This window comes from Mercenaria mercenaria, chromosome 2 (assembly GCF_021730395.1).
Source record: "Mercenaria mercenaria strain notata chromosome 2, MADL_Memer_1, whole genome shotgun sequence".
In the NCBI taxonomy this organism is placed as follows: Eukaryota; Metazoa; Mollusca; class Bivalvia; order Venerida; family Veneridae; genus Mercenaria; species Mercenaria mercenaria.
This window is the reverse complement of record NC_069362.1, coordinates 93,784,347-93,844,511: the sequence shown is the minus strand read 5'-3', so window position 1 is coordinate 93,844,511 and position 60,165 is coordinate 93,784,347. Positions and strand designations below refer to the sequence as shown.

General features: G+C 37.2%; 1 protein-coding gene across 2 annotated transcripts; it reads right to left on the bottom strand.

Annotated features, from left to right (window-relative positions):
• Window positions 1–19,476: 19,476 nt before the first annotated feature.
• Window positions 19,477–58,826, bottom strand: LOC123564608 (uncharacterized). 2 transcript variants are annotated; one of them, XM_053537273.1, is made up of 7 exons: window positions 58,649–58,826; window positions 58,453–58,558; window positions 48,205–48,314; window positions 42,977–47,341; window positions 31,579–31,672; window positions 30,617–30,669; window positions 19,477–27,210 (listed from the first exon to the last, which is right to left on the bottom strand). In XM_053537273.1, exons 1-7 carry the CDS (start codon window positions 58,739–58,741, stop codon window positions 27,169–27,171), a joined length of 4,863 nt encoding a protein of 1,620 aa, XP_053393248.1. In that variant the 5' UTR covers window positions 58,742–58,826; the 3' UTR covers window positions 19,477–27,168. The 2 variants fall into 2 exon arrangements, with proteins under 2 accessions (XP_053393248.1, XP_045214248.2); XM_045358313.2 differs by having other exon boundaries at window positions 19,477–27,212; window positions 30,620–30,669.
• Between the last annotated feature and the right edge of the window lie 1,339 nt (window positions 58,827–60,165).

The window sequence follows — 60,165 nt, the reverse complement described above, 5'->3', positions numbered from 1 at the left end:
TAACGTAACAAGCTACATCATTGGGAAATATGTGAAAAGGAACCACTGAACGAAACAGACTCATTGGGTTCGAGTTCCACCAATCGTTTTCACTCATCGTCTGGTCTATGCTAGTACCAGGTCTAGAGATAAAGCCTTCCTCTGTCTGATGGTATGAGGGAAGAAACTAATATTGCAGTGTCTATGGGATCTGACCTGTTCAAACAGGGATCCCACAGACAGAAGGCACATTTGAGATGCGGACAAACTAGAGATGTGAAGGCTTTTGCTTTTTTTTCTTTACTACAGCCAGTCGAGCCGTCTAAAACTCTCTGTGATCGGTGACAGATAAACATGGTGTTTCTGGTTATACCATGTGCGTAAGTGGGCGACGGGGCGCTGTAGCAAACACTATCAAGTATTAGTAGATAGGTCAGTCTGTTGTTTTCGTTTGGTTAAGTCTATGACATAGATCTTCACCTGCGTTTGTTGGCTGTTTCGCAAGAGTATTTTGCGGCACGAAATCGATGTCGAAAGTCAATTAATACTTCAAACAGACAGAGTAAAATTGAAAAAATGGAATAACTTCCTTACTTAGGATAAAACTTATTGGTGTGACCACTCATTTTCTTAGTCAGATATACACTAGTCGTAATCTTGACCAGTAATTCAGACGGAAAGGGTTGTTTGAAAAAAGCAAAAGCTTGTACAGCCAGGCCAATATTGCCTAACACCATGCCAGTATTGCCCAACACCAGGTTTTAGCGATGTATGAGAGACTTGCTTTCTCTCGATTTTTAAAGAATATGGTATTAAATGGTGTGTAAAAATTTAATTGTTATAAAGATTTTACATTAGTTATGAGAACATACATTGCCACAACGTTCTGTTGGACAAGTACTAAAACTGAGAGCCATAATAGCCCTAAATCGTTTATCCTGGACCTGACCACTTGACCACGAACATCTTATAACACACCATCATGGAAGGTTACAGTCATGTTTGGAATATATGAAACTATATAAACAATAAAAGTTTCGTGAAGATCCAATCGAGAATGTGATTTCGGGGAATTTTTAATTTTACATGGATTTTTTACGCCCAGTTTTGTACAACTGACTTCATAAATGCAAACATTCTATCTAGACACCATGCAAATCAGGTGGCATCATGAGTGATTTAAAATTTCTTTGATGTTGGATGACCCAATTTCAAAGCCTGACCTAATAAGAATCATGAAGGTAGAACATAATGCCACCGCAGTAAGCTCTATCTAAGCTCACCTGAACCAAAGGTTCAGTTTTAGCTATTGGTATAGGTGGATGGTCCGACGTCTTGCGTCCACAATTGGTTCGTTAACATTCTAGAGGTCACTGTTTTGAATAAGAATATTCATCTTAATAATAAAATCTTATACGAGTTCGAAACTGTGTGACCTGGGAACAAAAACAATGTCACTAAGTCTGATAATAGAAAAACGTTGTTAACACCCTACAGGCCATATTTGCAACTTGATCTACATAAAACTCAATCATGCAGAGCTTGAGCATCACCTGCAAAGTAGCACTCCAGTGGATTCCATCCCATTGTGGACTTGCAGGCAATGAAGAGGCAGACCAACTGGCTAAGCTAGGAGCTTAGTCAGAACAGCCAACAACACCTGTGAGCTACAAGGAGAAAGACACCACCATCAAGTAATGACAGTAATTCTGATCATTTCAATTCTTTTATGCTGCTAAAATTATTTCACATCACTAAAAAGAACACTAGTAGAGAGAACAAAGGAGAGGCCACTTAACTACTGTACCGTAAGAATGTATTTGACCTAGAGTCATAAAACCTAAGAGGATTGTTATTCTCCTGGCTCGCTGTGGAGCTTTATTGTTGGTCAGAGCTTCCATGACAGACAGTGCATCTGTGAGAAAGACGACTGAGGAGCTTTCTTCTGCCAAGTCTTCAATCATTGAGACGGCCTTCATGAGTACTTCACTCTCCACCTTGTAATTGCTGCAGTGTTTTCCTGTGGCTGCATGTAGTGTTTCTCTCTTGCCAGATGGGTAAAGAATGAAAACTCCTGCTCCTCCATCTTTGATGGCGCATGTGGCTGATCCATCTGTATAGACATGAGTCCATGTTTCCGGAGGATAATCTTCATTGATCATAGCTAGTGCGAGGCTCTTCCGAATACTTTTATCCTCTTGTTTCCCGCGGTCAAGGTGAGGAACAGCAAGTCTCACACTCACTGAAGACAGATTTCCTAGAGGGTTTATAATGTCTTCTCTACCTAGGGGAGTCATTGGTATGTTCAGCCCAGTTTCGAACTCTCGATTAAGTTTCTTTGCCTCGTGAAACGCACCTGCTACGTTTGAGTCAATTTTTGGTGTAGCCATCCAACTTGGCTTTCATGGGATGGTCTTGAAAAGACCTGAACTTCTCTGCTTGAAGCAGGTTTGCATGTCTCCTGTCTTGTAACGGCTGTGTACCTGTTAGCTTCTCAATGAAGGAGATTGGTGTAGACTGTAGCACCTGTCATGATCCGCAATGCTTGGTTTTGAACCTTGGCTAGAACCTGTTGGTTAGTTTTGGCAGTAGTGGACCAGGCAGTTGATCTATACTCTAAATGGGGTTTCACTGTCTTGAGTATTTGCTCATTTGCTCCCCACGTTGATCCAGCATGTTTACGCATCATGGCAAGCTTCTTACGGGCATTCCCTCCTGCTTGACTAATGTAGGGTCTCCAGGTTAGCCGTTTGTCAAAGGTCACTCCAAGGTATGTTACCTCGTCTGCTTCAGTCAGCGAAGTACATGTATTTCCCATCTTGATTTTACCCGCCCTCTGCTTTGACGACAGGGAGAAAAGTGTGGTGGACGATTTCTCTGTATTGATCGCGACACACAAATCCTCAGCACAAGCTGAAGCTTCTTGATGGCTTCTTACATCCTGTATATGGCTGTTGTGGCATGTTCCTCCTTGCATCATAACACCAGGTCGTCAGCGTAGAGTACAGCCTTTACTCCTTTCGGTAGTTCAGACACCAGGACATTGATGAAAAGCAGGAAGAGTGTAGGGGATAAGACTCCGCCTTGCGGGACACCATGACGCAATAGGAACCTACTGCTGGCATGTTCTAAGTTGACTCTTGCTCTCCTGTTGTAAAGGTATGAGTTAATCCACCTCAGCATGTGACCTCCTACTCCACTCCTCATCAGTTTGACGAGGAGTCCATCAGCCCAGACTTTGTCGAACGCTCGCTGCAGATCAATCCATGCGATAGGTAAGAGGTCTGGTCCTCAGTGAAGCGAAAGCCAGCACGTTGTGTTGCGAGTAGGTTGTTGGTCTCCATGTACCACTTCGGACGTGCATTCACAATCCTCTCCATGGTATTTCCAACACAACTGGTTAGACTGATTGGACGATAGCTTGCAGCCTTCTTTGAAATAGAAAAGTGGAAATTTCACAGGTTGCTTAACACGACAAAAACGAAAATGTTGCAGGCTCGGTTTGATTGAATGAAATGCATGCTACCGTCCTCGGCCCCTAGCCCCGGGATAATTTTTATTTACACTGTCCTGTGACTTTGGAACATGGTAGGGGTAAGAGTAAGGTTAGGTGCACCATAAACCGGTTTAAGCTCCCCAGTGGTGGTTTTGCCACTGACCGTTCCAAGGCGGTGTCCCAATGTGCTCCTTTATTTGTTTGTTTTGTCTTTGTGTGTTTGCTCTGTGTGTGTATGTGGTGTCTGGCGTGTGTGTTGGTCGTGTGCGCGTTCGCGTGCTGGGTTTGCGTTTGGGGAGGCTGAGTTTTTAGAACGGGACTTTCCGTGTTGGATTTTCATCCTTTTTTATTTTTAGCAAAACTCAACATTTACACAAGCTATATATAAGTACAACAATCAATTTAGAAACATCGCAGATGTATTCATTCGGCGTTGCACATGGAACCTTCAATGATATGCTAGCGTGTAATTCCATGAAAAGCGGCGTATGGTCCCCAGTTAAAATAATGGGTTTGTCCTAAACGAGAAAGCAGTGGGCAATCCTTCCCTTTCTTATGGATGGGGATCATGACTGCCTCTTTCCGTATATGTGGGAGTAGTCCTTGTTTCCAGCTGCAGTTGTAAATTACCAGGAGTTTGCAAATTGCTGCAGTGCCTAAGAAGGTCAGCATTTCATTTATGACTCCATCTGGTCTAGGAGACTTCTGATGTCACTTGACTTGTCTGCCTTTCCCTTTTCACTCTTCGGGCTTCCCTTTGCCGTTCCCTGTTGATGCGAATGTTGGAAACATCTTTGTAGTTGGAGGTAAAAGTGTTTGCCGCTTGTTTATCCGTCAACAGTTCACCATTCTCTTCCAAAGTTGTTGGGACTCTCCCTATGTCTTCATCGTTCAGCTGTCTCGTCAATCTCCATAGCTTTAGACCATCTCGCTCTAGTTTGATGCTTCCAGTTTGTACCTGAGGAATTTGGACTTGGCTCGCTGTAGAGAAAGGTTACTTTCTTGTGAGGGAATGTTTTCTACTTCCTCCCTGACTTCTGATAACTTTGCCTGTAGATTCTCCAACTCATCACTCCAGCAGGGCTTATAGTCCTTTCTTTCTCCCTTTGGAATGGCGCTGTTAGCAGCCTTTAGTATACTGGCATTGAAGTCTTTGAAAACCCGGTTGATGTCTGATGTCTTTACAGAGCTCATAACTTAGACATTGGTAAAAGGTCCATCTAGCCTTCTTGTAGTTCCATCTGGGGATGTTGGGTGAAGTAGAGGCTATACGGTCCATAGTAAGATAGACTGGGCGATGGTTGCTACCTCCTAGTTGCTCATCAACTTCCCGTTCGACATGTCCGTGTATGTCATTAGTACATAAAGCAAGGTCAGGGGTTGACGTTGTTGGCCAGCTTCTGGAGTAAAAGGTTGGGGTATCGTCCGGCTTGTTGATTAGGTTAAGCTTGTTATCATCTTGCCAGGTCTCCACTTCCTCTCCACGTTTATCCAGGTGCTCATATCCCCAGCTTTGTGAGTGACTGTTAAAGTCTCCCACAATGATGAACCGTGTTTCATCAGTTGCAACTTTGTCCAGGGACAGAGCTTTGTCACTTGGAGAGTATATATTCACAAGTTTCAAATTGAACTTATTCTTTCTGAGGCTAAGAACTTGAAACTCGAAGTCATCCATACGCATGTTGGTCTGGACAGCACTGATGTTGTTCCTGGCCTCCTTTTCGTTTGCCAATTCTGTCACAGCGAAAACACTGGTATCCTCTGACTGAAAGATTTCTCTGGTTGCAGGTGAGTTTCCTGAATGCAACAGACATTGATGTCTTTCTCATGGAGGATGTGCTCAAGTTCAGCCTTCTTGTTGAAGACACCCTCCGCATTACAATACATCAACCTGAAAGGCTGGTGCTGATTGGTTCTCTTCCTGATTCTTCTCTTTGCATCTTGTGGATTGAAGGAGGGACCCCAGTAGCTGTGGGTGGACTCTGGCGAGGCTCAGATCCCGGCAGCGAATCTCCCTGGAGGGACCTCAGAGATTAAGCACCACAATGCTGTATACCGGATGGCTGTGTAGTCATAGCGATATTGCATAGTGCCAATGGCCCAGCACCACTGTCTTCAGCTCTCTAGGTTTCTGTCGGGGTTACCTCACCCTTAGTTCCGAGTTCATACTCTACCCTGGGAACACAGTGGCTATTTGTCCCATAGCTGGCCGTCTGTTCATAGGCATCAGGGCGTGTCCAAACACTGGTGGGCCTTGCATACCTCATGTCCGAGTCCCTGCAGTTCTACCTGAGGTCGCAAGGTGCTCAGTTACCGTGTGGCACCATTTGGGAGGCACTGCAAATGGGCTTGTCTGCAGAGAGGCTATGTACTAGCAGGGAAGACTTACGCACTCTGCTTTTTTTTCACCAGAAGGCTAGCCAGCGACGGAGGCTGAAAGCATAAGGTGACAAGCACACATCACACAGCACACCACACTCGACGCATCAACAGACCAATGCCACACATACTGACAATTGTTTTGTAGAGTAATATAGATGTTTCATACGCTATTCAATTTTCATATGAAACAACACTTTCTTTCTGATTTGGTGTCGTTTGATTTTTTCTTTCTTAAAATGTAAGGGTTAAGTGTTAATGTTAGCTAGCTTTTGACCTAAGATAAACAAGATTCAAACTTGACCAAAATTTCATTAATTAAAATCTTAAAATCAGTCTTGAAAGCAAAACCATTTGAACAAACAAACTTGTTTGATACTGATATTTTTTAAGAATTTTCTATCTTTAGCTCTGGTGGCCTGAAAAATATGTCAGGTGGAACCATTTGAACATAATTGACAGAGGACCTTAAAAGGATACTACAAACCTAGTGTAGTGACAAGCCAACAAGCAGGTCATAAAAAGTTGTTTAAGTGTTTAGCTGCCCCTAAAATCAGTCAAGCGGAACCATTTGAACAAAACTGATGAAGGTGTAACATGGACGCTACAGACCTAGTATGATGATGTTCTGATGTTACAGACCAAGAATAATGAAACTCTTATCAAGCAGTTCATGAGAAGTTTATTCGTTTTTTTTTCTATTTTCAGCTTTAGTGTTAGAGGCCAAACACCACCCTATAAACAATATTGGGAAAAGACCTTAAATTGGTGCTACAGACTAAGTTTAATGAACATCTATTTTGTAATTGTTTAAAGGTATTTATTTTTTGGCTCTAGTGGTCCCTTAAAGGGTTGAAAACATTTGGGACAGGACCTTATATTGACGCTGCAGACCGGGTTTGATGAAGATCTATTAAGTGGTTCATGAGAAGTCAAAATTTTTTAGCTCTAGTGGCTCCTAAAAGAGGCCACACACTCACACTGCATCAAATTGAGAAAAGACTATACAATGATGCTACAGACCAAATCTGAGCAAGCTCTGTCAACTGTTCATGGGAAGTCGTTCAAACGTTTTCTGTGATGAGTACCAGAGGCTTCTAAATGGAGCAAAGTACCCCAATTTGAACACATTTGGGAGTAGGCCTTACAGTGATGCTACAGAACAAGTTTGATGAAGATCCATCATGAAATTCTGGAAAAGAAATCGATTAAGGGTTTTTCTATTTTTAGCTCTAGCTGCCCGAACCAAGGAGTCAAGTGACCTTTTTTTAAAACAAACTCGAGATAGGACATTGCCATAATGCTACATACCAAATTTGGTGCAATTCTGACCTTCAGTTTTGGAGATGTTTATGTGAATCATGGACACGGACGATGGATACGAGATAATCCATCTAAACCAGTAGTAAAAGCTCACCCCGAACAGAAGGTAAAATGAGATAAAATGTGTAAACACTGTTACAGAAGCTGTGCAACATATATATTTTCAGCTCTTATTTGAAGCTAATGCACTGATTAACAAAATTATCATATATGCAGACTTCCATGTGTTGAAGTAAACACAAAATAAGCTGAAGTGTTAAAAATCAATATTTTCCTTCTTCTTTTGATATAAAATACCTTTAGAACTTTTAGATCATGAACTTGAAACACAGATAAAATTGGGAAAATTGTGACCTCTGACATTCATCAAATACCTGGGATGTAGATGGCATTCAGCCAAAAACTTCCAGTAATGTCAAACAAATTTAGAAAACATACAGCAAAACAGTCTGCAATATACCAAACATTCTGCAACACACTTTTGAATATACCCTATATTCAGAGATTATCTGATATTCAGCAGTAGGCTTTGGTATATACTCATTCAGCAGTAAACTGGGATATACAATACTCAGCTGTAAACAGGGACGTATGACATTCAGCAGAAACCTGGGATATATCACACATTCAGCAGAAATCTGGGATATATCAGACATTCAGCAGTTACCTGGAATATATCAGACATTCAACAGTAATCTGGAATATATCAGACATTCAGCAGTAACCTGAAATATATCAGAGATTCAGCAGAAACCTGGGATATATCTGAAACTATGCAGGAAGGTTTCAGATAAACCATACATTCAGCACTAGGCTTTGAGATATATCACGCATTTAGCAATAATCACTGGGAAATATCTAACATTCAACAGTAAGGTTCAGGATATATCTAACATTCAGCAGTAATTTTTGGGAAATATCTGACACAGCAATAAACTAACAAGAGGACCATGATGGTCCTGAATCGCTCAACTCTTCCCACATGACCCAGTTTTGAGTATGACGTCATTTTTTCTATTATTTGACATAGTGACCTAGTTTTTGAGCTCATGTGACCCAGTTTTGAACTTGACCTAGATATTATCAAGATAAAAATTCTGACCAATTTTCATGAAGATCCATTGAAAAATATGGTCTCTAGAGAGGTCACAAGGTTTTTCTATTTTTTTGACCTATTGACCTAGTTTTCGAAGGTAGTGACCCTGTTTTGAACTTTACCTAGATATCATCAAGGTGAACATTCTCACTAATTTTCATGAAGGTCTCATGAAAAATATGGCCTCTAGAGAGGTCATAAGGTTTTTCTATTTTTATACCTACTGGCCTAGTTTTTGACCGCACGTGACCCAGTTTCGAAACTGACCTAGATATCATCAAGGTGATCTTTCAGATCAATTTTCATGAAGATCCATTGAAAAATATGGCCTCTAGAGAGGTCAAAAGATTTTAATAATTTTAGACCTACTGACCTAGTTTTTGACCGCAGTTGACCCAGTTTCAAACTTGACCTAGATATCATCAAGATGAACATTCAGACCAACTTTCATACAGATCCCATGAAAAGTATGGCCTTTAGAGAGGTCACAAGGTTTTTTTATTATTTGACCTACTGACCTAGTTTTCTAGGGCACGTGACCCAGTTTCAAACTTGACCTAGATATCATCAAGGTGAACATTCTGACCAATTTTTATGGAGATACATTCACAAGTATAGCCTCTAGAGAGGTCACAAGGTTTTTCTATTTTTAGACCTACTGACCTAGTTTTTGACCGCACATGACCCTGTTTCGAACTTGACCTAGATATGATCAAGATGAACATTCAGACCAATTTTCACACAGATCCCATGAAAAATATGGCCTTTAGAGAGGTCACAAGGTTTTTCCATTATTTGACCTGACCTAGTTTTTGACAGCACGTGACCCAGTTTCGAACTTGACCTAGATATCATCAAGATGAACATTCAGACCAACTTTCATATAGATCCCATGAAAAATATGGCCTCTAGAGAGGTCACAAGGTTTTTCTATTATTTGACCTACTGACCTAGTTTTTGAAGGCACGTGACTCACTTTCGAACTTTACCTAGATATCATCAAGGTGAACATTCTGACCAATTTTCATGAAGATCTCATGAAATATATGGCCTCTAGAGAGGTCACAAGGTTTTTCTATTTTTAGACCTACTGACCTAGTTTTTGACCGCATGTGACCCAGTTTCGATTTTGACCTAGATATCATCAAGATGAACATTCTGACCAACTTTCATACAGATCCCATGAAAAATATGGCCTTTAGAGAGGTCACAAGGTTTTTCTATAATTTGACCTACTGACCTAGTTTTTGAAGGCACGTGACCCAGTTTCGAACTTGACCTAGATATCATCAAGGTGAACGTTCTGACCAATTTTCATGAAGATCTTGTGAAATATATGGCCTCTAGAGAGGTCACAAGGTTTTTCTATTTTTAGACCTACTGACCTAGTTTTTGAGGGCACGTGACCTAGTTTTGAACTTGACCTAGATATCATCAAGGAGAACATTCTGACCAATTTTCATGAAGATCTTGTGAAATATATGGCCTCTAGAGAGGTCACAAGGTTTTTCTATTTTTAGACCTACTGACCTAGTTTTTGATGGCACTTGACCCAGTTTTGAACTTGACCTAGATATCATCAAGATCAACATTCTGACCAACTTTCATAAAGATCCCATGAAAAATGTGACCTCTAGAGTGGTCACAAGCAAAAGTTTACGGACGCACGGCGGACACCGCGCGATCACAAAAGCTCACCTTGTCACTTTGTGACAGGTGAGCTAAAAACTAGTGGGTCATTGACCATAAAGCAATCATCTGTGTATAAGACTTCAAGTGTGTTCGTATAATGTAATGGTACAACTACAGAGTTAGGTTTATATTAATATGAAGGCTCTAGCTAATTTGGATTCAGAGAAGAAGATATTCAAAGTTTCTTTTATATCAACCTATATTATATACATGTCACACACATTTTTGAACCTAGGGCAATAATTTCAACAATTAAGGTAGAAAGTAAAGCCCTGATATCACACGCCAATTATCAAGGCTCTAGCTTTTCTTGCACACCAGACTGGCGTTTCCAGTGATTTTACCCATAATGGCGAAACCCATCTGGCACCCCCCATGCTAGATGACTCTCGTGATGTTAATGACAACTAGTGATTCATGCATTGATTATGTTTATGTAAAATACGAAAAAATCAGGTAACTAGATAGTTTATCTCCTTTCCTTATAACATATTTCTCCATTCAAAATAAGTTATTTTACGGTAAGAACATACCGTTACTCTACAAACGATAAAACTGAAGAGGAACTTTCATTATAGTGCTTCATTGAAATGTCATGATGTCACTTCTGCTTACGAACATCAATTTCCCGCGCTTTGTGTACATACTCTACTATCAGAAAAAGTGCTACCAAGAAAGTATATTTGTATTTCTATTTGCTTTATTTATTCTATTATTTGTAAAATACGGTATGCAAGAAAAATCATCTGTCTCTGGTTATAGATCAGATGGTAATACCCAACTCTAGGGTAATACCCAGTTCTAGGGTAACAGTTTTCACAGTAATTCGGCACAGTCTCATTGCCGCCATACAGTTACCCTCAAACAGGATATTCCCATCTGGATCTTAAACCAGAGACAGATTATTATATTATGGCTTTAGAGAAGAAGATTTTGGAAGTTTTTATATAAAAGCTATAGTTAGTTAATGTCACACACGGGCTTGGCCATTTTTGACATTAGGGCAATAATTTGAACTATTATGGTAGTGTCAAACCCTTATATTACATGCAAAATATCAAAGCTTTAGCTGTTACAGCTTCAGAGAAGATTTTTAAAGTCTCATAGCTGGAAACCTATTTTTAACCAAAGTGACCCATACGTTCAATGAACCAGAACCATAAAGAAGGCCACCAAGAGAACATTTGTGTTAAGGAGGTGTTAACTTCATATTTGATGTTTGGCATGTCCAAACCGGACGAATTGTTCGACGTGTAAAATTACCACCACCTAATGGTCTGCCTATTCATTCTTCTGAAAATATAAATCATGAACCTTTGATCACAGATTGATGCTTTAATGGTTTAATAATGGCAGAAATACATAATTTACATTGCCGCGGAACGTTCAAACACATGTTGCTTAAAAATGAAGTCAATTCACGACTCATTACGTTACTATCAGTTCCGCGTTACAAAAATTAATAGCACTTTTATCTCTGAAAGTACGTAATCTGTGCATTTTCTTAACATTATTTAACTATTTTTCCAAAATAACCATTAAATTGCGAAAGATTATGTTTATAGTCTTTTGCTCTGATAGTAAAATCAATTCTGCTTCTTTTTGTAGATATAATCGAAATTGTAAGCGGAAGTAAGGAAAATTGTGATGATAACATGTATTTGAATGATAGGTGGAGAGTGAAAGTTTCTGTTTTACCGGGCCATTTCAACATAAACAAATCTAGCATTGATTTCTAAACCTATTTTCAGGTTCTTGATAATTTGTTACTTCTTACTAAAACTAAGATCTAAAATTGTTGCAATTTCAGTAGGAAATTGGGGGTCTTGAATTTAATTGATGTAACCAGGAAACAAGCCCGTTGACCTTTGTATACAAATGAAGAAAATTTAACAAGACTCTTGACAATGTCTATTAGAAATACGCTTCGTTTATTATTAGTTCTAAATTTCAACAATATACCATGTGAATAAAACAGCAAGCTGACGAATTTCTGTAATCTATGAAAAAATTCCAGACAGGTTTGCTGTAAGTACTTCAAGCTGTGAAATTATGTTTGAAGAATGAAATGCAAAGAACCAAATTAAAACTTAACGTTAGACAATAATATGTTTTATAAAGCTACATCACACTTGAATAGATAATCAAAATTCCCAATATCTTTTATAAAAATTACAATCACAGCAAGTTTATTAAGCTATTTTTAAACATTCAGTTGCCATGGTTTACTATAAACTTTAGATCAAACAAAATGGGTACCATGTAAAGTCTAAGTTTTGCTAATATATTACCCAAATATTGCCATGTAGGTCAGTTAATTCATCTCAAGGCTACTGAGCAGTTTTAAATACCCCTATTTTTATACATATTGTTTAAAAAATGAGAAGAAATTAGCGTTACCATGCTAAACACACCACACGAACATATACATTTTAAAGACTTATAATTTAGGAGCAACTGCCATATTAGTAAAATTATCAATTATGCATGACTTCTAATGATATCGATGAAACTAAATATCCTGAAAGTTGTTAAAATCGTATTTTCCTTCATCTTCAATATGAAATACCTTGGAGGGTCATGTTCTTCAAACCTGGATAAAAATTTAACTTGAAGGGACAGAGACAAACGAAATTGAGATTGTAGCAGTTAAAACTTCATATTACACGAAATACAAAAGAATGTTGCGGTTCAACTAATTTGAATTTACCCTTGTAACAAGGTAACCTACCTCCTTAAGTTTCATAAAAACCTATTTGATGGTTTTGTAGATGTTGTTTAAAGAAATTGTTGATGAAAAGTGACCACGCCCTTTGGTGGCCATGTCTTCTGACAAATCATAATAATCTAAAAAAAACTTTGTTGAAGGTCACACAAGGATAATTTGTGTGAAATGATTTTGAAATCGGGCTAGCAGTTTCATACATAAACTTTCTACTATATACATATACGGAAGTGTGACCAGACACCCTGGCGACCATGTTTTTTTGATGAAGTGGAATAATTTAAATAATCACACGACCATTTAGGCAAAATTATATTAAAATCAGGCCAGCAGTTTCACACAAGAAGATTTTTAAAGTTTCCACTATTTACATACTGGGAAAAGTGACTATGCCCCCTGGCAGCTATGTCTTCTAACAAATCAGAATAATTTGAACAATCTTAGTAGAGGGTCACACAAGGACCATTTGTGTAACAAAAATTAAAATAGGGCCAGCAGTTCCATACAAGATTTCTAAAGTTTCCATATATACATATAGGGAAAAGTGACCATGTCCCCTGGCACCCATGTTTTTTGATGAAATGATATAATTTGAACACTCTTTGTAGAGGGTTACATAAGGATCATTTGTGTGAAATTATTTCAAAATCGGACCTAGGGTAGGAGATGTTGATTGAAGATTTTTTCTGTTTTTAGCTCTGGCAGTTCCTATATGCAATCACTTGAACGACTTAAATGGTAGAGGACCACTCAAGGAACATCCTGGCCAAGTTTCATCAAAATCCATTCTGTGGTTTTGGATAAGATGTCGTTTAAACACATTGTTGACAACGGACAGACGGACAGATGCACAGCAGACACAGCATGATCACAACAGCTGATCTTGAGCACTTCTTGCACAGGTGAGCTAACAAGAGAACTGAACAGAAAATATAACATTGAAACATCTTATTCAATTTAATAGCAAAGGCATTTATGTTGAAATAATACAGAATGAATTAAGGTTTCATAAATATTTACAAGTGCATGTATGCACCGAGATAAAGAAAACAAACAGAAGCACATATCGCAATTAAACATATAGCAGTGTGAATACACAGTAATGAACACAATACATCCTGTACTTTTGTATACTTTAGCAGACTGTACATTCAATTTACATGTTCATGGAATGAAAAATGGGTGGAAGGAGAAAGGAAACCACAATATGTAAGAAGCACTCTGCAAAATGTAGACAGCAAATAGGTTCTAGTACTCAAGTTTTTATTTATTTTAGCACACTTTAGATGTAAATCAGGATATCAAAATTCCCACAGGAATGCTTTATAAAGAATCAAAATCATACAGGCAATTTCTATTCAACAGCATGTTCTCCTAGTGTAGTTTCAGTGTTCTCTGGCTGTTACATGAAACTTTGTGCTGGTATGATCAAATTAACAGCGGAAGACTGCTGGAACAACATAACTGTAATAGTATGTAAGCTGCCAACCATCATTACCAACCCAACTCTATATTGTGGACGTCTGTAAGTACAGTTAACTTCATTCTTTTTCACCTAAGACTAACGCAGTACATTGTTTTTATACATACCTTACAGACTACAAAGTGTTTTTTTTTTTTTAAACAAATACTGCTAATAAAGAATTAGCTGCATTACTCTGTCCTTACTTTTTACTATCATCAACAAATGAAAGTACTTTCTTTATTTCGATAGAACTGGAGTAATTTTAGGAGCACTTCCCGTTTTCACCATACACAAAATACATCACAGTACTTGAAATTCACAAAATGTATGAATACATGTATACCAACTATAAGGTACCTGTATTACTGTTGATAATTTGCCTATGATCAATGCGCATCTATTTCTAAAGTTTGCATGGGTGAATGAGTAAATAATTACTATATATAAACTAAAAATTTTATATGAATTTTACTCTCCACACAATACTTGAAATGCCCATGACTTCCCCATTTAATATAGTAAGACAATGATATGCATGCCTTGGCAGCAACTATATAAAAAGCCATACCACTGCATAAGGTATACAGACACTAAATAGGAAAATGGTGTGAAAAAAGGGTAGTCTCATTATGGCAGATTCAAATCGTCCTCAGTTTTTTTGTTCCCTAGAGTAGAAAATGACAAAACAGAGCAAAACTAGGCTATAGTTAGGATAACTGATTGAAAAAAAATATCGCAATAGCTATTTTTGGCAGAATTTGACGCGTTCTAAAGTTACAGAAAATGCCACAAAACTTTAGAAACTGTTCGTATCAAGCTTAAACCTATTCTTTTTCCTGCACTTCGGATGCTGGTACATTTCAAATGAAATTGGTACAATCTTTGAGAAAAAAGTTTATCTTATAGGTAAACAGACACTAAATAGGAAAATGGCACCCCCAAGAAATGGTAGTCGCATAAAAGCAGATTCAATTACTCCTCAGTATTTTTTTCTCTAGAGCTATTTTCCTTATTTATCTTGGCAATTTTCTGCTGCAGTAACATGACAGATCTTTGCTTAACATGCAGGTAGCATTTTCATAATAAATAATAATAATATGATAGAATTTGTCATGGAAACTTAAATCATATACCAACACTACAATTTAAGGTTTCATTTTCTAACGGATTCTGCAGTTTGTATGTTGGACTGAAAATATTATTCTTGCATTAAGCACGGCCCTCACTTTTCTTCTGATTTTTTAAATTTTGTTTTTGTTGGGTTTAACATCGTACAGACACAACTAGAGCTATCACTAAAGGTGATGAATGTACCCCCCGCATGCACTGACACAGTACATTGCAATTTGACGCACACAAGATTGAATAATTATGTGGACTGTATGTATATAGACTGTATGTATACAGTATAGTAACAAAAAACAAAGTCCCATAACTATGCAGAATATTTATCTAAAAGAATGTAACATGCACCACGCACAACTAGGGTTGGTACTGATCACTTGTGTGAAGTTTCATTAAATTGTGTGCAAGGGTTTGGTAGATTAGGCACGCACAAGATTGCATATGCAGACTGTATGTACATAGTATATTAACAAGAAACAAAGTCCCATAACTCTGCAATTTTTGTCGCTGAAAGAACCTAACATGCCCCATGCACAACTGCTGTTGCTACTGATCACTTGTGTGAAGTTTCATTAAATTGTGTCGAGGGGATGAGGAGAGATGGTGCGCACAAGATTGTGTCTATGTATATAGTATAGTAACAAAAAAACAAAGTCCCATAACTCTGCAATTTTTTTTTCTAAAAGAACCTAACATGCCCCATGCACAACTACTGTTGTTACTGATCACTTGTGTGAAGTTTCATTAAATTTTGTCAAGGGGATGAGGGGAGATGGTGCGCACAAGATTGTGTCTATGTATATAGTATAGTAACAAAAAAACAAAGTCCCATAACTCTGCAAATTTTTTCTCTAAAAGAACCTAACATGCCCCATGCACAACTACTGTTGGTACTGATCACTTGTGTGAAGTTTCATTAAATTGTGTCAAGGGGATGAGGGGAGATGGTGCGCACAAGATTGTGTCTATGTATATAGTATAGTAGCAAAAAAACAAAGTCCCATAACTCTGCAATTTTTTTTCTAAAGAACCTAACATGCCCCATGAACAACTACTGTTGGTACTGATCACTTGTGTGAAGTTTCATTAAATTCTGTCAAGGGGATAAGGAGAGATGGTGCGCACAAGACTGCGTCTACGGACAGACGGACAGACAGACAGACAACCTGAAACCAGTATATGCCCCCCTTACAACTTTGTTGTCGGGGGGTACAATTATAGATCCTCTGTGCATTATTTCATCACAGGTGAGCACCTGGGTAGAACCACTGACCTTCCGTAAGCCAGCTGGATGGCTTCCTCACATGAAGAATTCATTGCCCCCAGTTAGGCTTGAACCCACAACGGTACTTTTCTTTTGATTTTTATTCAGCACTGACAATATTCTTCAAGACAATGTAAGCTACAGACATTTAAAATGGGCCCTGATGCGTGCTACAGCCATTGTAAATAAGTTAATTTTATACAGAATAAAGACCAGCTACAAATGTATTTAGTGTGTTCGTGCCATTAGCGACAAGGCTAAGTATTGATCAATTCTATCAAGTCTGAAATATAACATGGTGCAGAAGGATAAGTTCATACAAATTATGAATAGGAAAGAATTCACTCCAGCTTAAAATTGAAAATGTCAACAAACATGCAACAAGCCTTCATACAGATCTAATCAATGTCCAATCAGTGATATACTGGTGATAATGATGGGACTGAATACTTAAAGTAACATTGTAACAGTTTTAAGATTTCCTTTTATATATGAAGGATTTTACCGTGTATTGTCTTGTTGATTAAGCACTTTTCGTAAAATGACCTTCATTTTTAGCGCCAAGGGAAGTAATGCGTCTATTTACGCCTAAAAAGGATTCCAGATTAGTATCCCTTCCTGGTGTAATTTGAACGTGTTAGAATGGAAACAGATTTTCCTTTTGCATAATTTGTTGGCAAATAAAACACAAGATTGAGTTCAGATGCGTAGTTATCTAATCACGTAGGCCAAAAATCGTGTTTTATTTGCCAACAAATCATGCAAAATGAAAATCTATTTCCCAATCTGAATATTTTTAATAGATTATTCCAATATTTGTAAACAAATACAAATTATAGTTTTATGTATATTTAATGTCCGAAATAACACATAGTTAAGACTATCTATCTATCTAAGATGAATTTGTTGTTAATGTTCACTGTTATGGGCATTCAGAAACTTCAATTTTAGTTTTTTATTTCGTAAGTTTTTGATATCATGTTGTTTTCAGAAGTTGAATGTTTTCGAGTTTCTATTTTTGGTTTACTTGTAATTGCATACGGACGCCGAAACGGTGAGCGATCACAATAGCTCACCTGAGCACTTTATGTTCAGGTGAGCTAAAAAGCCAACATATTTTTGCTTGACTGCCAATCCAGAGGTCCGGGTTCGAATCCCGGTCCAGGAACTGGAAATTTCTGAGATGCTCTCGAGTGTCTCCCACCTGACTAAGAGGCCTGTACTGGTTCTTCCCAGGAAAGACGGCTTCACGTGTATCAGTGCTATACACCAGGCACATTAAAGAACCAGACTGTCTATTCGCAAAGAGCAAGGCTAAGTTAGCCGGACAGGCCTGTATCTCTCTCTGTTCTCTCTGTCTGTTCTGGGGGCTTTATCTCACTCTGTCCCCCTGGTCAGATCGCTCTGTGTCTGTACTAGTAGAGGATGAATTTTGCGCCCTGTGTGGCTGCATTTGCTATATGTAAAGCGCCTTTGAACGTGTTTATCATGAAAAGGGCGTTATATAAATCTGGTATAATAATATAATAATAATAATAATAATAATAATAATTTTTGCCTCATTTAGTGTCACTTGACTGCGTGAAATACTTCTATGCACATGACAAAGTTCATGGCAGCATTTTAAATAGCAGTTATAGCATTGGTCGGATTAGTTTGATGAAAAGAATATTATTTGTTTGTTTGTTTTAGGTTTAATGCCATTTTTCAACAGTATTTCAGTTATGCAACGGTGGGCAGTTAACCTAACCAGTGTTCCTGGATTCTGTACCAGTACAAACCTGTTCTCCACAAGTAACTGCCAACTTCCCCACATGAATCAGAGGTGGAGGACGAATGATATTAGACACAATGTCTTTTATCAAATTGTCATGAAGAACTTCTCTTAAAGAAATAAAAGTTAGCAAGATAAAAATTCTACATGCATTTGTCAGAAGTTCTAGCAATGAGATTGTTCGTCTTTTTAACAATTTGGCTGTTTTAACTGACGATCAAACATGATCTGTGTTGTTTTTTTTCATGCAGCAACTTTGCAATATATCATGCACAATTAGATTCCTACTTTACTAAGTCAATAAAATAGAAGGAAATTATGACCATACATGTGAATTACTGTCAAACATTTCCAATTATAGATCTGTAATTTGCAAAAGTGACACTTACAATCAAAACACACTCCAAAGCAAAGGATTGGGAAACTGATTAACTGAGTCCAAAATACAACCCATAATCTTTTCACCACACTGATGGAAGATATTATGGTTGTCTTATGTCAAACTTGGAAAAAATGAAAATAACTAGAGCTATCACTAAAGGTGATGAATGTACCCCCCGCATGCACTGACACAGTACACTGAATTTGACACACACAAGACTGCATAATTATGTGGACTGTATGTATACAGTATAGTAACAAACAAGAGCTGTCGGAGGACAGCAACGCTCGACTATTCAACAGCCTTGTCGACTGAATGAATACGAGTCGAAAAAGGGGCATAATTTAAAAAAAGCAAAATAGGGTTATGGAACCTGCATAGTGCTTATCAGCTCATGACAGTGGACAAGTGTGTGAAGTTTCAATCAATTCCCATTAGTGGGTACTGAGATACCAGCTTACATATAAGAATTTAACCCAAAACTCCTAAGTTTAAAAAGGGGCATAATTTTGTAAAATGCAAAGTTGAGTTATTGACCCTTTGCACTGCATGTCATATCATGACAGTGAACAAGTGTGTGAAGTTTCAATCCTTTCCCATTAGTGGATACTGAGATACCAGCTTACATACAAAACCTTAACCAAAAAATTCTAAGTCGAAAAAAGGGGCATAATTTTGTAAAAAAGCAAAACAGAGTTATGGAACCTGCTTTGTGTATGTCAGATCATGACAGTGAACAAGTGTGTGAAGTTTCAATCCATTCCAATTAGTGAGTACTGAGATACCAGCTTACATACAAAACCTTAACCAAAAATGTCTAAGTCGAAAAAGGGGCATAATTTTGTAAAAAAGCAAAATAGAGTTATGGAACCTGTGCAATGTAAGTCAGTTTATCACAGTGAATAAGTGTGTGAAGTTTCAATCCATTCCCACAAGTGGTTGCTGAGATACCAGCTTACATACAAAACCTTAACCAAAAATTTCTAAGTCAAAAAAGGGGCATAATTTTGAAAAAAAGCAAAATAGAGTTATGGAACCTGTGCAATGTAAGTCAGTTGATCACAGTGAATAAGTGTGTGAAGTTTCAATCCATTCCCACAAGTGGTTGCTGAGATACCAGCTTACATACAAAAACTTAACCAAATCAGGACGCGGACACCGACGCGGACGCCGACGCAGACGCCGACGCCGACGCATGGGCGAGTCCAATAGCTCTACTATTCTATGAATAGTCGAGCTAAAAACAAAGTCCCATAACTATGCAGAATATTTATCTAAAAGAATGTAACATGCACCATGCACAACTAGGGTTGGTACTGATCACTTGTGTGAAGTTTCATTAAATTGTGTGCAAGGGTTTGGTAGATTAGGCACGCACAAGATTGCATATGCAGGCTGTATGTACATAGTATGTTAACAAGAAACAAAGTCCCATAACTCTGCAATTTTTGTCGCTGAAAGAACCTAACATGCCCCATGCACAACTACTGTTGTTACTGATCAGTTGTGTGAAGTTTCATTAAATTGTGTCAAGCGGATAAGGAGAGATGGTGCGCACAAGATTGTGTCTATGTATATAGTATAGTAACAAAAAAACAAAGTCCCATAACTCTGCAAATTTTTTTTCTGAAAGAACCTAACATGCCCCATGCACAACTACTGTTGTTACTGATCAGTTGTGTGAAGTTTCATTAAATTGTGTCAAGGGGATGAGGAGAGATGGTGCGCACAAGATTGTGTCTATGTATATAGTATAGTAACAAAAAAACAAAGTCCCATAACTCTGCAAATTTTTTTTCTAAAAGAACCTAACATGCCCCATGCACAACTACTGTTGGTACTGATCACTTGTGTGAAGTTTCATTAAATTGTGTCAAGGGGATGAGGAGAGATGGTGCGCACAAGATTGTGTCTATGTATATAGTATAGTAACAAAAAAACAAAGTCCCATAACTCTGCAAATTTTTTTTCTTAAAGAACCTAACATGCCCCATGCACAACTACTGTTGGTACTGATCACTTGTGTGAAGTTTCATTAAATTCTGTCAAGGGGATAAGGAGAGATGGTGCGCACAAGATTGCGTCTACGGACAGAAGACCAGACGGACAGACAGACAGACAGACAGACAGACAACCTGAAACCAGTATACCCCCCCTTACAACTTTGTTGTCGGGGGGTACAAAAATGAATATTCAAATTCGAAAATTGCATTTGGCAGAAACATGAATATTTGTTTCAATCCTTACAAGATAATAATAATTAACAATGTACTCTCATAGTTCTGCTAAATCCTGCCAATAACTTGCACAGCAAGGCTTTCTAAGGATCCTTTCTATAAACATTGGAAAAATGTAACCAGTAGTCTAAACAAATCCTATGTATGGGAAAAAAACTGTAAAGTGCAATGATTCCATCAAATATTGTTACAATAACCTGGAAAACATTATCAACCAATCTAACAGCACAAGACAAAAAAGTCTGGTCAAACTTTCTCTTTTTATCTTAACAGAAACAAGTCTGCCAAAAAATATTACCATTACATTGGAAAAATGTGCAATTTAGTACTGATTGTTCAAAATAATCCATAAGAAAAAAGTTATGACAAACTATGTGACATACAAACAAGCAGACTGCCAAATAGAAAAGGCAATATAAAACTCCCCATACGAGGGGACAGAAATAAACTTCAGCTAATTTTAATTCCCAAAAAATCAGGAACTAATATTCCCCTATGAAATCCAATTTTACAACAACAATAAGACTGACACATAAGGATATTCAGTGATGTTTAGAAACACACCATTTCAACTATTTTGTCCTTAATTAATCATTTTATGAAATAGTATTCCTTGTAAATGATTTCAGATATAAATGAACAATACAATATATTTTACACTAAATACTGATGAAAACAGCAATTTGGCATTGTGGTAAAAAATAGCAAGAGATCAGAGTGATCTTGGCGCCCACCAATGTGCCATTTTTGAGTGTTCCAAATTTCAATACTTACTGACTAGCTCAAGGTCAAATTTCACTTCCGTACACAACACTGTGCATGTGGTCCAAATTCGAAAGCTGCAGCTTGAGAAATGTGAAAGTAGGTCACTAGATCAATTTCAAGGAAAAGTTCTTTGTACACAAAACTATGCATGTGCATCAAGTTTGAAGGCTGTAGTTTGAGAAATTTGAAAGTCGGTCACTAGGTCAATCTTAAGGTCAAAGTTTATTTTGGTACACAAAACTATGCAAGTGGTCCAAATTTGAAAGCTGTAGCTTGAGAAATGCAAAAGTAGGTCAAAATCAAGGTCAAATTACACTTCAGAACACATATCTATGCATGTGGTCCAAATTTAAAGCCTGTACCTTCAAAAATGTGAAAGTAGGTCACTAGGTCAATGTCAAAGTTTTTTCGGTACATAATCCTATGCATGTGGTCTAAATTTCAAGCCTGTAGCTACAGAAATGTGAAATAGGTCACTAGGTCAATCTTAAGGTCAAAGTTCATTTCGGTACACAAAACTATGCATGTGGTCCAAATTTGAAGGCTGTACCTCGAGAAATGTGAAAGTAGGTCACTAGGTCAATGTCAAAATTTGTTTTGGTACACAATCCTATGTATGTGGTCTAAGTTTCAAGCCTGTAGCTACAGAAATGTGAAAGTAGGTCACTAGGTCAATCTTAAGGTCAAAGTTCATTTTGGTACACAAAACTATGCATGTGGTCCAAATTTGAAGGCTGTAGCTCGAGAAATGTGAAAGTAGGTCTCTTGGTCAAAATCAAGGTCAAATTTTATTTCGGAACACAGAACTATGCATGCGGCCCAAATTAGTTTGAGAAATTTGAAAGTAGGTCACTAGGTCAATGTTAAGGTCAAAGTTTGTTTCGGTACATAAAACTATGCATGAGGTCCAAATCTGAAGGCTGTAACTTGAGAAATGTGAAACTAGGTCACTAGGTCAAAATCAAGGTCAAATTTTATTTCGGAACACGAAACTATGCATGTGGTCCAAATTTGAAGCCTGCACCTTTTAAACTGTGAAAGTAGGTCACTAGGTCAATGTCAAGGTCAAAGTTTTTTTCAGTGCACAAAACTATGCATGTGGTCCAAATGTGAGGGCAGTAGCTACAGAAATGTGAAAGTAGGTCACTAGGTCAAAATCAAGGTCAACTCATGTCAATGTTCATCTTGCCACTCAAAACCATACATGTGGTCTAAATTTGAATATTGTAGGTTATTGACAAGAAGATTTTAAAAGCTTTTCCTGTATAAGTCTATATGAACCATGTGACCCCCAGGTCAGGGCCATATTTGACCTTTGGGGATAATTTGAACAAACTTGGTAGAGAACCACTAGATGATGCTACATTACAAATGCCAAAGCCCTAGGCTTTGTGGTTTGGACAAGAAGATTTTCAAAGTTTTTCCCTATATAAGTCTATATAACCATGTGACCCCTGGGGCGGGGCCATATTTGAACCTAGGGGGATAATTTGAATAATCTTAATAGAAGACCACTAGATGATGTCACATACAAAATATCAAAGCCCTAGGCCCTGTGGTTTTGAACAAGAGGTTTTTCAAAGTTTTTCCCTATAGAAGTCTATATAAACCATGTGACCCCCAAGGCGGGGCCATATTAGACCCCAGGGAAATAATTTGAATCATCTTGGTAGAGGACCACTAGATGATGCTTCATACCAAATATCAAAGCCCTAGGCTCTGTGGTTTTGGACAAGAAGATTTTCAAAGTTTTTCCCTATATAAATCTGTGTAAATTATAGAAATAAACAAAGGGCCATAACTCACTAAAAAATTGTTGAACCAGTCTGATTTTCAGGGGGACATAACTAGGGTACCAATACATCATTCTGATAAAGTTTGGTCAAAATCTCCTTGGTAGTTTCTGAGGAGATGCGATAACGAGAAATTGTCAACGGACGGAAGGACGACGGACCACGGATGCAGTGATTTGAATAGCCCACCATCTGATGATGGTGGGCTAATAATACGGATTTAAAAAGCATGTCTTTTCAATCCTTTTACAAGCTGCAAGGTATACAATATTCTAGGGGTAACAATTAAAACGTTTGTGAAATATGTCATTCGGTCTCCAGGTTATATAAATGAATGCTTTAAATTTTTGACTTAGTCTATACTTCAGCCCAATAAAAAACATGAAACTTCACAAAATTAATTAAACTTCTAACAGTATAAGTAATATTGTAATACATTATCTGTAACTCAATATATACCAAGAGCAGTACTGGAACTTTTTTGGGGACTATAACAGCTTAAGTCAATACTTATTTTAATAGAAACAGCTTCACGAAAACTTTTTTTACAATAAATTGACTTTTCAGTGTTCAGTAAATGTTCCAAGAAAACTGTAATGACACTGTGTTTCAGAAAATCTTCTTTTCTTAAAGGCAACAAATAATGTGGCATTTATAATGATAAATTGTTAGCTTTTAACAGAACAAAAATCTTAGACCAAAAATAGAAACAAATGCTAACTTTAAACTGAAAAAAAAAAAAAAAAAAAACAAAAAACCCCTTAATCCTTACCCTGCTAAATTTCTATAATGACCTTGTCCATCTTTCAATTTGAACAGTACCATTAACTGTTAAAAGGGGTGCTTACCGAAAAGATACTGACTGAATGGCAAACAGTGCAGACCATGATCAGTCTGCACAGATGTGCAGGCTGATCTTGGTCTGCACTGATTGCAAAGGCAAAACCTCTTGCCGCTAGCAGGCTAAGGGTTAAACAAAACAGACAAGGGAAAGAAAGTGAATAAAAACACAACCATTGAAAAATAATAATCACAGACATTCCGTCTTCAAATATCAAATAACAAATTGGGAGGAAAAGTCTTTTATACATGTAATTTACAAAATATACATATGCCCGCATTGAAGAATAACTGATCTTATGAAAAAAAAAAAAAGATTCTTCCAATATATTTATCAATACTTAGTTCCAAGAATTAAACATATAAAAAGGCACTAAGAAATCTAAAGAAGCAGTCTTTTTGCTAACAATTTACAAGAAATAATGTCCAGCTAGTGGTGTATTTACAAAGTCACAACATCGCTATAAAACTATCACAGATGCACATGTTTTAACAACAAAGTAACTTTATTACATCAAACACTATTCTTATTTTCATACAAGAACTTTAAAGATCATTCTTTTAGACATAAAGAATTTCAAACAGTACCTTGGCTTGGTTTCAGCAAGCTAACTCTAAGAAACTTCATTTGTGAAAATATATTAAAGAAACAGGTGACAAGGAAATCACACAAAATGTAGGTTTTTTAACCTACAAACGATTTTAAGCGGATTACAGTACTTTTCAAGGATCCATGCTGTTCGCTTTCAAAGCCTATTGGAATAAGAGAAAATGTTAGCGAACAGCATGGATCCTGACCAGACTGCGCAGGCTGGTCTGGATCCATGCTGGTCGCAAACCCACTATGTTGGTTTTACCATGGCACGGCTCATTTAAATCTTAGTATTATTAAAAGCAACACATAGGCTTAGTTTCCTTTCAATACATCAGTTCAACCTCACTATAAATTGAGGACATCATCAGTTTGATTTAAGCTTTTCCTGTACGAGTCTTTGTAAAACAAGTGCAGGACCAATTTTGACCACAGGGGCATGATTTGAAAAAAAAACTTTGCAGAGGACCACCAGACAATGCTACATACCAAGAACCAGACCTTGAGATTTTAGACAGGAAGATTTTTGTCTCTAGTATAAAGACTATGTTCAACAAGTGAACCACAGGGAGGGCCACTTTTGACCAGTGGTGCATGATTTGAAAAATTCTGGCAGAGGACCACAATGCTACTACATATCGAATATCAAAGCTCTGGGCCTTCAATTTTGGAGAAGATTTTTGAAGTTTGTCCTTTTGGTTGAACTGCAGATACATCAGCTGAACAAGACCAAATTAGAACAATGCAAAGAATTCAAGGTCAATCCCAGAATACACCTATGTCATTGGTCCATTTAAAGACTGAATTTAAATTCAACCGATCAGATTCAAGGGAAAATAGACTGGTCTCCAAAGAAAAGTTTTACAACCTTAGACTCAGTCATCATATTTCATAAATAATGCTATTAACATTTTCAATCACCACTCTTGGTATGAAACAGCATTACAATGTATTTAGAAACAATTAAATTATTAATTTTTGAGGGCATTGTTGTGCATTTATTTCCAACAAAAGAGTATTCTTTAAAAGCCCACATGAATTTATAACCAGTGCATTATTTTACTTAAAAAAGTACATCTATTTCTGTGTGCCTTACTTCAAAAACTGATCTACTTCAAGTTTGTTTTAGGTGAAAATGTCATACATTCCTGTTATTTAAAATTCCGGAATAAAAGTCAACCTTAAATGATAAATAAATGTTAATAGATTATTCCACATTCAGATGACTGTACTTTCTAATAGCTAAACAACAAAGATGAATGCAGCCTTGCTAATGGCCAATTTCAAGTTAAAAACTGACAAGGCCAAATCATGCATGCATGTCCCCCCCCACCCCCCTCCTCAGATGTGTGGGTATAACAACTTGAAATATTTTGTTTGTTGTGAATGAGGCGGGGAAATCTGAGGTAAAATCTGTTTACATGCAAAAATTGAAAGAAAAAAAAAAAAGAGATAATAATTACAACAACATTTTCCCTCGATATACATATTCATGTTACAAGTTTCAATTTCAAATGCAGCAACTTGACAACTATTCAAATACAAATATAGGAAAATTGGTACAATTATAATGATATTGGGAGTCATCAAAGTGCTTTTAGTAAGTCTAGAATAGTTCCTATCTGTCCACTGAACAATATAACCAATTCAAGTTTATAAACTAATGTCACAATCTCCCATTTTTCAATTTTACACATTAATAAAATGCCCTTTCAATATACACATGTAGTGATGTAGTAAAGGTTTACAACAAAATTAAATCTTACTGACTTGATTATGCTAGAGACTACTGTATACACTTCTTCAAAACAGTCCATAAACATATGCTAAAAGCTGAAAAACCTCCAATTTAAATGCATGTTAAACACTTTAAATTGTACCCTAGCATTGTACATGCATGTTCTGATTTATACACAACATCATAATAATCTACTGATAATCATAAACCCAGAACTTAACAAGAAGTTTCTACATTAACAACACTGTCTCTCTTATCCCTCAAGGTAAATGATCTAATAAAATTTGTCTGTAAGGTGATATGCTCTTTAAAGTCAACTTCTCAGTTTGCTCCATCTGCTCCAACAGATCTTTTTCTTTGTAATCAGCTCGGCAACAGCTGATGCAGGAATCTGTTTCATATTGTGTTACGTCAAGCCTTGAACCCGTGCAAAAACAAGCTGTCATCTTTAAAGAGTGGAAGAGGCTTGTCCAGTTATAGGTACACTGTTCTATCAACTGACACTAGATGACGTGGATGCTTCCTCTAGCTGTTTCAATTTTTTTACCTGTGAAGAATCAACAGAAAAACTAACAAAAATGCAATAAATGTATACATGTATCATGATTTATTGAATCATTAAATTCTATCTATCTTGTCCTACTGCAGACAAGGAGTCATGTTACTGCATTTTAACACATACAGTATTACAACATGTTTTAAGAACAAACCTTAAGATATGTTCAATTTTATTACTCCCAACTAGATCCAATTTCAGTTTATATAAATTAACAAAAGCAACAACTGCTGTACAATTACAACCAGTGTTTGGAATCTGTAGATGAAATCTCATTAAGCTAAAGCATAAAAGAACGAGAATCAATAGGGCAACTAGTACCAGCAGTCACATATCTGATAGCTCTGTCAGTGGTGTTACCCCTGCCACCTTAAGGTGGAAAAACATACTGATAACTGTAAGAGAAGGGATATTTTTAATGGCAGCTGCAGACATGGAGAACAAAGAATCTACATCTCTTTTGTTGTTTTAACCAATGCTAACACATTATATTTCATATTGGAAATTTCCAGCTTTAAGGTGTAGAAAGGTAGGGATACTTCCTAACATAAAAGAATATTGATCACAAATGGGGTTTCTAACCAATAAGGCCAAACTCAGCAGCAATGAAAACAAAACTTTACAAAATCTTACTAAGCAAGAGCTGTTAGTAAATCACATACATACCAGATGATACTGTAAAAGCACAAATATTCGCAATTTTGAAATTGTAAAGGGTTACCTATAGATATATTTATATGATAAATATCTACTGATCTATGATACCGCTATTGATTGTATGGATTTTTTAACACATCTAAATGTCTACTGATCTATGATACCGCTATTGATTGTATGGATTTTTTTAACACATCTAAATGGTTAGAGTAGATACCTAATAGATTGTATGGTTTTTTAACAATCCAAATAGCAGCAATGACCAATTACATCTTATGATAGTATGAGTTTTTAAACACATCTACAATGTCTGTAAACACAATATACCGCAATTTGATTGTAAGGATTTATTTAACATTAAATGTCTACTGATCTATGATACCGCTATTGATTGTAAGATTTTTTAACACATCTAAATGTCTACTGATCTATGATACCGCTATTGATTGTATGGATTTTTTAACACATCTAAATGTCTACTGATCTATGATACCGCTATTGATTGTATGGATTTTTTAACACATCTAAATGTCTACTGATCTATGATACCGCTATTGATTGTACAGATTTTTTAACACATCTAAATATCTACTGATCTATGATACAGCTATTGATTGTACAGATTTTTTAACACATCTAAATGTCTACTGATCTATGATACCGCTATTGATTGTACAGATTTTTTAACACATCTAATTACCTGTAAACTGTGACTACTCTATACTTGTTACAAGTATTATTGTAGAATCACGGTTCACAAGTACATGTAATCTACATCCCTGAGCATAAAATGTCAAAGTTTGTATAAAGAAGTAATTGTACATGTTTTAAATTAGACATCTATATGGTTTGTTCTACTCCTTTATACTATCCTGTAGTAATGAAAAATATGCAACATAAGAGTTTTGGGAATATGTCCCTTTCCATTCGATATGCTGAGGAAGGTTTGCATAATGACAAAATTTTCTTGTTTTTTTCTTTTACTATGGTATAATGTTCTACTGAATTAATGATCAGGAGGTGAGCAAGCTCATAATTATCGCAAAAATTAAATCCTTGCAAACATTTCTGCTTTTACAGTAGACTGTCTAAGGTATATTTATGTAACTGGGTTTAATTTTCACTCTAAAAAACTCTTTGTCTTTGACATGAGACAAAATGATGACAAAAAGATATGGGTCAACAACTGGCCATAAAATATCACCCAAATAAAGTACGACTGGTGTATGCCTGAAGTTCTCTGGTGATTACTAGAAAAATGTTTCCATTCTAGGTCAATTACTCACCGCAGGATATCATTGTTTAAGATTGACACACAGGTCCAAGCATTACCAGTTACTGATCAGTCATTATCTTAGATCAGCACCATGTCCCATATGCATACAATTTGATAGCGACACATTATAAATTTTAAAGACAAAAATCCCCCTGGTCGACCTGTATCACTCTAAAAGCAAAAATTACAATTTGATAAATATATCATGCACTGGGTGTGGAAATGAAATATGAGGAATTTGAATTGCCAAAGCTAATAGTTTTACCAACAGAATTTGTTATTGTACTTTTGATTAGGTTTCAGTGCCAAGAATATTGTTTGCAATATTCCTCAATGTCACTGCCACAAAAAAACGTAAAAAAATATGATCGGAAACAACAGGAGCTGACTTCTGGTTCAGCTATTAACGTGCATACCAAAATAAGAACTCACTGTCAGCCTATGTTCATACAGCTGCTTATGAGAGAATTTCTTAAGCACAAAAATGTACTAGCTACTTTACTGTGACACAACTTCTGATGATTACTGTAGTTACAAAAAGATGGAATTAATTTAAACAAGCAGTAGCCTTTTAGAAATATCAAATAGTTCAGAAGCTGAAAGAACTGAAATATTTCAAGTATGTGAGGTGTATGTGTTGTAACAAAGCATCTGCCCTGTTTTCCAAATGTCTTCAGTCATGTTCAAATGCAGTGCTTTTACTCAAGGTTTCTTGATATGGGACCCCCAGTCTTTTTTGGGACTCGTACAACTGAAAGTTAAAGAGTCCATAAAACAACTTGCTATTTGTATTTGTTAATTGATTACTCACTGACTACAACTCAAGTTCACCTTGACTTTAACCTTTGGCCCCTAAAAACAGGTAGGGATCATCCACTGATAACAGGTAACCAATACTAACCATCCTATAAATTTTGAATTTATTGATCAAGAACAGTTTCAAGCTCACAGTGACAATGACGTTGGTGTATTGGCCCCAAAAGCGTAGGGTCATACAATCAGTCCCAACCACCCTTTTATTTGTTTGTTTGTTTTGGGTTTAACGCCGTTTTTCAACAGTATTTCAGTCATGTAACGGCGGGCAGTTAACCTAACCAGTATTCCTGGATTCTGAACCAGTACAAACCTGTTCTCCGCAAGTAACTGCCAACTTCCCCACATGATTAATCAGAGGTGGAGGACTAATGATTTCAGACACAATGTCGTTTATCAAATAGTCACGGAGAACATAAGCCCCGCCCGAGGATCGAACTCGCGACCCCGAGATCCGTAGACCAACGCTCTTACCTACTGAGCTAAGCGTTTTAAATTTGAGGGCCATTATCCTAGCAATTAATGATCGCAACACCAAATGATCTACTAACAGACTGACCAACCATCATAAGCAAAACAATATACCCACTAATTTTTGAAGGGGAGAAGGAGGACATAATTTATAAGCTTTTATCTTTAGGTACTGACTTACCTTGTGTTTTGGACAAAGAAGTGAAAAGTTCTCCTCATCCAAGTAACAGTCTGATATGAAATATAATACACAAATAAAATGACTACAGTATTTCAAAGAAATGGATTGGTGAAACTGACTTTTTATCATTGTCATATTATGTCATATAAATTTGAGACAGGCAACACATATGTGTGTTGCACAGAAATTCAGTGGACCAAATGTAGACTAGCAAGCTATTAATACTACAAAAGTCACACTGTCATTCCTCATCTGAGCCATTTTGCTAAAATTTCATGAATGTGGCTCTTTACTTTTCCATGTGGCTCATAAATTAAGGCCATTATCTTAATAATAAGTAAAATTCTAAATTGTATACTCCTGAATGGAACGAATAAAGAAGTTTTAAGCAAATAAGACCCCATTTACCAGTAGACCTATACGTATTAACATTAATATAAAGATTTTCAAAAGCAGAAAAGAACATTTATTTATTTAATTTGTTTGGTTTAACATTGCACCGACACAGTAATAGGTCATATGGCGACTTTCCAGCTTTGATGGTGGAGGAAGACCCCAGGTGCCCCTCCATGCATTATTTTATCATGAGCGGGCACCTGGGTAGAACCACCGACCTTCCATCTGCAAGAATTCAACGCCCCGAGTGAGGCTCAAACCCACATCCACGAGGGGCAAGTGGTTTGAAGTCAGCGACCTTAACCACTCGGCCACAGAGGCCCCTGCAGAAAAGAACAAGGTAATATTTTGTGATCCTGAATTTTTTTTACTTAAAACTGCTAATCTGTGTTTTTACTGTATTGTCCATTTCAGTCTAGTGTAATTTAATATTCTTTTTCCAGATTGATGATCCAAAGGTACTTGCAAAGTTATACAATTACACTTTCAATGAAAGATGTGCTATTTACTTTTGATAATTATCACTTTCTGTTGTCTCAAAACTAAAAGGTTTTAAGACTTACCAGCTCCCTGAGCACAAACATGGTGGAATTTCTGTTGGCAACCTTTATTCAAACAACCAATCATTGCACCCATTTCATTACACACAGAACAAGGCTGAAATCAACAAGATAATAATCAAATTCAATTTAAGTCTTACTGATTTACATTTTGTTATCAGTCACTGCTTACCCTGTTATAAGCATAGGACAAAATGATGTTCAGAGACAACTCGTCCTGCAGGACTACTGACTTATAACTGTTTCTCGTCCTGCAACAGTCAGTTCACTGGTCCTGCATTTTTCGTGTGTCTAACACTTTTTGCAGATGACACTTTTAAATGTTTTATGTATCGAATAACTGTGATGAAATCAATGCACAGTCTGTTTTTAATTAATATGCGTCATAGCAATACACTGGCAACTACAAGTACGGACTTGCTTCCTGTTTCATTTTAGATGTGTGACACCCAATGAATATGCTAAACACCCAATATTAACTACGACATTACAACAGTATTATGCAGTTATTTCACCAAGGATGGTCTTATTAATTTGTATATTCATTGCATAACTGATTTCTACTGGAAAAATATCACTTGTCCTACAGGACAATCCAACAGAAAATCCCACTTGTTTTGGGCCGTTTCTACAAGTCAATAAGAGGACAATGGAATTTTTGTCCCCTGTACTGGCAATGTGAGCCATCTGCTGTGACTTTACTGAAGTAACTCAAATCTAAAATTTAATAATGGCTTTCTATGATCTGACCTGGTGACCTAGTTTATAAACTTATATAACCCAGTTTTGAATTCAATCTAGATTTCATAGAGACAAACATTCTGAAAAATTCCATAGAATCGCAAGCAATCTTATCATTTGTCTATATTTTCTTTATGGTTTCAGACTATGCAAATAGCAATTATTTATATAACTTCCATTTTGTTACTTTGTAATCGCTTATTTTCCTCGTGGTACCGAAACCTATTTTTAGAATGTGAAATTGAAAGTAGACTCTGATAATCAAAAGAGCGCAACACTTAGTTGGCAAACAGTAACAAAATGGCTGCCCTAGCGCACAGTAAGGCTTCTGGGTAAAGAAATTCGGTACTTAACGGCGAATATTCTAATATACGGCCTTATATGCAATGTAAATGTTCAACAGCTTAAAGACAAACTGTCAGGGAATGTGACACAATTTATTATACATGAATTTAAACGTGATGTTAATTTCTTTTAAATGCATGTAGGGCAACGCGCATACTTTGAGAATGAATAGGGTGTATTAATAAATTTTGTATGTAGCTGTCAAGGGAGAAACACCGTTAGTGAACATAATGAAGAGCAAACAATTACTATGCCAGGGATAACATCACTTACTGTACACCATTTTAAAGGTATTTATATTGTCTTTCAAAAGCTTGAACATGCAATGTTCTATCTTGGGGAAAGTACTTCTAACGGCATTCTCATAGAAGACATAAGGTAGAAGATTGAATGAACTACCTAAATCATACCAGAGATAAAAACTGGGCCATAATAAATTTGAAAGACAGTAAATATCTTTAAATATCTGTAAAATGATGTATGATGAATTGTATTAAATATTCCCAGAAAAGGAACCTGTGACGCACATTTTTAAGCTTCGTCGACCAATAAACATTAGTGTTCTCAAACGGTGTTACTGCTGTTTCTGTTACTGATGGCCAAAAAGTGGTTATCTTATAACTGTTAAGTGTCGTCGACATTTAGTAGTTTACCATTGAAATCTTTGAAAGTACGCTGAATTTAACAATTATCAATATTTCACTATTGAAACCAGAATTATTAGACCATGTACAAGTAGAATTATTTTTTTCTATAACGAAATTTAATTAGAGTGTGGAAAGCAGCTTTAAGAAGATCAAACAGAAAATGTGGCCTGTAGTGTGTTAATATCGTTTTTTATGATTTGACCTAGTGACCTAGTTTGTGACCTAAGGTAATCAAATTTTGAAACTGACACAACATTTCATAGAGACAATCATTCTGACAAAGTTTCAAGATGATCAAACAGAAATCATTCTCATCCATCAGAGGTTCGTCAAAATCCCGAGAAGAACCGGGAGTGGTTTCAGCCAATCATTGTTCGCCATTATTTGGCACGCCGAATTGAAACTTCAAACAACATATACTTGCTTATGAATTACTATGGATAAAGGCGATATTCTATGATTGTGATTAATATAGATTAATTCCTGCAATTCAATGTTAAGAGATTTACATCAAGAAATAACAATATTCTGCGTAATTCAACATTGATATTAGGAAGGACATGGTCACGCTTTTCACCGACGATTTTGATTGGCTCGCTATAATTTGTAGCGAAACAATGCTGATTGGCTGAAACGTTTTACCTGTAATGTAACCAAACCACAAGTAACAGCGAAATGTTCCAGAGGTTCATCCGGGGAACCATGGCAGACCTCTGGTATGCGAGAATGACAGAAAATGAGGCCTCTTATAGTGTTAACAACATCTTTTTCTATAATCTGACATAGTGATCTAGTTCTTTGACCTCAGGAAACTCAGTTTTGACACTAAAAATTGTGACCTCTAGAGTGTTAACAAGCTTTTCCTTTGATCTGACTTGGTGACCTAGTTTTTGACCCCAGATGACCCAATATTGAATTCATCCAAGATTTTATTGAGGGAAACATTCTGGCCAAGTTTCATTAAGATTGGACCAAAATTGTGACCTCTCTAGTGTTAACACGCTTTTCCTTTGATCTGACCTGGTGACCTAGTTTTTGACCCCAGATGACCCAATATCGAACTTGTCCAAACCTTTATTGAGGGTAACATTCTGACCATGTTTCATTATGATTGGGTCAAAATTGTGACCTCTAGAGTGTTAACAAGCTTTTCCTTTGATTTGACCTGGTGACCTAGTTTTTAACCCCAGATGACCCAATATCGAACTTGTCCAAGATTTTACTGAGGGTAACATTCTGACCAAGTTTAATTAAGATTGGGTCAAAATTCTGACCTCTAGAGTGTTAACAGTCAAATTGTTGACCGGACGACAGACGGAGGACTGACGACGGACACAGGGCGATCACAAAAGCTCACCTTTAGCACAAAAGGTGAGCTAAAAACGAAAGTAGGTTGCTTATTCTGCGGCAATATGAGGATATCTGACTTCAGCTGACTTGCATTTCATTGCTCCCTTTTCACTCACTTTCTTTAGCAAATGTATGAACATCTTGTTGAAAATAGTGACAGAGTGAAAATCTACAAACTGTATTAAAATGGATCTGAAGTAGCTGAATTTTGTATGAACTCATCCAAGATTTTATTGAGGGTAACATTCTGACCAAGTTTCATTAAGATTGGGCCAAAATTGTGACCTCCAGAGTGTTTACAGTCAAACTGTTGACAACAACAGATGACGACGACGGACATAGGGCGATCACAAAAGCTCACCTTGAGCACTTCGTGCTCTGGTGAGCTAAAAAATGCGGAAAATTCAGTCCTGAGAGAGGATGAGACACTGAGGAGTAAAACAGAACAGTTTTCAAGAAATAGACCACATGTTTGTCATATGTTGGCTTAGAATTTAACAAAACTGAAAATCGATATGCAAAGTTTTCTTCCATTTCACAATACCAATAAACATAGGAGAACTATAGGTACATGTCCACTTATAGACCACATTTAATCTGAATTCGGGAAACTGTTGAAGGAGTTCACAAGGTACAGAGGTAATTCTAATATGGCTAAGTCCAAGAAAGGGGCATAACTAAACAAAAATGGAAATGAAAGTCCCATCATGTGGATGTCTACTTCATGTTGATGATCTATACTATATTTGATTTGATTTGTTTGTTTTGGATTGATCGCCATTTTCAACAGTATGTCAGTTCTTTAATGGCTGGCAGTTAACCCAACCAGTGTTCCTGGATTTTATACATATACAAACCAGTTCTCCGCAAGTAATTACCAACTTCCCCACATGAATCAGAGGTGGAGGACGAATGATTTCAGACACAGTCTTTTATCAAATCGCCACGGTGAACATGCACCTCAGCTGGGGACCAAACTCACAACCCAGTAATGCGAAGATCTGCGCGCTCCCTACCGAGATAAACATTTCATTTTAACTGAATGGGAACTGTGGATGTGGAGTATGCACTGTCCACAGAGGCAATTCTAATATGGGTAAGTCCAAAAGAGGGACATAACTCTAAAATATTAATTTGAGATGAAGTCCTGAGAACATGCACATGTGCAATTCATATCCATGATAAAGACCAAGTTTCATTTGAATTGGAAACTGTAGTAGGTGTAAAGTACACACGGTACAAATGCAAAACCGAAGTCAAAAACTGGCATAACTCAAACAAGAGGGCCAAGATGGCCCTAGGTCGCTCACCAGGGTAATACACCATAACACATAACAGTATAAACATGTTTCACCTAGTGACCCAGTTTTTGACACCACATGACCAAGTTTCAAACTCGTCTGAGTTTTCAAGGAGATAAACATTCTGACCAAGTTTCATGAAGACTGGAGCAAAAATGTGGCCTCTAGAGTGTAAAAAAAGATTTTTGTTCAATTTAGCCTGTGACCTAGATTTTTACCCAACCGTACCCATTTTTTAATCCATCTGAGATTTCATGGAGACAAATATTCAGACCAACTTTTACTAAGATTTGACCAAACAAGTGGACTAAATGTAAACAAGCATTTCTTTGCTTTGACCTAGTGACCTAGTTTTTGACCCCATATGACCAAGATTAAAACCCATCCATGATTTCATGAAAACAAACATTTTGAAAAAGATTTGTGAAGACTGGAGCAAACAAGTGGCCTCTAGAGTGTAAACAAGCTTTTCCTTTGATTTTACCAACTTTTTACAAACTTTTGACCCTACATGCCCTATATTCAAAATCATACAAGATTTCATGATACCAAACATTCTGACCAAGTTTTATGAAGACTGAATAAAGAATGTGGCCCCTAAAGTGTAAACAAGCTTTTTGTTTGATCTGACCTGGTGACCTAGTTTTTGACCCCAGATGACCCATATTCAAACTTTACTTAGATTTCATCATTCAAGAAGATCATTATGATCAAATTTCACGAATATCCATTGAAAAATGCAGCCCCTAGTTTTTGACCCAAGATGACCCAGATTCAAACTTGGCCTAAAGATCATCAAGATAAACATTCTGATCAAGTTTCATGAAGATAGGGTCATAAATGTGGCCAAGCTTTTCCTCTGCTTTGACCAGATCACATAGTTTTGGGCCCCACATAACCCAGATTCTAGATTTCATTAAGACAAACATTCTGACCAATTCCCACTTAAAATGTGGTCTCTAGAGTGTAAACAAGATTTTCCTTTCATCCCGCTTAGTGACCTAGTTTCTGAACCCACATGACCCAGTTTCGAACCTGGCCTAAAGATCATCAAGATAAACATTCTGACTAAGTTTCATGAAGATAGGGTCATAAATGTGGCCTCTAGTGTTAACTAGAAAATGCTTTTGTAAAAAAGCGCATGTCTCCCTAAATGCAAAGTCCTATAGGCAAGAAGTCAATAGGGGTCAGGAGCGAAAGTCAAAGAGACACTGATGGTTGGCTGCAATAGGGATCATCTACTTGGCATGTCCAGTCATCCCGCTAAATTTCAACACTCTTGGCCTAGTGGTTCTCAAGTCACTGTTCAGGATCCTGTGACCTTGACCTTTGATCAAGTGACCTCAAAATAAATAGGGGTCATCTACTCTGCATGTCCAATCATCCTTTTAAGTTTCAACATTGTAGGTCAAGTGGTTCTCAAGTTATTTCCAAAAAATGATTTTACATGAACAGGCCACTGTGACCTTGACCTTTAATTCACTGACTCCAAAATCAATAGGGGTCATCTACTCTGCATGTTCAATCATCCTATGAAGTTTCAACATTCTGGGTCAAGTGGTTCTCAAGTTATTGATCGGAACTGGTTATCAATGTTCAGGCCCCTGTGACCTTGACCTTTAACAGAGTGACCCCAAAAACAATAGGGGTCATTTACTCTGTATGAACAATCATCCTATGAAGTTTCAACATTCTGGGTCGAGAGGTTCTCAAGTTATTGATTGGAAATGGTTTTCAATGTTCAGGCCCCTGTGGCCTTGACCTTTCACAGAGTGACCCCAAAATCGTTAGGGGTCATCTACTCTGCATGACCAATCATCCTATTAAGTTTCAACATTCTGGGTGAAGTGGTTCTCAAGCTACTGACCGGAAATGGTTTTCAATGTTCAGGCCCCTGTGACCTTGATTTTTAATGGAATGACCCCAAAATCGATAGGGGTCATCTACTTTGCATGTACAATCATCGTATGAAGTTTCAACATTCTGGGTGAAGTGGTTCTCCAGTTATTGATCGGAAATGGTTTTCCATGTTCAGGCCCCTGTGACCTTGACCTTTGACAGAGTGACCCCAAAATCAATAGGGGTCATCTACTCTTCATGACCAATCATCCTATGAAGTTTCAACATTCTGGGTCAAGTGGTTCTCTAGTTATTGATCGGAAATGGTTTTCAATGTTCAGGCCCCTGTGAACTTGACCTTTGACGGAGTGACCCCAAAATCAATAGGGGTCATCTACTCTTCATGTCCAATCATCCTATGAAGTTTCAACATTCTGGGTCAAGTGATTCTCTAGTTATTGATCGGAAATGGTTTTCAATGTTCAGGCCCCTGTGACCTTGAACTTTGACAGAGTGACCCCAAAAACAATAGGGGTCGTCTACTCCAGCAGCCCTACAACCCTATAAAGTTTGAAGGTTCTAGGTCAAATGGTTCTCCAGTTATTGCTCGGAAATGAAGTGTGACGTACGGACGGACGGACAGGGCAAAAACAATATGTCTCCTGGGGGAGACATAACAAGCTTTTCCTTTGATTTGACCAGGTGACCTAGTTTTTGACCCCATATGACCCAGTTTCAAACTAGACCTAGAGATCATCAAGACATACATTCTCACTAAGTTTCATAAAGATTGGGTCACAACTGTGGCTTCTAGAGTGTTAACAAGACATGTTGACGCACGCCGGACAACACCGGACAATGACCAGCTGACACAATAGCTCACCAAAGTAATGAACAGACAGGAAAGTCCCCAAATATGCACATGTTCACTCAGGGCGTCTGCTGCCTATCGCATTTGGAGCCACTGGCTCAAACTTTGACTAAAGTAGCTCCACATAGTTATATTTTCATTTTTTCCCCACGTTGTTATTGTGTATTTGATCCGGAAGCATGGTTCCCGTTTTGCACCTCTCTGATATTCTCCTGGGTAGATAAAACCGACAGCAAGTAATCAGATGACGCATGTTTTGACAGGTGTGTATATTACATAATGTTGTGACATGTGTGTGCGAGTTAACTGGAGCGGGGGAGACGGATGCGATCAATTTTTAAAGAAAGCATATTTTTTAATGGAAATGTTTGAAGTATCCGCTGATGTTTATTTTAATTGATCATATTATCGATGACCAAACCAATTTTATTGATCAATGAACGGCGATCCATTTGTTTTGAATGGCTGTTTTCCAAGCTGTTTTCCCGACGATTTTTTCGGTTCTTTGTACAAGATTAACTTAATCAGATAATATTTACGGTAATTGCGATAATTATCTGACATTTTTAAATAATTTCAAACTTTTCTTTCAATTTCCGCCGTATTTTGTAATTTTAGCTTGACACCTTGTGTCAGTTTTGTTGTTCACAGTTTGATCTCGGTTGGAGTTGATACTCGATATTTAATTACTTAGTTTCGTAATATCTATGATTTTTATATTTCTTTCAGCAAAATAATGTTAAATTTACATGAAATTAAAATTGTATAAGGAAAAAAATCAACAACAAACAAACACTCGATCTTTTACGGAATGTAACGTTAATCTTAAATTTTAGCGTAGAGAGACAATTAGCGCGAAGTGTAGTTTCCCTTTAACAAAATGGCGAAAATCATAAATAAACTTATTTTGAAGTTGAAAAATTGTGTATACCTGTGACTACTACGCCCTCATGATTCGGGGGTGGTCCAAGAGGTTATAAATCTGCACATTTTACATGAATATCAACGGTATGTTCAACAAGAGGACCATGATGGTCCTGAATCGCTCACCTCTTCCCACATGACCCAGTTTTGAGTATGACGTTTTTTCTATTATTTGACATAGTGACCTAGTTTTTGAGCTCATGTGACCCAGTTTTGAACTTGACCTAGATATTATCAAGATAAAAATTCTGACCAATTTTCATGAAGATCCATTGAAAAATATGATCTCTAGAGAGGTCACAAGGTTTTTCTATTATTTGACCTATTGACCTAGTTTTGGAAGGTACGTGACCCTGTTCTGAACTTTACCTAGATATCATCAAGGTGAACATTCTCACTAATTTTCATGAAGATCTCATGAAAAATATGGCCTCTAGAGAGGTCACAAGGTTTTGTTTTTTTTTATACCTACTGGCCTAGTTTTTGACCACATGTGACATAGTTTTGAAACTGACCTAGATATCATCAAGGTGAACATTCAGATCAATTTTCATGAAGATCCATTGAAAAATATGGTCTCCAGAGAGGTCAAAAGATTTTTAAAATTTTAGACCTACTGACCTAGTTTTTGAACGCAGTTGACCCAGTTTCAAACTTGACCTAGATATCATCAAGATGAACATTCAGACCAATTTTCATACAGATCCCATGAAAAGTATGGCCTCTGGAGAGGTCACAAGGTTTTTTTCATTATTTGACCTACTGACCTAGTTTTTTAAGGCACGTGACCCAGTTTCAAACTTGACCTAGATATCATCAAGGTGAACATTCTGACCAATTCTCATGAAGATCCATTCAAGGGTATGGCCTCTAGAGAGGTCACAAGGTTTTTCTATTTCAAGACCTATTGACCTTGTTTTTGATCGCAGCTGACCCAGTTCAAACTTGACCTATATATCATCAAGATAAACATTCAGACCAACTTTCATACAGATCCCATGAAAAATATGGCCTCTAGAGAGGTCACGAAGTTTTTTCATTATTTAACCTACTGACCTACTTTTTGATGGCACGTGACCCACTTTCGAACTTGACCTAGATATCATCAAGATGAACATTCTGACCAATTTTTATGAAGATCCATTTACAAGTATGGCCTCTAGAGAGGTCACAAGGTTTTTCTATTTTTAAACCTACTGACCTAGTTTTGGACCGCATGTGACCCAGTTTCGAACTTGACCTAGATATCATGAAGATGAACATTCAGACCAATTTTCATACAGATCCCATGAAAAATATGGCCTTTAGAGAGGTCACAAGGTTTTTCTATTATTTGACCTACTGACCTAGTTTTTGATGGCACGTGACCCACTTTCGAACTTGATCTAGATATCATCAAGTTGAACATTCAGACCAACTTTCATACACATCCCATGAAAAATATGGCCTCTAGAGAGGTCACAAGGTTTTTCTATTATTTGACCTACTGACCTGATTTTGATGACACGTGACCCACTTGCGAACCTGACCTAGATATCATCAAGGTGAACATTCTGACCAATTTACATGAAGATCTCATGAAATATATGGCCTCTAGAGAGGTCACAAGGCTTCTATTTTTAGACCTACTGACCTAGTTTTTCAACGCACGTAACCCAGTTTCGAACTTGACCTAGATATCATGAAGATGAACATTCAGACCAACTTCATACAGATCCCATAAAAAATATAGCCTCTAGAGAGGTCACAAGGTTTTTCTATTATATGACCTACTGACCTAGTTTTTGACGGCACGTGACCCACTTTCGAACTTGACCTAGATATCATCAAGATGAACATTCAGACCAACTTTCATACAGATCCCATGAAAAATATGGCCTGTAGAGAGGTCACAAGGTTTTTCTTTTATTTGACCTACTGACCTAGTTTTTGATGGCACGTGACCCACTTTCGAACTTGATCTAGATATCATCAAGTTGAACATTCAGACCAACTTTCATACACTTCCCATGAAAAATATGGCCTCTAGAGAGGTCACAAGGTTTTTCTATTATTTGACCTACTGACCTAGATTTTGATGGCACGTGACCCACTTGCGAACTTGACCTAGATATCATCAAGGTGAACATTCTGACCAATTTACATGAAGATCTCATGAAATATATGGCCTCTAGAGAGGTCACAAGGTTTTTCTATTTTTAGACCTACTGACCTAGTTTTTCAACGCACGTAACCCAGTTTCGAACTTGACCTTGATATCATGAAGATGAACATTCAGACCAAATTTCATACAGATCCCATGAAAAATATAGCCTCTAGAGAGGTCACAAGGTTTTTCTATTATTTGACCTACTGACCTAGTTTTTGATGGCACGTGACCCAGTTTCGAACTTGACCTAGATATCATCAAGGTGAACATTCTGACCAATTTTCATGAAGATCTTGTAAAATATATGGCCTCTAGAGAGAACACAAGGTTTTTCTATTTTTAGACCTACTGACCTAGTTTTTGAAGGCACGTGACCCAGTTTCGAACTTGACCTAGATATCATCAAGATGAACATTCTGACCAACTTTCATAAAGATCCCACAAAAAATGTGACCTCTAGAGTGGTCACAAGCGAAAGTTTACGGACGGACGAACGAACGCACGAACGAACGGACGCTGCGTGATCACAAAAGCTCACCTTGTCACTATGTGACAGGTGAGCTAAAAATATGATGAAAGTATAATGACATTTATTGAAAATGTATTCAGATTTGCACTAGAAGAAACTTGCTATGAATTCAAATGAAAAAGAAAGTTTATATAACATGCTTATGATTAATAAATACCTACTGTCTGATTTATGATTGCAGTCATTATTTTTGTCTTGCAAGTTTTCTTTATTAGAAATATCATAAAATGTTATGTTCTGCATAAAGATTGTATTGCACACCATGTAGTAAACAATGCAGTAACTTACAAAGAGACATTTATAACCAAAAAACCTTGGACATATACCTTTTGTTTGTTGTAGACAAAGGTGTGAAACGCGCAAAATGCACCCTGTCCCATTTTTAACAGTACCCTGCCCTTTTAAGAGCTCTCGAAAAATCCCTATAAATGCTCATCTTTCTGTTTAATAAAAGAGTCTGTTGATAGTTGAAAGTTGATATATACGATGAATATATGAGATTGTGTTGTTAATAAGCATGCTAATTTAATTTTGTATCATCATCGATAAAAAGACTTAAAATTGTTATTTATTTATTTGTTATCAAACACTATATGCCTCCTAAAATTCTACACCAGGGGTATAAAAATTATTAGGCAGTCTCAAGGCTTGTTATAAGCAAGTAAATACATTGTATGTACATTTATCAGTGTTACATAGACTTACAGTTTGGCTAGCAATTCTCACAGCTTCTTGGAGACCATATATCTTGGAACCAATCAGAAAGACACCATCAGAGTAAACAGAACAGCTTTCGTGGACCCAGACCTCTTTCCATTCACTAGCTTCCTGTGACACGCTGCTAGCACGTCTCCCTGATTTATTACTCTTATTCACACTTGACTGACTCTCCTCTGATCTTTTCTTTTTTGTACCGAGGCGAACTTTTGGACTCAAATCCAACATGTCATCTGACATTATCTCAACTGTATATGGTCCAAAGAGATCACCAAGAAATTTATAACTACTATGTTTACCACAAAGAGCACATATCCATTCCTCATTTTCTGTAGTTTCATTGTATGGAATAAGAACTGATTTATCTGATGGAAGTTGTGAGATCTCAATTCTGGTCACATTCTGAGCCGTGGTCTTTGTTTTCTTAGAAACACTTTCTTCATATGGGTCATTTATCACAACACAATTTTTTGCGGTTTCCTTTATGCCATCAAATACTACTTTAGGTCCCTTGAAATTTGCCCATCTATCTACTTTCTTTTTAGTTTTTTTAGAACTTGATGAATCTCTAGTCTGATCCAATTTATTTGATTTAAATGCCTTTTTAATTGATCCAAATTCAAAATCAGGATCATGGTCAATAAAAGCCTTTCTCTTAACACCTTTACCACTTGTTTTAGACCTATCACGTCTAGCACTAGATCTTTTACACTTTATATTTGACCCAGAACTGGATCTTTTAATATTTTCTTTAGCAGGAGTTTCATGTTCAATATCAATATCACCTTCCTCAGTTTTTTCTTTGAGATCAGTATGAATTTCCCCAACCAACTTTTCATCCACAACTTCATCTTCGACTAGAGAAAACATATAACCTCTCCCTTCTTTTTCTTCATCACTTACTAGGTTCTGACATTCAACAGCAACAATTTCTGCCTTTGGTACTGCTTCTCTATCTTCAAGCAATTCAGTTACATTATTGTTAGCACCAGTTTCATTTGCAGCACCTACACTGTCTTCAGAGTCAATTTCTATAACTTCAATGTCATCATCTGGTATAGCTTTTTCCTTAGATAACTGTTTTAATTTTTTCGTTTTTGCCATCTTTTCTGTATTTTGATTTACTACAGAACTGCTCTTATGGGTTCTTTCGCTTCCTTTTCTTTGGCCATTAATACTATCAGTTTTAACACCATTTAGCTGTCTTCTAGGAGCTTTCTTTTTGACACTTTCATTCTTTTCAATATTACACTCTTGTTTTGATGACTTTCTGGTCATTACAGCAGTTGTATGACTAGGAGTGTTTTTTGGATCTGACTTTGACTTCGGAGCTTGGTTAACTGACAGTATCCCAGTTTTTGAGACACTATTTCGCACACAGTCGTCTTTGGTTACTTCTTTCACAACTGTTACAGTTTTCACTTCTTTCAGTTTTCCATCACTACCTTTTGTCACAAATTTGATATTATTTGTTGTAAATGTGCTTTTTGACTTTTCAGCTTTCATTTTTCCTTTTTGCTTTGCTAAAAGCTTCATAGTATCCTCCAGATTTTTTGAAACGGACGAGTCTGACGAGACCTGGATTTTTGGTTTCACACAATGTTTTGCCTTTAAAGAGCTACTAGCGTTGTTATTACTGCTGCAAGTATTGTCTGACTTTTTTACAACTCCATTTTTCTTCGGATTGTGATTTACATCTATACTTTTCTTAGCCATTTTCCTCTTGGGTTCATCTACAAACTGCTCCTCCTCTTCAACAAAAATAAAATCTCCCTGAAAAAATGAGGTATCTTTGTATTTGACAGGAGTTTTTCTCTGCCTTATATGGGACGGTCTTCTAACCGAAACTGTACCATCACCATTATCTACACCAACAGGTCCTTCTAAACCATCAACAACATCGCCGCCTAGTGGGCTTGGCACATCATCAGAGTCTATTTCAGACACCTCTCTCATAAAAGGTAATCTTTTAACATGCCCATTTTTTTTATGCTTCTGACTGTTACTAATACTTCTTTTTCTAATGCCATTCTTTTCCCAGCACGATCCTGTAATCATGACCCGATCAATAACCATACCTCCATCTGTGATATCATTATCCAAATCCTTCGCATCATCAACAGACTCTTCTATTATTTCATTCGACTTATCATCAATATCACTAAATCCTGTTTCTATGTCATCACATCCTATATGATCTTCATACTCAAAATCACTATTATCCCGATCATCACTTAGAGATCCAGTACTATCTCCTCTTAATCTTGGACTGATCTCGAAACTTTTCAACCTCTCTTGTTTACTGTATGTTTTTTTCACATCTTTACGTACAAGAAGCTGTGATTCATTATCACTATCTGAACTTTCTGACTCATATGCCACTTCAACATCTTTTGATTGCACTTTGGCTCCTTGTTCAATGTTTGCTGTATTTAATTGCACATTTTCAGACGTGGTAGCACCTATCCCAAAATTAGCATCACAAGTTTCTTTATTCCGACTAGAATCAGGTACGTTTTCAATACCCTGTATGCCATTTTCTGAACCTGGTTTCAAATAATCAAATGCCTTATTTTCTACATTAGAATCAACTCCATCTTTGGCAGAGCCACCTTCACAGTTTTCAGCTGGAGTTTTACATTCTGAGGGTTCACAAGTTTTTTTCTTATCAGTCTCAGATGTATTTGTTTTACCATCAAAAATGTCAGAATTATTTCTATCAGTATTCAATGATTCAACTGAACTTTGATCTATTAAATGTTTTTTATCATCTCCATCATCTACTGACTCAATTTTGTAGTCTTTCGTATCATCACTCTCTGATTTAACACTACAGTACTGAACAGTTTCATCACTTTGCGGAGAACACAAATCATCCTTTGCTGCTCGAAGTAACATCATCTTCTTAGGTTGACATTTAACATCTGGACTGACAGCAGTTTCAGATATACTCTGCGTCACTTCTGATTCTGAACTTGATTGAACTACTTCATTGAAAGCTGGAGAAAAACTGGAATCTGTTGGAGCGTTTGTACACACTGGTATTGATAAACTACTTTCTATGCTTTTTGCTATAGAAGAGTCATTTGGAGAAGGAACACAAGCTTCTTTTACTACAGTTTTAGGATCAACAACTTGTGCTTCAGGCAACATACAAAGTTTTTGCAGAGACTGAAGTGGGCTATTACACTGCTTCATGTTTGGTGAGTGTGACACACTACTGTCTGGCACATGTTGTGTTGTAGATGGGGAACTATGAGTTTGACCTGGACTAAGGTAGTTGCCAGACCCCGGAGTGTAAGGAGATGATATGTTACTAAAATGTCCGCTATGGCCGCCAGGGGAATGTGGAAAATTTCCGCTATGCGAACCAGGGGAATTACAAAATTGTCCACTATTAGAAATTTGGGAAATTGAACTGGGTGAATATTGGACAGACATCGGTTGCTGAAATGTTGGATATTGCGATGTGTTTAACATATTTCCAAAGTAACACTGTTGGAAAGGCTGTGACATGGAAGACGGAACAGAGACTTTTAGTTGTTGATTGGAAGGAATAGGAGAAACCATTCTTTGATGTGAGGTATTCATTGACGATGACATTTGATACTGTCCTCGTTGTGGTGAATTTACAAACTGCGAATTGGGGCCTGGCGATCTTACTAGCCCTTTACTTGGACTATGCATCGAGCAAGGACTCGAGCTTGGTACAGAACGCCCACTTTGGTGTGAGTGTGGACTGGGTATCATTCCTACAGAGGCTGGACTTATTGGTGACAGTCTTGGGTCTCTAGACTGCATGTGCAGCTGCGACTGATGAGGTGGACTAGGGTAAGCAAACTGTCCTTGGTTATAATCTGAACACATAAGCTGTTGGTTGTCTTGCAGCTTTGAATTGTAATTTGGTGATCTTGATGGTACATGATATGGTGAAGATCTGCTTTTCGACAGTGGCACTTGTACTGTATTATTTGTAGGATAAGAGGAGGCAGCCATATGCAGGATATTATTTGCAACTTCCTGTGGAGTCTGACCAGAACTCCTCAAATGTGGATGTGAATGCTGCATATTTGACTGACCCATTAGCGGCGACCCTGGGACATGCCCTGGAAAAGCATGGCGTGATGTTACAACAGCAGCACTTGAAGACGGAGATGGCATTCCCATATTAGAGTACTGCGCTCCATCTGCCAACTGCTGTGGATAACTAGATGATCCTTGATACTGTTGTCTATAGGCTGAACTCATCATGGGATCGAGAGACTGAGACACACCTTGGTTATAGAACTGGCCGCTTACACTGGAACTCTGACTGCCATAGTTGTAACAGCTTCTATCAGGGCCCATGTAATTCTGCAAGAAGATCGATAAAAGTTATGAACACATTTTCAGTTTCACTTAAATGACAACACAATTATAATATTTTTTCTTCATTTTAAATTCAAGCCAAAAAGAGCTCCATAAAGCTGGGCAATATACGCCCAAGGGTCGCATCAGAGGAGGACAGAAAAAATCAAAATGTAAAAGTGTTTTTTTTGGTGGGAGGTCAGGGAAGCAGGGTGTGTGTGTGTGCAGTGGTGGTGGCAGGATTATAGATTGATGCGACCTGCAAATCTTCTCATCACCACCTGACTATATTCCAAGTTTCAAGTCAATACCTTTAATAGTTTTTAAGTTACACTCTGGACACGAAATATGATGGGCAGATTTGACCTTGCTGTGACCTTGTCCTTTGACCTACCATCATTGTTCATGCACTCTGCACATACATCCCAAGTTTGACATCAATACCATGAATGGTTAATAGTTATGCTCCAGACACTAAATATGACAGACAGATTTGACCTTTAAGCTCAAATTGTGACCTTAACCTTTGACTTACAGACCCGGTTCAAGAGCTCTGCACATCGTATCATCACCATCTACCTATATGCCAAGTTTAAAGTCAATACCTTTAATGATTATAAATTTATGCTCCGGACACGAATTATGATGGACAGACAGATGGACTGACGTGCACGCCATCACATAGTATGTCCCGTTTTTCCAAAATGGGCTTATAAAAAAGCATGATTATCTTTTAGAGATTTATGCCATGTTATGAAAGTTAAGTTAATGTTATGATTCTGCAAATAATGGTATAGAAAATTTTCTTGATAGCTTTATAGTTTAAAACATACAAGTGCAAAAAGTCATTATTATTAATTTTCAAATACCGTATGTTCTTGTAAAACATCTCTGCCCTGAAAGGATGTTCCATGATGGTCATGTGACATACTGTTGCTATAGCTACCACTCATTCCATGTTGCATTTGTTGCTGGGCAACTGAAATATGTAAGAAATCTCAATCAGCTTTAAAACATTTCATGTAGATGACCTGAACACATATAGTTCTTTATTATCATATTTCTCATCAATCAAGCATTAACTGACAGCATCTAAACAGTGACTGATATTTTTTAAATGATTTTTGTATGCTGGACAATTTAAACTCAAGGGTCTTTTTAAGTTGGATTCAACATAACACCAACATAATTATGCCCCGCTTTGAAGGAGGGGTATATTGTTGTGCAGATGTTGGTCGGTATGTCGATCGGTTTGTAGACCATCAGTTTCCGGATGATAACTCAAGAACGTTTGGGCCTAGGATCATGAAAGTTGATAGGGAGGTTGGTAATGACCAGCAGATGACCTCTATTGATTTTGAGATCAGTAAAGCAAAGGTCAAGGGCACAGTGACCCGGAACAGTTAAACGTTTTCTGGATGATAACCTGAGAACGCTTGAGCCTAGGATCACAAAACTTATTAGGGAGGTTGATCAGCAGATGACCCCTATTGATTTTGAGATCAGTAGGTCAAAGGTCAAGGTCACATTAACCCAGAACAGAAGACCTTTTTTTGCCAAATAACTAGAGAATGCTTTGGTCTAAAATCACATTTGATACGGAAGCCACTTATGACTGGTAAATGACCCATAATTATTGATTTGAAGTCAGTGTGTCAAACATCCAGTGCACAGTGACAAAATAATTTCTGTTCCTTGTACAGTAACTGAATGCATCAAGGGGGGCATTTCGTGTTCTACGAGCTCTTGTCATATTTGAATTGTAGCACTGGTAAAGAATTCAATAAAAAATTAATATGGTGTTACAATAATTTACAAAATTGTCTTTCTGTTGATGTTATAGGTAAGAATGTTTTCTGAATTCAGTCTTCCGCAGTATCTTCATTTTTTGTGACACCCCCCACAATTTGGAGGGGGGGGGGGGGGGGAAGGGGGGGTATTAGAGTTGCCCTTGTCCGTCTGTCTGAGCCCAATAAGTAACTGTACTCTTTTTTTTTATGTCATTCATTCGGTAAGGCTTTTATGTGGCTGTTTTTCTTTTACATGGCTAAAAGAACAATAGACTAGAGAGAACAAACAAGGGTGCAGAATGTCACAATATACGCCCGTCACAGCAAATTTGTTTACACTAGCACCTGTATTTGCAAATGGAATTTTAATTTTCTAGTTGTTTACAATGTTGTTTTTTTTTAGAAATTATTGTAATTCTTTTATTTTTCTAAGTCCACAAAAAAAATCCTTACCAGGTAGAGATACCTTAAAATACACCCAAAATTTGAAAGTAACATCAATGTTGTACCACAGAAAAGTGGTCTTGGTTTTTCCCTACGGTCAATTATAAAAAAGTTACAATGTAAGTTATTTATAGTAACAACTAAGGGAAGTTAATCTTTAAAGAGAAAAAAAAAAAAAAAAAAAAAAAAATCGAAAAAAAAAAAATTACAAGTCCACACAAAAATCCTTACCAGGTAGAGATAGCTCAAAATACACCTCAGAATTGGATGTAACATGCATGTTGTACTACAGAAAAGTGGTTCTCGATTTTTCCCTACGACTTGTAATGAAAAAGTTACAATATAAGCTATTTATAGTAACAGCAAAGGGAAGTAATTCAAAAGAAGGGACCAGTGCATGACACTCCGTCTCATGATGGTGTACAATTGTGCCAAGTTACATCAAAATCCCTCCATGCATGAAGAAGAAATGCTCCAGACAAAGTCATTCTTGTATCTGACCTTTGACCTTTAAGTGTGACCTTGACCTTAGACCGAGGGACCTGGTTCTTGCGCATGACACTCCGTCTCATGCTTGTGAACATTTGTGCCAAGTTGTATCAAAATCCCTCAATGCATGAAGAAGAAATGCTCCGGACAAAGTTTTCATTCTTGTATCCTTTGACCTCTAAGTGTGACCTTGACCTTACCCCTAGGGACCTGGTTCTTGCGCATGACACTCCGTCTCATGATGGTGAACAATTTTGCCAAGCTACATCAAAGTCCTTTCATGCATGAAGAAGATATGCTCCGGACAAAGTTTTCATTCTTGTATCCTTTGACATCTAAGTGTGACCTTGACCTTAGACCTAGGAACCTGGTTCTTGCGCATGACACTCCCTCTCATTATGGTGAACAACTGTGCCAAGCTACATCAAAATCCTTCCATGCATGAAGAAGATATGCTCCGGACAAAGTCATTCTTGAATTTTTCATTCTTGTATCCTTTGACCTCTAAGTGTGACCTTGACCTTAGACCTAGGGACCTGGTTTTTGCGCATGACACTCCGTCTCATGATGATGAACAATTGTGCCAACTTTCATCAAAATCCCTCCATACATGAAGAAGATATGCTCCGGACAAAGTCATTCTTGAATTTGACCTTTGACCTCTAAGTGTGACCTTGACCTTAGACCTAGGGACCGGGTTCTTGCGCATGACACTCCGTCTCATGATGGTGAACAACTGTGCCAAGTTTCATCAAAATCCCTCCATGCATGTAGAAGATATGCTCCGGACAAGGTCTCTGGACGCCGCCCGCCCGCCCGCCCATCCGCCCGCCAGGGGCGTTCCCATAATACGTCCCGTTTTTCAAACGGGCGTATAAAAAGCAGCCACATAATATGTAGAATGTCCATCCATCCGAATTGTATCATTCATATATCTCAAAAAGTATTTGACCCAGTCATCAAACCTCACAAGATTGTTATTCAACATGGGAAGCAGTGCACCAAAGGTTTTAATTTGGATCTCACACAGTCAGACCAGTTATGGCCCTTGACTTGTAGGTCTAAAATAGGTATAACAAGAGCACCGCCTTGTGAGTGTTGACGCTCATCTGATTTTTTTTGTATAACAGAAATATTGTCCTACCCATGATTTTCTAAGTCTAAAAAGGGCCATCATTCTTTCAAAAAGCAGGATAGAGTTATGTTTCTTGACACACAGCGTCCGCTTATGATGGTGAAAAACTGTTGCAAGTTTTAAAGCAATAGCTTTGATAGTTTATGAGAAAAGCTGACTCAACCAAGACAACTGATTTTCTAAGTCCAAAAGGGGCAATAGTTATTGCAAAAAGCAGGATGGAGTTATGTTTCTTGATGTACAGGGTCAGCTTATGATGGTGAACAAGTGTTGCAAGTTTCAAAGCAATAGCTTTGATAGTTTAAGAGAAAAAGTTGACCTAAACATAAAACTTAACCAAGAAATCTGATATTTTCTAAGTCCAAAAGGGGGCCATAAATCTTGCAAAAAGCAGGACGGAGTTATGTTTCTTGCTGTACTGGGTCAGCTTATGATGGTGAACAAGTGTTGAAAGTTTCAAAGCAATAGCTTTGATAGTTTAAGAGAAAAAGTTGACCTAAACATAAAACTTAACCAAGAAATCTGATATTTTCTAAGTCCAAAAGGGGGCCATAAATCTTGCAAAAAGCAGGACGGAGTTATGTTTCTTGCTGTACTGGGTCAGCTTATGATGGTGAACAAGTGTTGAAAGTTTCAAAGCAATAGCTTTGATAGTTTAGGAGAAAAGCTGACCTAAACATAAAACTTAACCAAGAAAACTGATTTTCTAAGTCTAAAAAGGGCCATCATTCTTTCAAAAAGCAGGATAGAGTTATGTTTCTTGACACACAGCGTCCGCTTATGATGGTGAAAAACTGTTGCAAGTTTTAAAGCAATAGCTTTGATAGTTTATGAGAAAAGCTGACTCAACCAAGACAACTGATTTTCTAAGTCCAAAAGGGGCAATAGTTATTGCAAAAAGCAGGATGGAGTTATGTTTCTTGATGTACAGGGTCAGCTTATGATGGTGAACAAGTGTTGCAAGTTTCAAAGCAATAGCTTTGATAGTTTAAGAGAAAAAGTTGACCTAAACATAAAACTTAACCAAGAAATCTGATATTTTCTAAGTCCAAAAGGGGGCCATAAATCTTGCAAAAAACAGGAGGAGTTATGTTTCTTGCTGTACTGGGTCAACTTATGATGGTGAACAAGTGTTGAAAGTTTCAAAGCAATAGCTTTGATAGTTTAGGAGAAAAGCTGACCTAAACATAAAACTTAACCAAGAAAACTGATTTTCTAAGTCCAAAAGGGGCAATAATTCTTGCAAAAAGCAGGATGGAGTTATGTTTCTTGAAGTACAGGGTCAGCTTATGATGGTGAACAAGTGTTGTAAGTTTCAAAGCAATAGCTTTGATAGTTTAGGAGAAAAGTTGACCTAAACATAAAACTTAACCAGGGGTCTAGCTAGGTCCAAATTTTTGGGAGAAGTCACTTCTCCCTCAAGCTGATTTAGGGAGAAGTGGGGAGACTTTAGGGAGAAGTGGGAAGACTTTTTCTACCGCAATGATGTTGAGTGATTCGAAAGGTGGCTGTAATTTTCTTGTTTCTTGATAAAAAACATTGATGTGACCATTCATTTTCTTAGTTAGATCATTTCCAATACAGTGGTTATCGTTTTGTTACAAAATTCTGAAAAAAGTCGTTTTCAAAATTCAAGCCTATGCTATAAATGTAACCCGCCGAATTTTGGTTATATCTTGTACATGTATGAAGTGTTTATTATTAACACCAGCAAAGAAGTAGAAGTGTATTTATTTTTTATAGCTCTTTGCACCGAGTCATTCACCGAGAAATGTCAGTATCTCACTCGAAATATAAAACTGAAAGTAAAATGTGTACAGTAATCTAGAAATACATATTCAAATAAATTCATCGATGGAAGTCAATTTAGCGTAGTTAATACATTACATGTCGTTCTTTTATCATAGATAACAAATAATTGTGTACCATATTCCAATTAATCGCATGGTTAATCAGCAGTTTCTTAAATAAAACAATAGTTTTTTTTTTTGCACTCGAACCTGTTGACAATTAACGCGAAGTGTCAAAGACGTAAGCGCGGCGCTGATTGGCTTAACACAATAGACTCTGGTGTATCGGATAATTTGATTCGCTTTCACACTTCTCGGGATAATCTCGCAAGTACCTGAGGTAGGCGGAGCTTAAATTATGCTGCCGGCGTGTGTTTGTGTATTCGACACTCATTATATGACACGGTGCAAATTGTCAACAGTCTGGGTAGCAGTAATTAGCGAGTGCGGAAATCAAAGAAAATCGGGCGACTTGCATTTCGCTTTGAGGTTAGATCTGAGCGAAGTTTGAAGTTCTAGAGCGCCTATTTCGCTCAAGTCGCCCAGTCGCGAGAGCCCTGCTTAACTAAGAAATCTGGTATTTTCTAAGTACAAAAGGGGCCATAAATCTTGCAAAAAGCAGGATGGAGTTATGTTTCTTGCTGTACAGGGTCAGCTTATGATGGTGAACAAGTGTTGCAAGTTTCAAAGCAATAGCTTTGATAGTTTAAAAGCTGACCTAAATATAAAACTTCACCAGGCAATGCCGACGCCGATCAAGTGATGACAATAACTCATCATTTTTTTTTTCTCAAAAAAATCAGATGAGCTAAAAAGAGCCTAAGTTTGTGTCACATGTAACTAAGTAACACTGTAAGTATTTGACCCAGTATTATGAAACATTACATGAGTATTATTTAGCATGTGAAGTTGTGCATCTGGAGTTTTGTTAGAGATGTCACTCAGTCAGACCAGAACTAGAAAATGCTTTTGTAAAAAAGCGCATGTCTCCCCCAATGCAAAGTCCTATAGGCAAGGTTGTCAATAGGGGTCAGGAGCAAAAGTCAAAGAGACACTGATGGTTGGCTGCAATAGGGATCATCTACTTGGCATGTCCAGTCATCCCGCTAAATTTCAATACTCTTGGCCTAGTGGTTCTCAAGTCACTGTTCAGGATCCTGTGACCTTGACCTTTGATCAAGTGACCTCAAAATAAATAGGGGTCATCTACTCTGCATGCCCAATCATCCTATTAAGTTTCAACATTGTAGGTCAAGTGGTTCTCAAGCTATTTCCAAAAAATGATTTTACATGAACAGGCCACTGTGACCTTGACCTTTAATAGACTGACCCCAAAATCAATAGGGGTCATCTACTCTGCATGTTCAATCATCCTATGAAGTTTCAACATTCTGGGTCAAGTGGTTCTCAAGTTATTGATCGGAACTGGTTATCAATGTTCAGGCCCCTGTGACCTTGACCTTTAACGGAGTGACCTCCAAAACAATAGGGTCATTTTACTCTGCATGAACAATCATCCTATGAAGTTTCAACATTCTGGGTCGAGAGTGTTTTCAAGTTATTGATGGAAATGGTTTTCATGTTCAGGTCCCTGGGGCCTTGACCTTTACGAGTGACCCTAAAATCGTTAGGGGTCATCTACTCTTTAGGGACCAATCATCCTATGAAGTTTCATACATTCTGGGTCAAGTGGTTCTCAAGTTATGACGGAAATGGTTTTCAATGTTCAGGCCCCTGTGACCTTGACCTTTCACAGAGTGATCCCAAAATCGTAGGGGTCATCTACTCTGCACGACCAATCATCCTATTAATTTCAACATTCTCGGTCAAGTGGTTCTCAGTTATGACGGAAATGGTTTTCAATGGAGAGCCCCTAGTGACCTTAACATTTAATGGATGACTAAAAAATCGATAGAGGGTCATATACTTTGCATGTACAATCATCCTAGAAGTTTCAACATTCTGGGTCAAGTGTTTTAGTTATTGATCGGAAATGGTTTCATGTTCAGCCTTGACTTGACCTTTGACGGAGTGACCCCAAATTCAATCAGGGGTCATCAATCTTATGACCAATCATCCTAATGAAGGTATTCAAATTGGTCAGTGGTTCTTAATGATCAAATGGTTTTCATGTTCGGCCCCTGTGACCTGACCTTGACGGAGAACCCAAAATCAACAGGGGTTCTACTCTTCATGTCCAATATCCTATGAAGTTTCAACATTTGGGTCAGAATGATTCTCTAGTTATTGATCGAAATGGTTTTCAATGTCAGGCCCATGTGCCCTTGACTTGACGGAGTTACTCCCAAAATCTATATGGGTCATCACTTAATGCGCCAATCAATCCTATGAATTTCAACATCTGAGTCAAGTGTTCTCAAGTTATTGATCGACAATGTTCAATGTTCAGGCCCCATTTTGACTTGACTTTGACAGAGGACCCAAAACATTTAGGGGTCGTCTACTCAGACACTCCTACACCCTATGAACATCGAGGGTTTAGGTCAAAGGTTTCCAGTTATTGCTCGAAATGAAGTGGACTACAAACGACGGAATAGGACGGACAAAAACAATATTCTCCTGGGGAAAGAACATATTATGGCATTTGACTTAGTAAAATAAATATTGTAACAATGGGTCTGATGACCCTTATTCATCACATGTTTATTTTGCATTAGAATCATCAGATAAAATTCTGACCTATTTTATGAAGATAGGGTCATAACTGGCTCTAGGGGTTACAAGCTTTTCCTTTTTTGAACTGTGACCTAAGTGTTTGACTCAAGACCAGTTTCAAAAGCTGGCCTAGGAAATCATCAGAGTTAATACATTCCATTACCAAGTTTTCATGAAGATAGGATCATAAATATGGCCTCTAGTTAACAAGCCTTGTTCTTTGATTGACGGTATGAACTGTGACCACATGATTCATTTTGATTTGGCTGGAATCAAGTAACATTCTGACCATGTTTCATGAAGATATGGTCATAAATATGGTTAACAAGTTTTTCCTTTGATTTGTCCTGGTGACCTAGTTTTTGACCACATGTCCCAGTTTCGAACTTGGCCTTTGCAAGTTTGTATCAAATCAAGAATGAATGAAACCTCTATACGGCTGAAAGAGCCAAAATAGAAAATTTTGCCAATTTCAGGAGCAGTAACTCTAGAACCCATGATGGAATCTAGCCGGTTTTCAAAAGGAACTGAGATGTTGTTGTGACTAAAGTTGTGTGGTTAAAATCGACTGTAAAATGTCACTTCTATCGTGTTCACACAGTAAAAAATAATTTTTTTTGGCTCTTTCAGGGGTCAATCAGGGGCCATAATTCCTGAACCTATGATTGGATCCAACGGATTCATCGTGGAATCCAAAATCTTTTGTTGTTAAAGATATTTTGCAAGTTTGTATCAAATCAAACCATAAATGAAGTCTTTATATGGCTGCAAAGACCAAAATAGCAAATTTTGGCCTATTAAGGGACTATAACTCTGTAAGTCATGAAGGGATCTAGTCAGTTTTTGAAAGGGACCGAGAAATTATTGTAATACAAGTTGTGGGCAAGTTTGATTAAAATTGATTGCAAAATGTGGTCCCTATCGTGTTCACAAGAAATTGTGGACAGATCCCAACAGCTCACCTTGTCACTATGTGACAGGTGATGACCCTATATCGCTCACCTGTTAAACCTGGCCTTGGAATCATCAAGATAAACATTCTGACCAAGTTTCATGAAGACAGGGTCATAACTGTGGCCTCTACAGTGTTAACAGGCATTTCTTTTGTTGAATGGTGACCTAGTTTTTGACCCATCATGACCCAGTTTTGAACTTAACCTAGGAATCATCAAGATAAAAATTCCTACCAAATCAGGGTTTTCCCTCGGGTTTTTTATTTGGGAGTCCATGGACTCCCATGGCTGCTAATTTAAGGGTCCCTAATAATTTTTGGGGGTCCACAAATTATTGATCTTGAAAATGGACATTATTACTAAAAAAATTTACCCTAAAACCGAATGAACTTAATTGTATCTTTTTAATTTAGATAGCAGTTGATTCAATATTTCGGAATGGTAACTTTCAGAATGGCATGAGCTTCTCAATTCAGACCAATTACAAAAGGTGTGATAGTCTTTTTGTTATGATCAAATAGCCAGTTATTACTGGCAATTAACGTGTCACCTCGTGTCAATTATGTTGTTCACAGTTTTATCTCGGTTAAAGATAATACTCGATCCTTAATTAGTATCATAATTTTTGTGATTTATTAATATTTTTTCATCAAAATACTTTAAATTTATATGAAATTAATTTTGTTTAATAAAAAAATAAACCATTCGATCTTTTACGGAACGTAACGGCAATCTTAGATTTTAGCGGTGACAGTTAGCGTGGAGAGTAGTTTCCCTTTACCAAAATGGCGAACATCGATAACAAAACTTGTTTTGAAGTTGGAAAATCGTCTATACCTGTGTATAATGAGCACCCACGATTCGGGGATGGTCCCGGTGGTAAAAAACTGCGTATTTTACATGGGTATCTGCGCAAAGAAGGCTTCAGTGCAAAGGAGTTTCGTGACACATTTTGCGGGTCCAGTGGAAGCAGAGGCACTAAAAAATACGAGTTCAAAGCAGTAAAAGCGCGTCAGGAACGCAGAAAACCTGCATCCGGGAAAACCCTGCAAATTTAGAGTTATGACCCTTGATTGTCAAAAATATGCATATTATAATGGGATACAAGTTTGTGTCACTTGTATCTCAAAAGTATTTGACTTGGAGTCATAAAAAATTAGGGGATTGTTATACAGCAGGAGAAGTTGCCAACCTGGTGTTCTGTTTAGGATTTCACTCAGCCAGGAGTTATGGTCCTTCACTGAACATATTTTCATCTAAGCATGTATAACTGATTCTGTATATTTTTTAGTGTTGCATTGTTCATAGTATTTCATTGAATTACGTTAAAAGTCTGTGTAATGCGTCGAGGAAGTGATATTGGACATGGTGGTGCAGTTTTAATTACGGTTAACCAAAATATTAATATTATTACTTGTTTGAGACTTTTCCTACATTGAACTTCAATACAATAAGGTTGAAATTTTTGCTATGCAAACTGCTGTCATTGGATTAAACTAGACACAGGGACATGATGAACATCCAAATATTAAAAGGTGCCCTTTGTAAGTTTAATGTTTAGTATTGAACTAACTCCAACTTCCAGGACAGTCAATACATTTAAGACTTGTCTACAGAACTGCTACTAACTTTACACACCCACCCATACTGTTATACCAGTATTGAGATCTACTACGTAACATTTAGTCAGTCAATAGCTATTCATAGTTAATGTTGATTTGTTATGCCATACCGACAGTAAATAAATTTGTATTATAACCAAGTCAGTGATACCAAGAGAAGTCAAAGGAATGTGTCCATGATTTGAGCATGCTTTATTTAACTGCAGATAATTAATTACCTGCAGCTGTAGATTGTCTAAGGATCTGTATATTTTGGAGTATGATTTCACTTTCTTTATGTGGTATTCCAATTGATAACAACTGTGGTAGCTGCATCTGACATACCTGAAAAACGAAAACAACACCTCATGACATAAGCTACGATAAAAACAAATCCATCCAAATGCCATAATTTAAACAGGCATATTTTCTTACTGTTTGTAGCGTTCTGTAGCCGTATCTCTCGAAATTATCAGCAAACTGTCCGCACAAAAACGTTTCAAGCCATCGTTCAAGAGGTCCTGGCATTTCTTAGCTATTTAAAAGCTAGTGAAAATGACTAAGAGTAAGTTTGCAACATTTACAGATTTTCGACTTCCATAATAGATCACGTGATTACAACTCAACTTCATTTATGTATTAAACTTTTTTTTTTTAGTTCTCTTGATAAAACCGTGGCTGAAGGTTACAACACACTAAATAACTGTTTCCTTCTTTATTTATATAAAATTGACATATTTCCAATGACCGCAGCACACATCGGGACCCATTTTAAATGTCTGTTACTTACATTTTCTTGAAGAATATTTGACAGTGCTGAATAAATATCAAAAGAAAAGTGGGAGTCATGTTTGATGCAAGAAAAATATTTTCAGTCAAACACACAAACTGCAAAATTAGCCAAAAAATGAGACCCAAATTGTAGTGTTGGTGTATGATCTAAGTTTCCAGGAAAAATTCTGTCATGTTGTTATTTCATTATGAAAATGCTACCTACATGTCAATCATAGATCTGTCAAGTGATTTTAAAATAGCAACAAAAATGCCAAGAAAATAAGGAAAATAGCTCTACAGAGCAAAAAATACCTAAGGACTATCTGTATCCGCCATTTTTTCGTGCCATTTTCCTATTTAGTGTCTGTATGCCAGAAGTCACCTCACCTGAAACTGAATAGCATGAAAGCATGCCCCTCCCCCAACCCCTTTCCTTACTTTTGAGATATATACATCCCATGACATGTTGCCTCACAAAAAAGTGCAAAACAGGACTCACCGGATATTTCTCCACTGTCACAGTAGAGAATGGCGAACTCTACATTCAACAAAATTCCTAACCGGTCAGTTTATATTGTATTCCTATTTTGTTAATAATGCATGTATTCACACGAAAATTCACATATCAACATTTGAACAGGTACTGCAGTTAATTATTAATTTATTTTTTGCAACTCACGACCAAAGTAACCGCATTAGGCGTTTTGACAATGTTGCATTTTTTTAGTAATTTCAAAAGAATTTTGATATAATTTGTTTGTAGCTGTTTTTTTGATGGTTGTTTCCTTTTTCAACCTTATTTCCATTTACAAGAATCTTCAGTCGTTGGTTATCTACCATCCGCGCTCTTTTGGCGAAATTTAACCGAAGTACAATTCATTGATGTCCGATTTTGAATTTTGTTGTAAAATTCCGACAGCCCGGGCGCGTTTCTCTTGTGTCAATTTCACAATGATATGTGTTTTTCTAGTAGGACTTTCGTCAGTGATGCCAAAAGTATTATTAACACGTGCATGTTGGTGCACATGCCCTGCACGTGCAAAATATGCTATATTGGTCAAAACGCCTAATGCGGTTACGTTGGCCGTGAGTTGGCCAGAAATAAATCAATAATTAGCTGCTGTACCTATTCAAATGTTGGTATGTGAAATTTCTTGTAAATACATGCATTGTTAACA

Bases quoted from the DNA above. Each gene is read 5' to 3' on its own strand.
- LOC123564608 (XM_045358313.2), bottom strand. From the start codon at position 58,741: ATGCCAGGACCTCTTGAACGATGGCTTGAAACGTTTTTGTGCGGACAG. The intron at 47,342-48,204 runs GTATTTGAAAAT...ATCTTCTTGCAG, and splicing joins ATGTTTTACAAGAACATACG to AATTACATGGGCCCTGATAG. The intron at 31,673-42,976 runs GTAAGTCTATGT...TGTTGATTTCAG, and splicing joins TGAGAATTGCTAGCCAAACT to CCTTGTTCTGTGTGTAATGA.